General features: G+C 41.3%; 4 protein-coding genes across 9 annotated transcripts; 3 read left to right on the top strand and 1 right to left on the bottom strand.

The window, feature by feature from the left end:
* The first annotated feature begins 20,073 nt into the window (after positions 1-20,073).
* Positions 20,074-25,968, top strand: CCNG1 (cyclin G1). Of its 2 annotated transcripts, none has more exons than XM_055718771.1 (7): positions 20,074-20,270; positions 20,959-21,222; positions 22,237-22,490; positions 23,078-23,156; positions 23,239-23,337; positions 23,580-23,774; positions 23,855-24,391. In XM_055718771.1, the coding sequence occupies exons 2-6, from the start codon at positions 20,959-20,961 to the stop codon at positions 23,769-23,771; spliced, it is 888 nt and encodes a 295-aa protein (XP_055574746.1). In that variant the 5' UTR covers positions 20,074-20,270; the 3' UTR covers positions 23,772-23,774; positions 23,855-24,391. The 2 variants fall into 2 exon arrangements, with proteins under 2 accessions (XP_055574746.1, XP_055574745.1); XM_055718770.1 differs by lacking the exon at positions 23,855-24,391 and adding an exon at positions 24,445-25,968 and having other exon boundaries at positions 20,075-20,270.
* Positions 25,969-32,278: 6,310 nt separating this feature from the next.
* NUDCD2 (NudC domain containing 2) lies at positions 32,279-36,155 on the bottom strand. The gene is made up of 4 exons (XM_055718772.1): positions 35,928-36,155; positions 35,226-35,274; positions 33,829-33,980; positions 32,279-32,885 (listed from the first exon to the last, which is right to left on the bottom strand). Exons 1-4 carry the CDS (start codon positions 36,114-36,116, stop codon positions 32,802-32,804), a joined length of 474 nt encoding a protein of 157 aa, XP_055574747.1. The 5' UTR covers positions 36,117-36,155; the 3' UTR covers positions 32,279-32,801.
* A 113-nt stretch (positions 36,156-36,268) lies between these two features.
* HMMR (hyaluronan mediated motility receptor) lies at positions 36,269-51,902 on the top strand. 3 transcript variants are annotated; one of them, XM_014286230.3, is made up of 18 exons: positions 36,269-36,387; positions 37,923-38,030; positions 38,633-38,706; positions 39,533-39,613; positions 40,360-40,548; positions 40,852-40,938; positions 41,481-41,581; positions 42,771-42,845; positions 43,774-43,952; positions 44,762-44,910; positions 45,217-45,431; positions 46,016-46,132; positions 46,925-47,083; positions 48,735-48,887; positions 48,997-49,096; positions 49,312-49,488; positions 50,011-50,173; positions 50,958-51,902. In XM_014286230.3, exons 1-18 carry the CDS (start codon positions 36,315-36,317, stop codon positions 50,975-50,977), a joined length of 2,220 nt encoding a protein of 739 aa, XP_014141705.3. In that variant the 5' UTR covers positions 36,269-36,314; the 3' UTR covers positions 50,978-51,902. The 3 variants fall into 3 exon arrangements, with proteins under 3 accessions (XP_014141705.3, XP_055574343.1, XP_055574344.1); XM_055718369.1 differs by having other exon boundaries at positions 36,297-36,391; XM_055718368.1 differs by lacking the exon at positions 46,925-47,083.
* A 1,574-nt stretch (positions 51,903-53,476) lies between these two features.
* MAT2B (methionine adenosyltransferase 2 non-catalytic beta subunit) lies at positions 53,477-67,400 on the top strand. Of its 3 annotated transcripts, none has more exons than XM_027815953.2 (7): positions 53,477-54,114; positions 59,102-59,296; positions 60,189-60,303; positions 60,589-60,741; positions 63,499-63,692; positions 64,650-64,763; positions 65,797-67,400. In XM_027815953.2, exons 1-7 carry the CDS (start codon positions 54,085-54,087, stop codon positions 65,965-65,967), a joined length of 972 nt encoding a protein of 323 aa, XP_027671754.1. In that variant the 5' UTR covers positions 53,477-54,084; the 3' UTR covers positions 65,968-67,400. The 3 variants fall into 3 exon arrangements, with proteins under 3 accessions (XP_027671754.1, XP_055574342.1, XP_055574341.1); XM_055718367.1 differs by lacking the exon at positions 53,477-54,114 and adding an exon at positions 56,232-56,401 and having other exon boundaries at positions 59,106-59,296; XM_055718366.1 differs by lacking the exon at positions 53,477-54,114 and adding an exon at positions 56,233-56,397.
* Positions 67,401-69,978: the final 2,578 nt, after the last annotated feature.

Here is a 69,978-nt window from a genome sequence, read left to right as displayed (position 1 = left end):
TATACCATTTAAGTTGGTATATTTAACTTTGTTTTGTCTAGCCCACGTAAACACCCTATCTCAGTTAAGCTACAGTACCAATAAGTACTATAAATATTATTTGCATGCTTCCCCCACCCACTCCCACCTTCCACTATTGTTATCCTCGCTTTTATCTCAGTGACTTTGTCATTTGTGTGGCAATTTCTTCTAATAGCTTTACTCATGCTTCCAAACGGTGCAAAATTATGAACAAAGCAGAAAAAGTAATTCAGGCACTTGGAATACCTTTAGGAGGACTATACAGTCTTTTGACAAGCACAAGCTAAGCTCCTGAATAAACAGTATTTATTTTGCAGATACATTATTGCTATGGTCACTGAATCCTACAAGATCCAGAAGCAAAACCAACAACAAAGCATCCACAAGGAACAACCTCATCTAGCTGGAGAGTATGCAACCAGACTTAGGAAAGAGATTAATGGTATTTATTGTTTTAAAGCAGCACTAGTTCTTACTTATTGGGAAGAGAGAAGAATAAGAGCAGTGATAACACACGCCCAACCTTCCTCTGGTACTCCAGGGAAGGATCCATCACTAGGTGCTGAAGTGCCAGATATTAGCGCTGCTTGACATCTCTTGACATTCACACGTAATACAGTGGTCAGAGGGTTTTTCACATCTATATAGGGCCAACATAGACTTTGTATCATTAAAGTTGAGATACGTAGAAAATACTAATGGGACTTGGCTCTGAAGGTGCAGAAGGACCCAGTATTAGTACATCTGGTTTATCACCAGGGATGTAGGAAAGACCCATCCAAAACCTCTAATTTAGAAGCGTCCAAATATCCTAGGGTCCAACCCAAGTTCCCCATAACTAAGTACAGAAGTAAAGCTATGAGCTGCTGATAGTAGGGGTCCCTCCTTTGAGTTCTGACTAGAAGCAACATCTTGAGCTTTTCAAATCAAACTTTTGTTTAAATCTGCCTATCCTAAGAACAGTTATTTTGTCAAAGATTTCTTAAGCAGCTCTCACTCACCAGTTACGCACATAATTTCAAAGGCTGATTTTTTTTTCTTTTATTGCTGTTGCTACTCCACATAGCTTAAGTAACAATATCCCTATTTCACTCGAGCAGCTTAGGACTCACTCACCTGCATGCCTTCACACAACCACCCAGTAATTCAGCACACACACTTGAGCATAATGTATTTTCACATTAAAGAGCAAGAAATAAGAGCCTGGCAGTTACTGTTCATATACATGCAAAACAACATTTATTTTTGGGAGCTGACAAAAACGTAAAGAAGCATAATTTAAGAGTTTAAACATCACTAAATAAGCAGAAGTAACCAAAAGTGACAATCAGTTCAAACTGGCCAAATATGCCTTTGTGTTTGGTTTGAAGTTATACATCTGGTATGGTTTGAGACTCTGGATTTATCCAGATCAGATATTGTGGTAAAACACTGACTCAAAAAAACCAAAGCAAAAAAACATCAACTAAAAAAAGCCTTGTGCCTACCTACCTGTGACTGGAGTTCCATTACAGCTCAGGTCCCTGCATATGAAACAGGAGCTGTTTTCTATTTAAAAGAACCCCAAGATTACACTGGAATGTTTACTGCCTTCATCAAAAACCTTTGCCATGCTGCTTTGCATTCAAAAGAGGCGTCAGGGTATTCATCTGCTCAAAGGTCTGTCCAAGAGTACCGAGAAGCCTCTCAGGTTCATCTCCTGCATTACTTCTTTTGAATGCTAACCAGAAAGCCTGGCTCAGATACAGTGCTGAACAGGACATCGAAGAGAGACCTGGAATAACTGCACAGGGGATCAAGTGCAAAACAGTCTCCATGTGATCAAACATATTCACTCACTTGATAGCAAGGGCCCGTCTGCTTCTGTGTCTCAGGGAAAAGCCTGTGAAGTCCGCAATCGTGTTGGTTTTAAACAACACATTTACCATTTTTCACAGAATAACATCAAGAAGACACACACACAAAAAAAAAAAAAAAAGAAAAAAAAAAGAAAACACATTGCCACACATGCACTTCACAGAGCTTGTGCAAAGGGAGCTCTCAAACGTTACATTTGAAAGTGCTAAAATGATTGTTCCAAGAAACAAAGCAAAGCAACAGAGGCACAGAGCGCAGGCATGCCAGGACAGACTAACCCTGGCTAACAGCCAGCACTGGCGCTGGGCAGGAACCCAGGACTTCATGATATTCCTACTCTGACTTTTGCCTTAAAAGACTTCGTCCTCAGTCTAGCTCCCACTGCTGCCAGCCTTTTCACCCATTTCAGCAAAAGGTTGATTGGGCCTCAGGGCTTAAGTTTCAGACATGCTGGATGTGTGTTGACTTCAGCTGTCCTGAATGCTCAGCAACACACATCTGAAGAGCAAGCATGCAAAACAATTCTGTACTGGTCACAAAATCACCTTACAGAAGTCACAGAAGCATAAAACTATTTTAACATGGAAGACAGCCCTGAGAAGCACAGTGACGGAGAAAACTAACAGAACACACAAGAAAACTAAAAGCAGACTGTAGGCTTGCAGGTGGACAGTACACACATAGTGGCTTCTGTAAGAGGTTTCAAAAAATAATTATCTAACCAATTAACTTCTTTTCTATAAACTGTAGCATGTTATGAATGGGGAGATGGAATTTTCCATGTACTGACCTTAAAAGCCAATGTAGTTCTGAATGGCTTACTGCAAAACTTTTTATTTTTCTGGGGTAAAAATCAGTCATGACTTACGTTGTCTTCTCCATTCAAAGATGGCTACATTCTGCTGACATTCTGGTTTCCATGAAAGCACACAAAAGGCACACAGGTATTTGAAAGGTACTTCTGCACTATTTGGTTTACATATATTCACAATACAGTGACCACTGTGCCAGTTTATTCCTTAAAATATTATTTTTATTACACCAGAATTTACATAAAAGCATGTAGGAGACAATCTAGAACATGGTAGGCACTGTAAAAAGCGGGTTTTCAGTTGGTTAGGTTTTTTTGGTTGGTTGGTTGGGGTTTTTAGGTGTTAAAGTATCCCAAAGCCTCAAACCACAATTTCTAAGAGGTGGGGAGATAAGCAGAGTTCAGTTCTCTGGACCTATTAGGGAAAAATAGTTCCAATAACTACACTTTGTAAATGTGTGATTTCTATGACACAGGGAAACCACATTTTCCTCAACGTATCAAAAATTCTCTGTTCAAAGAGTTTTATTTTAAAAGGAAAAAAAAAGAAAACCAAAAGTCCATCTTTATCTTCCTTTCTAAAGCCTTTTGTCCTGCCCATCAAGAAGAGCCTTTTAAATTACAAACTAAATACTGCAGTGGATTATAGTGTGGCTTTCTGGGTATTTTATGAAATCTACTGCTGTCTCAAAGATGAACCAAGTAAGAGTGACTCACTTGATTAATTGTGAAAGTCCATTAACTAGGATACAGGTACAAGGATTACTAAGTAGAAACCTGGTTTAAAAAAAATGCAAAGCACGCTTCTGATGAAACACACTGAATGAGGATTTAAGGATTCACAAAGAAATCTGCCATTTCACCTCACCTGTAGTTAAGTTTTGACCAGTTACCACGTATTAAAGATGGGAATTCTTGCATTACAACTGGACAATGCTTGGTACAATGATGACTACAGGTACTATTAGAAGGACGGGACTGCAGACATAAGTATCGTAGTTCCTGGCTGGATCCTGGGTTGTTCATAACTTCCTATGCACAGGGAGGAACTGAATACAAGTGTCTAAAATGGTTTCGCTTCAGTAAAGTCTCCATTATCTATGGCTAATTTACCTGGTTACAAACTGTGTACCATCAGTGCATTGATGTAGTCCTGCTTAGCAGACAAGCAGAAATACCGATTTTGACTAATGTTCTGGGTGAAAAGAAATAAAAAGGCAGAGCTGAAAATGCTTGGCAAAGCAGAAATCCTTGTCACATTCCCAGTAGCAGGGCAGGCCTGTGCTACTATGCAAAGTGGCTCTTGGTTAAGGCATATGGGTCCATTTCGATTTATCAGTATAACCAGCACTGGAAATGACAAATACAGGCAAGGGGTTGAAAATATTTCTTGGACCAGGAGAGGCAAAGGTGGCTGACAGTACACCACTGTGGCTACTTAGTCCTACCAGGAACAAGGAAACACACAGCACCACAGGACCCAAGAAATGACAGGTTAGATTGTCTGTGGATCATATCCATTAAAATCCCTCGGATAATTTCTACTAGTCAGTTTTTCACCTTAATCCTTTCTTAGATCAATTTTGAGACATCAGTTGCTACCAAATTAACGGAAGTAGGCGTTGATCTTGCCTGCCTTTTCATTTAGAGTTTCAAAATACTTCCGAGAAAATTAATTCTTTCTTCTGCAAGGCAAGCTGGAAACATTTTCTCTGTTTATCTCCTCAGATAAAGAAAACATTTATTGGTAATTCATCTCTTCCTTAAATAAACTTTTCCCTCAATATGAATTGGGACACTCAATAGGTGAGCACAGAAGGTTAGAAAAGCAAAAACTCTTTCCAACATGCTGCAGGCCTTTATCTCATGGCAAAGATTATTAAGACAGTCCCTACAGGTCTCCTGTCGATCTTAAAAAAGTTCCATGTTACAATTGAATCAGAAGCAACAAAAGCAGAGGCTAGAGACACAGAAGCTTAAAGATGCCATTACTCTGAAAGAAAAATTAAACTGCATACAGAGTAACTGAATAAACCGTAAAATCTCATGTCACCAGCCAATACAAGAGGCTTTATTGATATATATTTTTTTAATCTGACATTAGCTTGAAGTAACATTTTCAAACAATAGTTCTTTCCTATCGATTTTCTGTGCAATCCATTATAGTGAATGCTATCACCTTTGAGCCAGCTACAGGGTTTTAACCTTCCAAGATGTCTGGGAACACAAACATGACAGATTTCCTGAGCAGCATTGATTGCCATGTATTTTAAACTATTCTGAATGGGAACACCAGGAAAATAGCTTCTACATGCGTTATGTATAAGCTTGTTTACAGGAAGCATGGAACAAATTGAAAAGGGAGAAGTGACACAGAAGAAACTGATAGAAGCAACAGTAATTTCGTCAAGATCGATAATATCATAGAAATTTAATCCTATGGAAAGCTTTATTTATTTAGAGCAGGCATTTGATAAACAATCTTTTAATATGCACATTATGCTTCCTAGAGATAATGAAGAGCAACCAACATGACAAGAAACAGCATCGTCCCTTGTTTCTGCGCCCACAGCACACATATAACCTGTCAGAGCTCCAAAATGCAGGCTTCCCTCCCGTAAACCCCAGCCCCACACAGAACATGGCACAAGTCTCACTGCCCATTAGACATATTCACAAATCTCATGGTAAGTGTTGAATAGAAGGTTTGCAAGCAAAATGCTACCTTAATCATGGTAATAAACAAGCAAGATCTAGCCAAACCTCCAATAAACTGAGCAACTTAAGCATGCGCAAGAGGTTAGCATTTCTACTTTCTCCATGTTTGCTGCAGTTCCTCAGACCTATGTTTGTGCTACATTCAGGTCAGCCAGTAGTTCAGTGTAAATGTCTACTAGGAAGGACCTCCCAAGCGAAGATAAGGATAAATTGTATTTTACAGTTTTAACCTGAAAACTGCACTATGTTACAATACAACAAGCATCCAGTAAGGAGTCCACAAACACTCAACTAACCAATTTAGGCTCTATTTTTCAGATGGCTTGACAATTTACAACTGGTGTGCTTAATGACGCAGATTGTCCAGGCACCCACAAAGCTCAGTGAAACAGGGGAGGGGTATTTTCCCTGTCTGCTTTCTAAGAAAAAGACTCCCGTACTCCAGACACCGACCACTCTCTCCTAACCATGCATGCATGTAATGGCCTCAAAGGAACGAGCCAGTCACTCCTGGCTCCAGCATACATGCCAGACTGTGCCTCGCACACTACTTCAGGCACAAGAAGTGACCAGTAAGGATGCTTACAAAGACAAGGTCTACAGAGTGTCTGAAGACATACAGGCACCAAAATGGGAGGTTCAGAACACAAGGTAAATTTGCACACCAGTGCAAAGTTCAATTAAGAAGTGCCACTTTCTCCTTTTACAGCTAGTGAAGGCAGCAGAAACACAATACAGAGCAACGTGTAGCCTGCAGTTACCCCTTCAGCAGCCTGCAGACACCCCCCCACCCCCTGCCAACGTTTTCCTCATTCCGTCAGAAGTTTGCTGCCTACATACATTTGAAAACATGTTATATTTGCCAGTTTGTTTTTATGCAGATTTAATTTAGATTCCTAACTCCAAAGTCCATCCATTCCACTGCTTACCACACATAGAAAGCAGGAAGCATTATTTTATGGTACGTTAAGACTCCATTGGCATGCTGGCAGATAAATCCAACAAAGGAAAATTTAGCTAGATAAATTTCTTACATTATAGTTAAAACTACATGCAACCAAAGCTGATACACTTGTTTTCCTTCAGCCTAAAACAGAAGCTCTGCCTAACGATTAATACTCAGAATAGAACTGTGGTCTGTGCTCCCTGGTACACCAAAGCCAGTAACTCAACTCTACCACTTTTAATCACCCAGGCATCAGACATACATCTTTCACATTGCTTTAGCAAAGCCTTCAGGAAACTCTCATCATCTGCACTGGTGTTAGCAGGCACGTAAATACAATCACCCTACCACTGACAAGGCAGCAGCAGTTGTGCTTGCATGAAGTTACTCTTTCCACTTCATTTACTAGATCTACAAAGTCTTCTGTAGCGACCTCAGTTCACTGTTCTGCGTGATTATTGGCTTGCAATTGCAGAATTTCCAGACTCAGTAGAGCACAAGCACAACAAGGTTATATAAAGCTGAGCAGACAGAGAGAACAAACAAAAGAGGATTAGACTTCATATCAGCAGTTTCATTAAACTGTAATACCAAATTACCTAATTAATTCTATTATTCAGTCCACTAGGCTGGTCCTTGTGCCACCTCAGCAAATACCTGTCCAGTTATAATCTCATCTTCACTGCTATATTAACCGTCCCAAAAAATCTTGTCACTAGATGCCATATCAAAAAGTCCTCAACTGATAAAGGTCATGCTTCAGGAGATTATGACACTCATTAAGACACCTGCAACGACATATATTGTTCTTTCACAAATCTACTGATGTGTACTCAACACCAAAAGCCAGTTAAGAAAACACAACAGGTCTCCTGTTAAGGCAGAGGGAGGGGTAATTATTCATCTAATACTCCCATAACTGAGGACTTACATACATGAGGATGTAACAATTAGAAGTACACAATTTAAGTACACATAAATAGACTTGGTGGGTATTGAACTAAACTGTGAAATTTAACATTGTGTATGGAAAATAATCCCTCAGTAAAAATTAAATTTAATTCTTGTAAATCTTGACCATCTCCTGAAAACCTAGAAAACTTTAGATACAGATTTGCCAGCTCTACTTGTCAAGTGACAGCTTTTTCTTCCCTTCAGCAAGTTGTCTTGCTTTTCTTCAGAACTTGAAAATCATTCTGGTGGGAGGTTAAGTTGAAAGTCCTCTTTATAAAAATATCTCACTTCAGTCTTTTCTGGTATTTCTCAGCTCTGGATTTATAAAAGTAATTCCACAACACATTCACTGAAACACCTAATATAAATATACCAAAGCTCACAGTCTTTAATGAGTGTTATATTAAACATGAATAGGGGCTGTACAACTCGTATGCCACTACTGCCCTCGCTCGGGAGAAGTCTGAATCTCACTTTCCTCTTTGTCAAAAGGACTATAGTTTCCTTTACAATTGTTTCTGTTATTAGTTTTGGTAGTATAGATTTAAGCATACGTACTGTCGCTTACATTTTCTTTGTACTTAAAGCGTCCTCTCCCAACAGGATGGATTTCTATTAGATCCCTGAGCAAGACGCAGAAAAACCTGCTAGTACACTAAACCAAAGCAAACCAAGAAACCCACAGCATTTGCTTAGACACAAGTGATCATAAGCAAGCGATTTCAGTGCTGAATCCATCTATGTACAAATGCAAGTACCAAATATATAACAACAAAAAAATCAAAAACTGGTACAACTTGGGCTCAGATCACATAGAAAGAGGTATTAGAACAAAAAATAATGACAATGGGAAAAGTTTAAATATGCTCCACTGCTGTTCATAAAGGCATAATTACTCAAAAGTGGATGAAAAACAAACCTAAAGGGGGCAGGGGGGTAAAAAATGTGATTGAACAGACATGATTTTTTAAAAATGTGTCAGAAAAGGCAGAGAAACGGAGGCATAAGTTTCACGAAATATTTGGTTAACCGTAATTTTAAAGAAATAGATATGTCACAAACAACAAGGAGCTGACTGCTTTGGCCCATTACTGGCTTGGCCCACTACAGCATAGCAACAGCAGAATGATCAGCAGAAGCAACACTCATTAAGTATTATTCTGCTCTCCTCTTAGGTAAAAGAAAATCACAGCCCTATCAAAACAATTGTGCATTTTAAACAGTACATTTCTGATACTAAGATTTGATTTATAAAAATAAGACTTGAGACGTCTATTCCACAAAATGTACATTCATAAAGAGCATTCTGTGCTATTGAAGTTGATTCCTAAACACGCCTAAACAACCTGGAGACATGATAATATTTTAAAGGAAATACAGGGTGTTTAGTCTTAATCAGTCCCTAGTAATATCATTAAAAATATGCCATTTGTTCCTTCAATACACTACTCATTCTGTCCTCTTTACACAAAAGCTGACCAAATCATCCCCTTCCAGACAGGTAGCCCAGTCTCTAGGTAGCAGATTCTAAGACCCTCAAGCTAAATTTTACCTGTTTAGTAATCAGTGCTAGTTTCTACAGAAAATACCTTTCTCAGCTTTGTTTTAGAACTTATAAGGGGGAGGGAGACAAAGAGAGAAAAAAGTCAATGCGATTGCTCACACACGTTTTATTTCACCGAGGACGAATGCTTTCTGTGTTTTTATCAAGCACAGCAGCAGCTTTGGCCAGCTGTGACCAAGATGCAAAGCACTTGCCCCACTACATAATTACAAGTACTTCTATAGGGTTTTGAGCCTGAACAAGGCGTTATCAAAGAAACCAGTAACCAAAAAACTTTGAACTCCAAGTATTGTAACTTGGCAAATACAAGCAGGGACATGTACCGTTTGGAGGGCAAGGTAGAGGTGGCACTAAGGGGACTGCAGCAAGGCTCTTTCAACTACTAATTTTCAAAGCAACTATGTAACCTATTAATTAGACAGTACAAAATAAAAAAACTACTACCTTTTCCCTTCTCTGGAACTTGCTTTCCAGTGTGCAGCACCCGACAAGCAGCACAACAAGGTTCACGTTTACCTCAGAGGCAACACTGTCACTCCAGCTACACGTGTCTGACATTTTACATTCACACATTAGGAAACTATGATTGTTTGTGGACTGCAAAATACACTCTGAAGGACAGACAGATTATATACCATGCATTCAAAAGCGGCAGGTTGCTATGGTTTCCCCCTGCAAGAATAAAATGCGCTTCATTAGGTTATCTGAAGATCTCCTCTACTAAACTAAAAGGGTCCATCAGGGAAGCAGACTGCCCTTTAATCACAGCTCTGCCTTTGTGAAAACCAGTCCATTTTTCTCCTAAAGCAGCTTTTGCAAAGAAGGATGTAGCTCTGCACATGAACTGAAATGTCCTAATGATTCGTGTTCTGAGCTGTGTACCAACCTAACCACTGAGTTCCCACAATAGCATGGATGCTAACTGACTTGCAAACTGCTGTATTCTCAGTCTATGCTTTGGGAAAAGATATTTAACTCCTGATTGTTTAAACTACTACCTGAACGAGTTATTCATTTGGTAAAGCATATTAGCAATTACGATCAATTAGTAGATCCTCTTATCTTGAAAATAAGTCATAGGTAACAAGAATCACCACTTTAAAAAAAGATCACTCTACTAGAGCATTGAGAGAATGAGTTATTCCAATCTGACATGAAGCAATCTTCTCAATACTCAGATTAATTATGGGACACTTTGCAGAGTGTGACTGAGCTCCACTTTTGAGAAAAAAAGCAGCAGAATTTATTGGCCGACGGTCTTGCACGAAGTGTAGGTATGGGCTTGGTTTGAGAGGTTTCTTCCTTGCCATCAAGCAAAGACATTCACAGAATCGAACACTTAAAGATACTGTTCTACTGTCGGTTTAATACAATGACTGGGGGGGTGGGGGGTGGTGTGCGAACAACAGGTTTCAACTGAAACTGCTCTCCAGTCTAACTTGCCACTTAAGTGCTAAAGCCAGGCCAAGAAAGGCCATTCATGTGCAGCCAGGGACAACAGCCAATACATCAGTGTGGAAACACACCCTCAGTCCCCTAATCTTAGAACTAATTAAAAGGACTTTGCATTATAACGACGAGACAGGTACATTTCTCTAGAAAAAAGCTTAAAGTAACTTCACTGTAGAGTCCATTTCTTTACAAATATATCTGAGTTAATAGCTCTTGAGGTCAGATGGAACTAGAGCCAGAGGAAAAAGCTTAAGCTGTAAATATTACTCTGTAGTGAAATCAAGGCACTAATTAGTTTAAAAAAATTGGCCATGAGATCAGATCCTGGCGGTGGGGAGAAGAATCAGCTCAGAACTGGGAAGATGAGTGAATGGCAGGAAACCTAACCCCACATTCCGGTACATTCAATTCCAGTGCTTTGAGAGCATCAAATCCTTGTGACACAAAGCCAATACAGATGAATTCCCCTGAACAGCGCTGCCAGGGCATTACCTTGCTTTTGGAGGGTGTAGCAGAGGGAACACCTTCACCCAGTTACTTTTTTTCCCCCCCAACAATCTTTCCTGTGTATTTTTGCCTATTTCCAAGTACTACATGAGCCATCAAAGATAAATACTTCTTCAGTCCATCAATGAAGCATGGTGCAAAAGCTTTGCCCTTTTAGCAAAGTATTTCCAACCATTTTTAAGCCCCTGAGCTCTCAAATCAGACTTTCAAGTTGCATTTATTGAAAAATAGATTATTTTTTTTTTGTAAAAAGCTTCCCAATATTTTATCTTAACAGAAACAACAAGCCATATACTTCCATGATGTCAAGATGCAGCTAATAGGGTTCACACACTGCTGTTCCAGGGTAATGGGGAACAATCAGCTCATTATCAATAAGCCTACAGCAACTGTGCTGCACCCACACAATCACTGGAAACATTTACTCTGCAAGAAAAAACCCCTGAAATACGAAACATGACTTTGTACTGTCTTGTAATGACAGAAGTATTTCAAACAGTTCTCTCTGAAGAAAAATGACAGTCCCCAGGCTGCTCCTCACGGGGTGATTAACACACACAGGCACACCTTTGCAGGCTTATTAGTCATCAAAAGTCCCTGCTCTCAGCTTTTCCTTTCTATTCAGGAAAATACTCTTTGTTCTGAATCCAGCTGACACTACTATTCCTAGAAAAGCAGTCCTGTATTATCTCAAAGGGGGAGGAAATACCTAGCTGAAAATTAAAATTAAGGGCAGAGAAGGTGCAACCATGAAGAGCTCAGGGCTGTTGCTATTTTTCCAGTTTCCACCATACCCCATTCTCTTTTCTTCTCTAACAGCTAGCTACATGCTAGCCCTCATTACGATGCTTGTTGAAGGTTTTAACAAAGGCTGGGGGGAAAGGGTGTTAAACAGCAAAGAATTTTCCTGAATGACTTTCAATTTAAATCCCTTTAGGATAAAAGGAGATCTATTCATTTTTTTTACACCAATGTATCACAAACACAACTCAAAGAGATTACAACATCAGCAAGCATACAGGTCAAATACATACAAGGAATGGGACATTTAGATTACATGTTATTCCAATACACTAATAAAAAAAAGCTAATGGACTGCTATTATCCCTATCCAAAACAGGGGTTTGTGCATTATCATTGCAATCAAAGTGGAGAAACACGTAATAGTCTACTTAGCTCAGCAATTTCATCTAAGTATGCAATAATAAGTTTCCAGCTTGAAAAAAGTAGATATTCTGTTATTAACTTCTAAATTTTTTTTATTAAGAAAATAAAGGGAGAAGAAAGTATGGAACAGATGCATGGCTAAGATCAGTATAAGAACATCAAGTAAGAATTAATTACAACTTTCAGATCCATGCCAAGTTCTGGTATTTATGTAAAGTGTTACAGTCTCCATATTCAGTCTGACAAAACTTCTTCTCCCAACTGATTTATAACACGGAAATGCAGAGCCCGTGGCCTTGCTTTTTGCCCTGTAAAATTCTAATTAAAAGCTAAAGAATGCACTGGACAGCAAAAATCGCAACAAACTTCCAATAACATGTTTCAGTGAAATCACTTGATGTATCAATGTTAGGGCTAACTGATGCCCCCTCTCATCTCCATGACCTTTCTTCTCCAGTGAAGGTCAGACATCTAAATCCTTTACCTCAGATCGACAAAAAAATAATGGGAGTGGGGTGCATGAACACCTTTAAGAACCTGGATCTTGGTAACAGACATTCCCTAAAGCAAGCCCAAATGGCTTACCGACTTTTGTCTCCTTAGCCTCCCAGGCTGTATTCACAAGTGCTTGTTCTTAAATCCATCCCAGAGATACCCTCTACTCTGACGTATTTGATATAATGAGCTTCAGTGAAGAAGTAGTGCCACACAAAGCCCATCTCTTACAGGGCCCCACACTTACTTGGGAAGCTTTACTTTTTTCCCTTTTATTTCCCTTTCTTTCTCATGTGCACTTCTTTATAATTATGTTAATGAACTAACTCAAGACAGTCGTTACAATAAGGGAACAAGCACAACATAATTACTGACAACTGTAACCAAAACCCCCATTCTCATTGTGTGGGTATACCTGAACTGTATATGAAACAGAAAAGAAGGGGCAAAGGAGAAACTTCCCCATTCTTACAGTAATATTTTTTTTTTTTACTGAAATCCCAGCAGAAATAGTTTCAAGAAGGTTTATCTTAATTCTGATGCTATAGTCATAAAACATTATACAGCGAAGTGTAAAAAGCCAGCGTTAACTTCCGTAGTTGTCTTGAGAACAGTGATAGTACATACACAGTTCTTCCACGGTAAGAAAAAAAAAAAAAATCCCCACTCCTCAGTCTGCATACACATTTATCCAAATAAAACAACTATGCTGTCATAGTTTACCTGTCCAATTAAATGACAGATACTGGCCAATCAGAAAATTTGATTTATTAAAGCAAGCGACAAGTAAGCAAAACGGCGCTGGGCGGCCGGGGAGTCTCCTGCTCCACCAACGGCGCACCCTCCCTTCCCGAGAGTCACTGGTTTTACACCCTTCGGCCTCCGGTGTTAGTGGGGCCCTCTGCGCTGCTTGTTGCTAGGGGGTCGTTTGCTGCCTTCCTCGGCTTCCTGGTGGTCGTGGGGATGAAGGCTCTTTGTCTTCATGAGCCCCACCCCCTCTTTCCTTCTCAAGTTTCTTTTCGTAACCCTTCCTGACCGGACACTTGTGGCTGATCTTTGCCTATTCCATGTAAATTCCCATTGTTCTTGCAAACTTTGATTAACAAACTGTTCACAGTTTATCACAATGGTGTACTGCTTCCTAATGTGGTTGAAGCAAGTCACTATCAGTTTGTAACCCATCACAAAGTAATCATATTTCTGCTGTTGCAGAAATTCCCCTAGCTGATGACAGGTTTTATAGTCTCTAAAGGAGGTAACAACAGGATCTGCCCTCTATCTATTAACCATAAACTCTTGATTTTGTCCAGAACAGCTTACAGAAAAGGAAGCCCTATTCATTTCAGCAAGTACCCTTACAGAAACATTTTTAAAAGTCTTATATAAACATGCAGGGGGAATTGTGAGTGTTACTTAACACAAGTACAATAGAACGATAATGAGAAAATTACATACTAAAAAGTACTAAGACTTCCCCATGAAAACCTGCTTTAGATTAAAGCTTTTTTGTCTATATTGATACTGTTCACAGCAAGCCACATAGAGGATTTTTCCCATTAATAACAGGCATTTCTAGATGAAGCGAAGTGCAAGGGACACTTTGGGATATTCTATAGAATAAGGCAAAAGTTTTGAGAACCAATTCATAAAGAGAAGCAATTCATAAAGATGAAAGAGACAGGGAGCAGCACTGCTCCAGCAGAGAAGACTAGCCAGAAGCTGAGGAGAACCCTGGCAAAGGCAGGGCAGGACCTCATCAACAAAGCCACCACCCCGCAGCAGAGCAAACAGACCCAGCCTGGTGACAGCCACAAGCTGCACTGACAGTCCTGGTCCTGTGATTACCTGACAGACAAGAGGTGACAAATCTAAGGTCAGTCTGGGAAGTCCAACCAACACACCTGGATCAGCACGGGCTGAGCTTCAGTGAGGCTCCTGAATCCCTGGGCAGGGAGTGTGGGTGGAAGTCCCAGATGAGGCTAGTCCAGGTAATTAAGAGCTACTGGTGCTCTCTGATTCTGGCAGTAGGGATTAAACAGACATTTACACAGATTTCTGAAAAACACAGACATCGACTAAGCAGAGGAGAGGTGAAGATATCACTCCCACAGCTACACACACCACTTCTACAGCAGGATCACTACCCATCCCCGCCGCAGGCCCACTACTAGCACACTTGGCATAGCCGTGTATACTGGGATCAATGTGCCTTCAGGCACCAGACACACAAGAAAATTGGATGTTCTTGCCCCAGGCCTGACAACCACCAAAGAGGTAGAACAGACAGCTAGCAGAGAAGATTTAACACCTTCAGCTATCCAGTCTTAATCCTCTATTTCTTATCTGCCAGAGTTACTCGGAGACAGCTGCAACACATTTAGAAGTTCCTGGTGCCCTCACTGTTTGCTGCTGCTCCCTTGCAGAGTCTGCTGCCCACACACAGCAGACTGTGCAGCAGGCGCGGGGGGGACGCGGTGCACTCGCTTCAGCCACTCAGCACCAAGTCTGGCACCTCAGAGCAAGACACCACAGCTGCTGCCCAAATGGCTAGCAGCAACCTAGACTCTGCACCAGGGTTTTTAACTACATGCACTGATGAAGGTGTTCTGGGCTTCCACTTGTTAAGTGTCTAAACTCTAGGAACATTTTTAAATCAAATCCTGTACATTACATTTAATCGACATGAACTGGTTTTCCTTAGTGTCACTTCAGTCTAGAGTCTTTTATTACTGGAACACAAAACAGGCCAGTGGCTTTGGCTACTGTCAGTGGCTTCCAACAGCTCCACGGCCCGCTGCTCCTTAACAGTTCTCAGTCTATTTTTAACAGCAATTTAAGAAATAAAAGCTATTTAAAACAAGCAGCATAAAAAGCAGTATCATTTGCTTCACATGATTATTATGTGCATCATAATGACAGGAAGGCTACTGCAAATGTTTTCCAACTCCAAAAAAAAAAAAGAACACTTCCTTTGCAATATGTAATTTTGAATTTTAATTTAGATAACTTGGATTATTTACTGGCAACAAAAATATGCATATTCATGAGAACTGATTTACTATAATCTTTATTTCTGATGTTCTGCATCTGTGAATACTTCAAGTACTTGAGTTTGCATTCACAGGCAATTACACTGGAATCTCACAGAGCAGCAACAGATTGATTTATAGTTAAGTTTGTAGCACCGAAAGCCAATTCATTTTCTTTCAGAAAGACTATGGTACCGGATTTGGGATTTGCCTTCCACCATCCTTTTCAAACAAATTACTTTTTCTTGTCTAATAGACATACAAATCAAGTTCATTATAATGAGGGTCAAACTGGTGATTTCTAGGTGCATTCACTCTACCAATAGTCAGCAAAGGTCTGAGGAAGAAAGTTAAATAGATAGCAAGTGGAAACTCATTAAGTTTGATTCTATGCAAGTGAATGGCATCTAGAAGGGAAAGACACACTATTTGGTCATTCCATCTTCACACCCAAGGGCTCCCTCAAGCTCCCTCATGCCGAATTCCATTGAACCTTCTAGAAATCCAAGCACTTACTATGCAAACCACATTTTTCTTAAAAATCTCTGCATCTACTAACCATGCTTCTTTCTGGTCTTGCCTGCCTTGTCATTCATTCCAGCCCTCTGAAATACAAAGATTCTTCTAATATAACAAGCTTTAATTAATCTCCAAAGAAAAGTCATAGAAGAAACCCATAATAAATCAGTGAGAAGTACAATGGGAGAAAGCAGGATGAATACGGCTTGTAACGACAGACCAATGAATACCGGTAATGACAGCCATTTATACAAAAAAGGGAATATATACAAAGTGCTTTTTAAATCGAGTTTGAATCACCATATTTGGAGCCAGTTAGGCTAACTGTTGTTTTGGCAAATCTCCCTCATGGTGAAAACACACATAATACTCTTGCCGGTATTTAGCCAGTGTTTCTAAACAGTAAAAAAAACCCCACATAGGAACAATTTTGTTGAACACAAATCTCCAATAAATAATCTTCAATTTCTACACAATCCGCTTTAAGGTGAAAGTAATTCCACAGCATTAATCCAAAACATACAAACATAACAAAAACAACTGCGGTTTCTCATAGCTGTAATGCTAAGACTTACCTCCAAGAACAAATCCACAATGCTGTTAATTGCAGGTAGAAGGGACCAGGATTTATGCACACCAGACCATAGTTCGCTATTGGGTGTGACTGTATTAGATATACAGGCTCACAAAGGTGCCCCGCTCTGAACAATTGCTGTGTTATCAGTCACATCTGTCAGCTGAAGTGTCTCACCTTATTAGATATTATTAGGGTTTTCCCACACACACACAAAGATTACCCTAATTTTACCCCAAAGGGCTTGTTATAAATGATAACAACTAAAACAATTTTATTTAGGGTTCAATCAATTTAGGTTGAGAAACAATAAGCAAAAGCAGCGCTGGGTGCGTAGAGCACTCGATTAAGTCCACCACACGCACACCTGAGTGCTAAAAGCAGCGTCTTTTATCCCCGGATCTTGACCAATCTCCTCTCGCCGGATGTTCGTCCCGCTCTTTCCCCACTGGGCCGTTAGGGTACGCCTTCCCCTCCTACTGGCTCTCCTTTGGCGCGCTTTTTCAAATCTCAAGGTCTTTGTCTCCTTCGGCGGGTCTTCTCTGGCGTGGTTTTGCTTTCCTTATCTCCTTTGGCGGGCTTTTCCAAGCAGCGATTGCCTCAGGGGAAGCCATCACATTGTCTTAAAGGAGAACCACAGGTGCCCGCTCACCACAACTGCGGTACAGGTCCCAGATTTACACAGGGTACAACAATTACACTTATCACATTTTTTTTTATTCTATGTCAAAAATTATTCTATTTTTGACATAAATCATGACTGCGTTTATCACAGGCTTTAAACTCATCTTGCCCTCTACTGCTGACAGGTGCAACAAGTTCTACTGTTAGCAGTACAATAAAGACAACTCTGTGCTATAGGGGAGGTAAAATGCTGCCTGGAACAGGTTGGCTGTTAGCCATCTGCCATGACTTAAAGTAAAACTCATCCTCCTTCCATTTTTAAAGAAAGGCTTAAAGCACTTTAGAAATAGTATTTACAGCAAATGCAAAACAAACATGTTCATAAGCAGAAAAAACAGTGACAGAAAAACAGTCTCAGAGGACATAGGATGGCTTCTTTGACTCATGCATTCAGTTGTAGACTATCAGTAGAGCTAGCTAGAAGTGGTGCCAGGAATGCTGCCTGAAAGCTAAATAAATTATTCAGAATCCCTTTCAGCAAATTTTTTGAAAAGACAAGCTAATAGGCTTCACTGGAAAAAAAAGACGAATTTTTCTCTGGAGAGTTATCACCTAGGCTGTACTGGAATCTTGGACTCCCTAAGGGAATTTCAAAAAACTATAAAGCCGACCTGGATTTGAACTCTTTCAGCCTTACTGAGATTCAGGGAACTCCTGACGTGCAGAATCGAACTCTACAACTCGAGGAGAGTTATAAAGCAGACATGTTTATTGCGGCGCCGGGTGCAAGTGGGATCGCTCCTCCTAACTTGCACACCGTTTCAACAAGCAGTCCGATATTTATTATACAAAGTCATGCATATACATATGGTCTCCGAACATTCAGAATCTCCTCCCTCTGGCGCCTCTTCAAGATAGACTTCTCATCTTCTTGGGCAGTTACCTGAAGTTCTAGTTGATCTTTGCATACATTAGCAGTCTTTGTTATTTAGTTTCTGTTATCTTAAAACATCTGCTAGCTAACGATTAGTCCATCCTTATTGTCCACTCTAAACGTGTCAAGCTAATACCTGCCCACCGGGCTGGTTTTAATCTATATCAGCATGATCCCGGGCGGGGGGGGGGGGGGGGGGGGGAAGGGAACCACCTTTTGAGTAGGAGGTCGCTGATCTACTACTACCACTATTATTTTACCTTGGCTTATTTTCTTTTAGCAGTTAGCACGTCCTCCTCAGAAGGCTCCTTATTTACATTCTTGTCGAGCTTACCTACATCGGTACTAATTGTCCCTTCTCGAAGTGCGAAGTGCTAAGCTCCAGCCCTTTGCTCTTTCTCGGGTGTTAACGTTTTCTGTTATCTACGTGGCCTCTGTCTGCAGCAGAGTTCTAGGTTTTTAACTGTATCACTTCCTCCCATCTGCAAGATGCATACATCTTGAATATCTATATATTTAACGGTACAAACAGTTTAGGGCTGCGTATCACCTCATTTATTAGTCATATGTCAACATATATTTTCTTCGAGGAGTCAGGTCAAATATAGCTAGGAGGTTTGCCTCCCTTGAGTTACAGAAAGCGTCGGTTCACTCCTTAAGAAAACTTCAAGCTTTTCAGCCAATTCATAGTAATCATCACAAAATAGCTGAAAAATTTTACTTCAGTCTAAAACTAACTGCTCAGCAGTTTTAGGAAAGCAAGTCCTTAAGCACCTTCGATCCATTTGAAAGATGTTACAGGTCTGCAAAAACCTCCTTCAGCCATTCCTCAGCCTTATAAAAAATGGTATTCACTTCTGATAAAATGACAAAACATTTATTAAATAAATAAATAAGTTTCAAGCCTCGAGCATGTCCTAAACGGGAGCTCTCTATAGCATGCAACTCCCTCGCTTGCCTGAAGTTTGTTCAGAAGTGGAACATTTTCTGTTCCTGGAATACTTTTAAAAGCCATTTTAACTGTTTCTCAACAATAGCATATCTTTTCCAGATCTTGCAACATAACTACTGATCTCAAACAAAAGAAGTTTATACACTAACCTGACCTGATTTCTGCAAGAAACTAGAAATAACTTTCACCAGCAACATATCCACCTTATCACAACCCTGAATAACTCCTGTCCGCTTTCTGAGCTGAAGTAACTTTTGTTGTTTCCCTGAAGGGAACCCACACAAACAAGGGAGACAGAGGCAGGTATACGTGTGAACAGCCGCCCGAATCCCAAAGCTTGCCGACTGCTGCCTGTTGCAAGCAAGAGGTTGATTTGGTCCTTCTGTGAGTCTTGACCTCCCATGAAAACACGAAAATATCTCTGAGGGACTAGAAAGTGTTAAAAAAAACCCCAAAACCTTACTGATCTATACCTAAAAGATTCCAGCCCTAGAGGAGGCGGGAGCCCCCCCTCACACACCGAACGCCCGCCAGGAAAACGAGCACCTAACGGCCGGTTACACACGTTACACGGTTACATACGGGCCCGGGCGTAGGCCGGCCGGCCGCCAGCTCTCCAACCAGCGGCCGCACCCAGGCCCCTCGCAGCCCCCGACCTTACTGTGGCTTTTGCCACAGGGACACAGAGGCTGCGGGCCTGAGACTCGGAGCGGAAAGCTACCGCAGCGCGGGCGCCCGCCGGGGCTAGGGACCGGCCTCCTGCGCCCGCCAGCCCGCCCGGCAACCTGAGCGCGACGGACGGAGTGACGCCCGCCCTCAGCATACGGCACACGCCGCCAGAGGCCGCTATTATGCCGGCTCGGCCTGTCCCCTAGCGAGGATGCCCCGCCCCTTCCCTCTATCCGCGCCCCGTGACTGGCCCGTCTGGAAGTCGATCGCCCCTGAGCCCCGCCCCCGGGCCGGGCGGAAGGGAGCGCGGGGGCGCGGCGGGCTGCCTGCGGGGCGGCGGTGGGAGAGCGTGCGGCCGGTGGGCGCTGGCGCCCGGGGAGCCGGGCAGCGCCTTGCCCTGACTTGGTGGCGCTGCTGCGGGGCACGCCGGCTCGGGGTCCTCCCCACCACTGAAGAGAGCGGAGCGACGGGAGCAAGGTGAGGGCGTAGGGCCGCGTCCCACCAGCGCGGCGGCGGGTTTGGGCTTCTCTGCGCTGCGCCGGGCCCGTCTGTGGCGCGGCCGCGGTCTCTCCGTGCCGCCGGCGTGGTTGGCAGGTCGCTGGTCCGGCAGCGGAGCCCCCCGAGGCGGCGACGGGCAGGCCCGGGCATGTCCTGGGCAGGGGCGCGTGCGCGGTGCGCGGCCCCGCCGCTTCAGCCCGGGACGGGGGGCGGTGCGGGGCCGCCCGGCCTCGGAGGGGAGCGGGGAGAAGCGCTGCTGCGGGGGCCCGGGGGTGGCTGCGCGCACCCGAGCCTGCCGCCGGCCTGCGCTGGGGTCTGCGGGGCACCGCCGCCGCAGGCCGGCCGCCGGTGGGGGGGGGTGTCTCTGCGGGGTGCGGGGCGGTGTGTGGAGCTCCCTGGGGGTGTGGGGCGGTGTGAGGGGCTCCTTGGCGGGTGTGAGGGTTTCTCTGGGGGGCGTGGGACAGTGTGAGGGGGGCTCGGGGGGGTGGGGGGGTGGCGTGCCTGGTGCCTCGGAGTGTTCCACATGTGCTGCTAATTGGTAAAAAAACTTAGAAACGAGTCCTTCACATACCTACAAAGAAAGGGAAGTTTCTGTCTCTGCGGTAGAGACAGCTGCAACTTGGTCAGCTCTGCTCCGTTCAGCTGTTACATTTGTTTCTTGTTACAGATGATTGAAACACTTGTGACTACTGAAGCTCAGGAGCTGCTCTACCAGCTCACAGCCCTCCTGGAGCAAGAGTTAAGATGTCAGCCAAAGGCCTCTGGCCTGAGACTAATTGAATCTGCTCATGATAATGGCCTCCGAATGACTGCAAGGCTGCGAGACTTTGAAGTGAAAGATCTCCTCAGCTTAACTCAGTTCTTTGGCTTTCATACAGAGACGTTTTCACTGGCTGTGAATTTCTTAGATAGATTCTTGTCAAAAATGAAGGTAAGGCTTTTTAAAGTATAAGCTGTCAGTCATTAGCTTCTGCTCACTGCAGCCTTGTTGCTATTATAAGTTAGAACATGTTGGGTTTAGATGGCTAAAGGTTAAGCTCCTTCCACAGATTCTGATTGCACAAGACCTAAAAAATGTCCTTCCCTGTTCAGGTTTGTAGTATTGTTAAGAAAGCTGTTACCTCTGGAGAAAAGAAGGAAGAGGGCATTGGTTTCAATTTAAGAATGCTGATAGGCTTAGAAATGCAGGCCATATTAATGGATTAGATCAAGACAGGTTGTCTTGCCTGTTACATGTGTACAAGAAGACCTTAAATTACTTCTTTCTTTATTGCATTTCAACCTACCTGTAAGCCTCATGGATATCGAGAGGCTCGATGCTGTTTATCACTTAGAATCTGGTAAAACATTTAGTTGGCATTCCATTCTGCCATGCTGACCTGGGTTGGTTTTAGTTGTCTAACAAGACAGGATTACCACTGCACTATTTGGTCAAGAACAAAAGCTTGTTTTCCTTGTGTGTTAAAACAAAAATGAGAAAGCTAGATGGAGTGGATAGGAAAATCACGATTTGAAAGACTTCTGAATCCAAAATAAGCAGTAAAAGTGGGGAATGTAGTGCTATGGAATAAAATCACTCATTTTATATATATATGTTACATATATGTCACATATATGTCTGTGTGTATATATGTACATAAAAGAGTAAAAAAATTTTTTTTTTGTCGTAAACCAATGTATAAAACACTAAGTCCTTAAAGGTTCTGATTAGGCTATTATAAAACCTCGTTAAGAAAACTGTTCTGCCTCACTCAAAATATGTAGTTCTGCATTCTTGCTTTTTAGATGTAATGGTTTTCTCATCTAGTTAAATAAACAGAAGAATCTAAGTAGATAAAGGACTTAATTGATCTTCAAAAAACAGAACACACACACCTGCCCCCCATAATTTTTTCCTGAAATACGTTGGTGCTTACTCTTGGAAAGTAACAAGGACTTTTTTTAGGTACAGCCTAAACACTTGGGCTGTGTTGGACTCAGCTGCTTCTACTTGGCTGTGAAGGCATCGGAAGAAGAGAGAAATGTTCCCTTGGCCACTGACTTAATTCGAATAAGCCAGTATAGGTTCACCGTTTCTGATATGATGAGAATGGAGAAAATCGTATTGGAGAAGCTGTGTTGGAAAGTCAAAGCTACAACAGCCTTCCAGTTTCTACAACTATATCATTCACTTATTCATGAGAATTTAAGCTGTGAAAGGTAAAATATCTAATACCTATTTTGCTATGACTGGTTATGATGAAGTCTGTGTAGAAAAGTAAGCGGGGGAATTAACTTGAGTAATTGGCCTTTCTATATATAAAAAAAAAAATTTAACTTCTCCCTTATTGGTAATACCATAAATATTTTGTGGTTTAACGTTACGATAATTTTAAATGTTTGCATAAGTAGATCTGAAGAGTAGTACGCTCTGATCCAAAAACCAAACTTGCTCAATAATGATGGTATAATAAATCTCTGCTTATGCTGCACTAAGTATTGCCTCATTGCAACGATTTCAAAATCTAGCTAAGAAAAAATTCCTTTAGCTGGTAAGTACTGAAATTTCTTGTTGATAAGCCTATTTTGACAATGTGACTCTCCCCAATGGACCACAAGATTTATTTTTGGCATTAGGACTGCCAAAACTGAACACCTGTTTGACTGTAACCCTAGAACTTCTGGAACAAATGAGGCTTTTGTTTAGATAAGAAACATTCTTGCCACCTCTTTGGGTTGCCAGGGTAGTGCTATCTTGATCAAGCATGCATTTTTGTTTTAACATACACTCATGTTTTTTATTATAGGAGAAAATACCTTAATTTTGAGAGACTTGAGACCCAGCTTAAGGCATGTCACTGCAGAATCATGTTTTCTAAAGCCAAGGTAAACTGCTTGAAAGCATGAAGGCAATGAGACTGCTGAAGCTTAACAAAGCAGTGTTTTAAAATATTTTCTTTCTCTCCAGCCTTCTGTCTTGGCGCTGTCTATTATGGCACTAGAGATAGAAGAACAAAAACTGCCGGAGTTGACAGAGGCATTGGAATTTCTGCAGTTGCATTCCAGGGTATGTGTAGATAGAGTTTCAGGGAAGGAGGTAAAAATGTATGCAAGGGCCTACACAGTGGGGAAGGGGGAGATCCATTGGCATATTGGTTTCTTTTATGGCTTTGTTTTTGGTTTGGGTTTTTTTTTTCCATTTGGCTTGATATCCTTGGCTTTTTATTTTATGTGAAGAAGCTGAAAGTACATGTATGAAATAAGGATTTAACGACCTATTAACATATGAGATTCTGTCTTGCTCTGTAGATAAATAACAGAGAGCTGACCTTCTGGAAGGAACTGGTGTTGAAGTGCCTTACAGAATATTCTTCGAGCAAGTGTTCCAAACCAAATGTTCAGAAATTAAAATGGATTGTGTCTGGACGTACAGCACGGCAGCTTAAACATAGCTACTACAGAATAACACACCTTCCTACAATTCCAGAGACGAGCTCATAATAGGTAAGTCGTTGTAAAATAAACTTCTGATAATGTGGAAGCAATTAGCTGTTAACTACCTCAAAGTTTCTTATTCTGTATAGGTAACCTGTTGAAGACATTTAACGTAAATGTTAGGCCCATCATAGAGGCTGATCTGTTGTCATGCTCATGATTGAGCCAGTGCTGTACCTAAAGAAGTGGCAACCTGAAATATGAATGTTGGAGACAGAACTGATCCTCTGGTGTGCTGTCGGAGCAGAAATGTGTTCTACAGACATTGGGACCTCATTCAAACTAAAATGTGGAGTAAAACTGGTAAAAAGGCAGAGGAAAAAAACTTGGCGTGCTCCTATCTTAAAAAGAATTCGCTAAGAGGAAACAGTTCCGTATTCGAATGAGTTTATTGTAATCTTTGACTTAAACCACTTCAAAGGAAGATTGTTTTATACAGTTTTACTTGCATAACTGTCAGTAAACTCTAAAAACTGTAACTCTGTTTTTCATACTGCTGGTTTTGTTACTCTGTAGATACTGTGATCTAATTGTGTTTCCTAGACTTTAATTCCTAAGGCTACATATTTTCTAAACAGCTGTCTTACTGTTGTCTTGCTATATTAAAGTCTGATGCTTTGTTTGGCTCGTGTGGAAAGCCTTTCAGTTGACTGGTTGGTTGGTTGTTTTTTCTGTACAGGAATACAATACAATGAGGAGAGACCCATCCTGTGACCTTGTCAACAGACACATGAATCTGAGAAACAAAGTCTGAAATGTCATCTTAATGAAGAACTCAACTCCTGGGAAGAATATGTAATAAAAATCCTTCCAGCAAATGTTCTTTTCATGATGATTACAACAATATTCAGTGTCAGTTTTCAGTCTTAATTGTTAGACTGTTTACTGTTCAGTGAAATGCCACAATACTGTTACAAGGAATTTTAACTTCTTATAGTTTGTAGAGCAGCTTGTGTAGTCTAAACTTGGTTTACTGTAACTGCAGGTGCTGAGTTACATACTTAGTTTAAAACTCTGGTTTACTTTCCAAAGATTATGTGACCCTACGAAAACATGTGCAGTAGCATAGTCCTGCAGTGTCTCTCTCACTAAAGACTAATCCTGCTCAGTACTGATGACAATAGCAAATGCTGTTTGGGCACCATCATGTGTCCACTTGTTCCTGCTGGGCAGGGCACTGGCCTTCAGCCGTAGAAGCATTAAAAATAAATAAAACTAGGCTGTGTGATATCCACTGAACATGTCAATTAGCTAGAGCAGGAGAAAAGAGAAGCCGTATTCCATTGCCTTCTAAAAGGCAGACACTAATACAGCAGCAGTAGCTTCAGTGTTTTCAAAGAGGTGTGGTTTACTGAGATTAAAAATTATTTCTTGAAGTGTAAAACCTTTGTGATACCTAATGAAGGCTGAGGGAAAGTACTGGGTCACCTGCCCTAAATCTGACATCGGTTTTCTCAAGTTTCACTGTGCAAGAGGTAAATCCTGATGCTGAATGGGTGCATTTTTATAGGCACAGTAGGAGCAGGGCTAATGCCCCATCTTGGCCTATGTGTAGGAGCAATCTAGTTGTGAAACACTGTGATCTCTTTGATGGCAAGTTTTGTAAAATACAACTGATTGTTTCTGAAGACCGATCAGTACTTGAGGCATATGCTCCTGGTACTAACAATGAAGTGAATAATAAGAATGTATGTAAAATGAATAGGGGTGTTGGAGGAATGTTGCTAATGGCCTCCTGAATTCTGTGTCACTGTGGAGCAGAGGCTGTTAGTGATAGGCTGTTAATTAATTGCCATATGAACCGACTTGGTGGAGAAGGAGAGATCAGATAGTTCCGAATATAGTATGGGCTTAGATGTTGGCCAACCAGTTATTTCTCCTTTATGGTAATTAGCTGAGGGGTAAACCATTCCTTGTGTATCTCAAACCGATTAAACCTTTCACAGAAGACTTTATACCAAAGCTCTATACTGGACAAAACGAGCCGCCTCCTGAACTCATGGGAGTGATTACACCACATAACGTGTAATTGGGTTTTGCATCTGCCAGAGCTATTGCCGTTGTGCTGGCCTGTGAAAAGCATACAAGTGCTTCGGACAAAGGTGTGGTCAGCCTGCTGAGAGAGGTCGAGAAGATGCTGTGTGCAACTGTCATGTCTCAATATTAAGCTGTACCTTTCAATTAAAGATTGAATTGTGCTTAATGGAGGAACTTTTTCCCCTGTTTATTATAAAACATCTTACTGGGAAGCCCATAACGTGACTTACATCTGAACAGTTTGTGGAAAACTTCCATGCAGGAGGCAAGAGATCATGGAGAATTTTTTTAAGAGGTTGAAGCTGCAGGGGAAAGGCTAGTGAATCAACAGGAAAAACTCAAGGTGCTTGATTTAATTATTTCAACTTGGCCCATGATTAAACTATTTGAGATATGAAAGTCTCAAAATTGAAAAGACTGACTTTAAGTAGCCTTGACTGTTCAAATTTGTCATCAACTCTCTTCCATGATGTACCTGATAGTATATTCACCTGTTTCTGTACATCACAATGAATACATGGATGCAGTGGTACATTTCACCCCCTCCTTTGGGCTACTCCGTGACATCCCCATCTGGCCTTAGCGTTTGTGTAAGGAGCTGGGTGTTTAAGCACCCTTTGACCATAGGAGCAACTCTTGCGTGGCTAAGGTGGGGAATGACACTGTGCCAGGAGCTCCTATTGGCTGGCCAAGGCAGGCAATGAGCTGGGACAACTGGTTATTCACTGACAGCCCATGAACATTCCTTACTTGGATTGTAGCCAGAGTAGAAAAGTACCATTGTTACTGGAATCTTGAAAAATTAGCAACTCTGCTTATGGCCAGGATGGAAATTTATAGATGACTAAAGGCAATCATCTCATAATCTTATAAACAGTGGTCCTAAGTAAAACCCTTTGAGCTCTCTTGAACTGCAGCGTGCTATGACCAGCTCCCTCTGAGCGGGATGCTGCTCAGAGCTCACAGACTCCCAAGTTTGTGATACTAGGTGGACTGAAAGTTGCTGACGGGGCCTGGGCTGATAACCAGGCTCGTCGAGGCTGAGCACTTTGTTGAGAAGCACAAAGGCATTAGATGTATTTCACTGAACTCGAGGGGAACTTTTAACAGGTACATTTGTGCATGTATCTCTATACATCTAGTGCTTGTGGTGTGTGTGAATTGATTTAGGTATCTCATAAGTATAGTACAAGTATTACCATCTTGAATCCATAGTAAACCACTTCTGTAATTTAAATAAATCCTATCGATTCACTTCATAAATGTTACAATAGTCATAGATTAAGTGCTGCTAAAATCTTACATTCCATCTTAAACTGTGAATTAACCTTAGACATTCTTTAGATATAAACCGTTGTCCAAGTCTGAGACTAAGATTGGACCTAGCTGCACCTAAGCTCTGTTAAGAGTTTAGAAAGCAAAGGGGGTCTGTTCTGAACTTTGTGACTCAATGGGAGGATCTCCCTTACCCTTCTACATCTGTGATCCCTCTGTAAATAATTTTGGCTCAATTCTAACTCAATTTTAATTTGATTTATCTTTATGTGTTCTATTCATGGAATAAGTAATAAGAGTAGACCTTGCCATCAAACTTTGTGAAGTCACGTTTCCACAAGCTCACAGTAAAACTATTTTGCTTATGCCTTTGATGGAGATTCTTTAAGCGACCTAGCCTAATCCACTCATTTCGGGACAAATGGGCATGGTCGGCAGGATGGCAAGTGATATTGCTGATTACTTAGAAAAACATGGAATAAATCCAAGTCCTAAATTCTCAGAAGAATGAGCTCATGATAACTGGCATGATGGGAAAGCTGTAGAAGAACAGTTACAGGCAGCCAGAGGCAATACAAAAGATGGAAGAGGAATTATTTGTAAAATGTTAGGTACCTGCCCACAAGCTGCTTATCAGTATAGGAAGAATGGCAATAAAAAGGAACAGGACCTAAAGGAAGACATAGAGGGCAGAAAGGCAGCTGAATTAATACTGCCTTTGGCAACTAAGCAGCTTCAGAAACATTTAGAGGAGGAAAAGGAAGAAACACAAAAGTTGGAAGAAAAGGTTGAGATGGTGCTCATGTGGGCCCCACACCTGCCTAACAGCATGCAAATTAAGAAATCGGTACTGTCCCCAGAGCATTGGGATGGTGATATTTGGGGTGATCCTAATGACTATGATGAGGGAAATGATAACTCATTGTTCCCCTCAGATTCCTCTGAATATAAGGCTAGACTCATCGTTAAAACAGAATATATTTTGATTCCAGTCAGTTCTCAACAACAATTAATGAAATTTCTAATAGCTACAGGAGCATGAAGTTCAATACTAAGAACGATGCTGAGAAGCTGGGTGTGCGACCTGGATGGCAAAGAGCTAAAGTCACTGCAGTAAATGAAGTGAGTGTTATTTGTTCATCTGTAGCTCGCAGGTGAGAGGCACGTGTGCTGTTCCCGCTTTGCAGTTACAGATCACGATGAAATCATTTGGGGTTTTGATGTTTCCAACGGCCAAACCTGGTGCCTGCCACATGGCACCGTATGGTTCTTCGGTTCAAATACTGACAGTCCCCCGGAACAGACATCAGGAGGCCACAGCGCGTGTGCTCTGCCCAGCACCTGCACTCCCCCACCCAAAGATCACTAATGCATCGCAATACCCAATTTCAGCTGACGTACGAAAGGGAATTTGTGAAGTCACTGCTGATTTAGAAAAATGACAAATCATCTCCAGAACCCACTCCCCATATAATTCACCAGTTGGGCCAGCCCCAAAACCTTACAATTGATTACTGGTGTGTGAATGCCAATACAGCCCCACTAACAACTCCAGTACCTAATATTGCAGCCCTAACAGCCACACTACAAGCAGCTGACCACCTATGAATAGCAGCAATAGATGTAAAAGAAAAATTATTTATGGCCCCCTTACAATAAGAAGATAAATTTGTTTTTACTTGGGAAGGTATACAGTACAGCTTTAACAGGCTCCCACAGGGGTATAAACACCTACGATGGCGCTTACTGAACTGTTACAAACAGCCCCACTTCCTTAAAAGGTAAAACCATACCAATATATAGATGATATTCTAATCAGAGGAGAATCTCCTGAAGAAGCAGGAGAAACAAGAGCATTAAGGCAAGCACTAAATGAAGCAGAAGTTGAAATCCTACCTGAAAAATGTCAGGGACTGAGCAGAGAGGTGAAGTTTTTGTGTACTCTGTGGGTAATATGTTGATCCCTCCAAACACCTTGGAAAAAGCAACAATTACAGATACTCCAATCCAGGAAAGAATTCCAACAACTTATGGGTACCCTAGGATATCAGAGAAAACATGTACCTAGATTTTCAATCATTGCTTGCCCATTATATTTGCTTTTATTAGAAGGAAAGCTATGGAGATGGAATCCAGAACATGAAGAAGCAGTCAAAACTCTTAACACTGGAGTTAAAAGTTGTATCAGTCCTTGGGATCGCTGCCTCCCCACAACCCTATTAAAGCAGCATGGGGTTTTGCAGAACATGGTTTTTATTGTAAACCTACTCCAAACTGCCTCCAATGGACTGAAGAGAACTTTACTGCACAGCTCAACCACATTTAAAGAGATAGAACAGAAATACTCTTGAGTTAGAAAAGGGACTTATGTCTTTAGTCTGAGCAGTTAAACAAGCTGAACCAATAAGGGGTAACCTGTCTGGAAAAAACCCCACTGAGACATACCGTTTTCCCTTTCCAGAAATGATACTGGGAACAATACCAACACACCGTCGCTGGAGATGGAGTTAACTATGCAAGGATTGCTTATCTTTCTTGCAGGAGTAATCACTGGCAGCATGAACCAAATTCAGTTCACACATTAACAAGCTCAACCCACAGGGTGGAGACCCTCACCTCTTTCATTTATGGTAATTGACCCAGTAACTACAGCCCGTTCTGTAGCATACGTGTTTCTCAGGTGTGGGTACAATCTACTGTAACAGCAATTATAAGAGAAGGTGAAGAGGGCACCTTACCCACTGAAATTCAAAAGGTAATTTCGGATAATGCAATCCTCCCTGAGGAGCCCACGCTGGAGCAGGCTTGCTGGTAGGGCTTGTGACCCCGCAGGGGACCCACGCTGGAGCAGTGTGTGAACTGCAACCCATGGGAAGGATTCACGTTGGAGGAGTTCATGGAGTCTCCCATCGGAGGCACTTCATGCTGGAGCAGGGTAAGGATGCAAGGAGGAAGAATCAGCAGAGTGTGTGATGAACTGACCATGACGCCCATTCCCTGTCCTCTTGCACTGCTTGGAGGGGGTGGTATTTGAGAGTGAAGTTGAGCCCAGAAAGAAGGGAGGGTTGTGGGGAAAAGGTGTTTTTAAGCTTTGATTTTTGGATGTTATTATCCTGTGCTGATTTGAATGGTAATTAATTTCCCAACTCGAGTCTGTTTTGGCCATGATGGTAACTGCTGAGTGATCTCCCTGCCCTTATTTCGATCCATGAGCCTTTTGTTACATTTTTTCTTCCCTGTCTGGTCGAGGAGGGGAGTGCTAAGAGTGGCTTTGGTGGACACCTGGCCTCCAGCCAGGGCCAACCCACCACCATAACACTGTTAAACAACGTTAAACTTCAAGCCACCGAACCTAAACCACTCATTTCACACCAATGGATGGATGATGCCTGCTTAAGAGAATCTGGCAGGCATTTGTAATGCCAAGATTTGAGTTTTTGCACTGATTCAAGCATCCTGGCTTGACTAGGTGCAAGGTTAGCTATACATTTCTGTGCCTGACTGACTCAGAGCAGCTATGGTCCTTTCCAGAAAAGGAGCAATTCTGTGGCACTACTCTGAGCCGATATTGAACCAGATACATGAAAAAATCCAGTAGACTGTCCTCCAGTCATTTACATAGTAGAGTAGCACACAATGGACAGGACTATCTCCTATAGAGTGGGTTGCTCTGGATACTGTATCACATACCCGAATCTATGCATCTGTCAAATACCTGTTACTATTTGTCTAAGAAGCAAGGGATTCAATCCCAGTGAACTGTTGTGAGACGGAACACAAACCACCATCTGTTACAGACTGAGAACCTGGTAGATACTGATTAAGGAGAGTCACAGCATCAAATATCCTTTCATTTTCATCTAGATTATTCTAAAACTGAAGGTCTGTTACCTTACAGTAGGCGACCGAAGTAGCTAATCAAGTAGATCAAACCTTTCCTCTTTAAACAATTCAGAGTCGTGATGCCTGAATACGTACTTCAAAGCTGTCCTCTTTCCTTGATGTCAGCCTTGGGCTTAGCTGTGGGATGACTCTCATGCTGCTTCATAAAGCAGAAAACACGGGAATAAAGTTTAGCTTTGGAAGTGCATTTAGTGAAATCAAGTTCACGCACTAAGTGTAGATGCCATTCTAAACCTCTGCTACAAGCAAAACCATCCTGTGTAAACCAACCCCTGTAACAAAAAATACTATTTCACTGGACAGTGCTTCAGCATTCTGACACAACATTAACTGTTTTCTATCATCTTTCTGTCTTCAGTTACTTTTGCAGCAGTCTTGTTCATTTTTTAACTGCGCCATCCACCTTCTATACCAGGATCATGGTAAAGGACACAAATCCTCATAGCCATAAACCAGAGTTTGATACCACGCTACTTTCCTTTGTCTTCTGTATAGTATGGCAAGTTAAACCCAAGGACAGCATACGGACTTTACATTCTGTAAAGATGACATGGGTAGAAGGAGCACACCTGATTATTTCAGGAGTATTAATGCCTGCTTGCTTGTACAAGAAAGCAGTGGATGTAATTATAATGAAAGCATTTTTCTTCTACTATTGCTTTATTTTTGCCGTATGCCAACTGAAACAATGTCGCAATTTTAGAAATAAGGCTCAGCAGTATGACGGACAGCTACTGGCAATTTATCTCCAGTGAGACTTCTGCTTAGGACTTAAGTATAGGCAGGAGGTTCAGTGTTCAGAAAACAACAGGATTTGGCAATCATGTTTTCTTGCTCTGTTGGTCCGTTTGACACAGCCTTCATCCTGTATATTACTGTGGTTGGAGTGCTTCTCAGCTGCATCCTTAACAATGAGTAGAAAATTTCTGATACATAATTGGCACATGCAAAATATTATATCATGCATACAGCCAAGTTTATAATGTAGCTACTAAAACTGTATATACAAAAATCTACAGCTTCTTATATATGCTATTAACAACTTGTGCTATATGCTGGTAATGAATAGATGCAAGATACCATTTCCTACTAAAGGACTGCCTTTTCCTTTCAAAAGTCATTATACTCTATTGCTTTCAAAATCATAAATATTTATACTGAAAGACTATATCACATAAACACATAAAGTTATTTATATCCAGACTCACACCTGACCTTTCAGTTTTCTAGCATCACTTACCTGGTAGCAAGTATTAATCATTAGTGCTATATGTGACAGCACGGTGGACTGTAAAACCTTATTTGAGGCAAGATGCAGTAGTTGCTTTATTTAAATCACTTTTTAGAATGACAGTTATGAGTTCTCAGAGGGTTGCTACAGAGAGAAAGTGTAACTGTAGCTATCCTAATATCCTTCCCGGTGCAAGTTAAGAGAAAATATTAAACATCTTTCTTTTAACTTCTATTCTTCAGTGGTGAACAAGATATTCTTGCATAAAGACAAGTGGTATATTCATAACTGACTAGTTTGCTATGGTGTTTCTAAAAAACCCCAAAACATCCAAACCCAACATACTGCTTAAAGATACTACTTTTTCTGTGTACAGCTTTCTCTATAGTTTGTCCCTTAGTATTAGAAAGTTATCGTAGGTTACTTTGTCTTCGTTCTACTGGAAGATACCTTCTTTCTAGTCACTGAAGTAATTACTTGACAACAATGTGCTGAAAAGATTGCCGATTGCTGAAGTCTTCACCAGTTACACGATTCCAGTCCTTAAGTGTAATCTGTAATTCCTCTCAAGGAACAATGATAAAAACAGTTTACTTTTCAAGACTAGAAAAGTCCGGTCCTCCTTTGCTGTAATTTCCAGAAATTTCTGCCCCGCTGAAATCAAATCCAGGGTTCTGATGGAGGTAAGAAAAAAGTTTAACAGATTATTTGTAATAAAAATGTTTTTTAAAAAAAACAACCAACCAACAAAAAGTCCCAGACTGTTTCTGTTAATATTCTGCCATTGTAACAAGGACATATAACAATCAGCTTGTCATCCATTTTCACGGCACTGAAATTCTTGGAAAATGCATCACCAAATAAACCTTGAATTGTCATTGTTTCGTTGCCTTCTGCTGAAGTGACTTTGTAACACTGTTCTCAATTTGGCAAGCAGTTATATCCTCCAGTAAAGAAATATTAATGGAAATTCAAGAAAAAATTCTGGCTCCTGGTATCCCTTGAAATGACTATTTGAAAATATAAGTACCTGCCATACTGGATAACAAGTTTCATAAAAATTATATTCTTTGTTGTAGTATGTAGTGTTAACAGCTGATTCAGCTGTTAAGTACCAAGTTGTAATTACACAGCTCTGCAGACTTGCATAGGTATAGTTGCATGCTAAAGGTGCACCAAACCAGTTTAAGTAATTTCAGTAAAAGGGCAAGGAACATATTTCCTAGCCAACTACTCTACAGTATCTGACATTATAAACAAACATATTCAATAGAGCTTGATGTTAGAAGTTTCTTGTAAATATGGCTATGTCACAAATCCAGATAATAACAGAAATTTTTTATAGTGTAACTTAAGTGAGAAGTTGTTAGTATTATGCAACAAACCTTACAACAGCAGTACCACCCCCAAATCCAACTTTACACAAAACCTTAAGAGAGACTACAGACAAAATAACCTCTTGAAAGTAAACTGATTAAGTCTCATGAGCTTTCCATATATAGTGAACTACAGTATATGTTTCCATGGCACTGGAGAGCAGAACAATTTTATTCAGCTGTCAAGCCACAACCTCTGTGTGCAAACACAAAATATAAAAAGTAATTATGGTCAGCTTGCCTCTCTTTGGAATCGCTCCAGTGTAAGTTTCCGTTGCATCTGGTCCTGTACCCAAGGATCAGCGGCATATTCATCTTCTAACAGTGATGTCCAACAATTTCCAGCATCTCGATTCGTCTTCATTAGAACAATTCGTATCAGCTTCCTATCTTCTGTTGAATGAAAACAGACACATAAAACAACTGTTAAACTCGATCCTACATGCTAGTCTTTTTCATTGTTTTGGTGAATTCAGCATTAACAAGCATAGGATTTTTTTGGTGAAGTAATCTAAAATCTTAATGCCAATGCCAACAGGGATATTGATAAATACATAAAGATTAACAAGAAACAGACTGAAGCAAACATAGCCTATACATCTCTCCTCTTTCTGTCCTGTAAAATGCCGAAAATGTTTTAAGGGATTAAAACACAGTTCATAAGTACTTCCATTGCAAATATAGACTAACCTGTTAGAAAGGCTCACAACAGAGAAAAGATTTAATTTATTAATGTATACACCTGAGCTAAGGCAGTAATGAAGGATCTGAGCTCAGGCTTTACAGAGTTATTATCAATAAAAGCCAGAACTAAGTTTTAGCAACATATGGAAGTATAATCAATTTATTTAAATGCAGATTGTATGCCTATAGACAATATATTGGACATAAATTTCGAAGTTAACATGTAGGATGTTTAGTTCTACTTAACGGAATAAATACAGCGTTATAAAATGTATTTTGAAGATTATCTGCATACTGGCAAAGGGTAGGCTTCACTGCACAGTGTTTATTTACACTTCTAGTTTAAGTTACTAAATTATTGATCAATATTTAGACTAAATATTGAACGGGAAACAAAATGTACATAGGAAAACATTAAACGAGAGGCACAGTCCACAAACATGACTGCCAAACCCCAAAATATTCAAAACGCTTTACAGTATTTATGATTTAATGATCAGAGCAGCTGTTTTTTCTCATCTGTAGGTGATCTTTAGATTGCTTTTTGATTCTCTCAGACTGTAGGTTTTGTCACCTATCCCAAAAATATGATGTTTAAGAGACAAAAAACTAAGAAAAGTAGCAATTATGGAGAGGCACAGACCACATAACTGTACCATACTTGTCTAGCTTTAACGAGGGTTTGCAAAAAAATTCCCACTATATGGAAGCATTTGTAATCCACTGACCACTGCCTTCCAAGGGATAGCATTTTTCCATTAATGTTAATCTCTGGGACTTTGGTACCACAACAGTTGCCTTTTTTACTAAGCTATGTGCAGGGAATAAAGTCATCTTTCCTTTTGAAAAAAAAAAAAAAAAAACCAACCAAAAAAACAAACCAGGCGATGAACTCTTCCACAGCATCTTGAGTTCTACTGCCCTCATAACATCACTTCAGATGTAAGTTATTACCTAACGTCCAGGTTCCTTCATCAGTGATCGTAGAGTCAAAGAGTTTCCCCTGCAAAACACATATACAAAGTTACAAAACAGGCAAAGCTGTTCAGCATCCAGCGCAAATTGAACAACCTACCTTCCTGTTTTCTGATCTGGCCCTACCAGTACAGACTTGCACATGAACTATGAAAGAATAAGTTTCTGTGACACAACTTTTTTTCTTTTTTAATTAAGCATTTAAAACAGTAAAAGTACCTGTCACCGTGTCGGTACTTCAATTAATCGAAAAGGCTTCTGTTTCCCAGAGGACAATATCATTTTTAGGACTTGCCAGCCTTTCTGCCAGGAGTGAGGTGCAGCCGTGGTGCGAGGCAGAAGAACAGATTGCTCGCTACCACTTCTTTTTTCTGAAGAAAATCTGCTTTTGCTCGGGTTGTTTGGGCTTTCGGCAGCGGCCCAAGCAACGCGCTTCAACACCGCCCGCCGCGTCAGAACGCAAACCCAGACAGTTGGGGGTCTTTATTTTTCCCCCCGCCTTTAAAAGATGGTGCAGCCCGACCAAGCTACTCTAATAACGCTCCCTTGTATCAAACGCTAGGTATCTAAATGCGGGGGGAAGCGCCGTGGTCCGCGGGCCACCGCCAAGCCCCACCGCCGCCGCCGCCGCCGCCCCCGCCCCTCCGCCCCCACTGCGCCTCAGGTGCCCGCGGCCCGTACCTGCAGCACCTCCCGGTCCCGCACGGATAGCGCGATGTGCCGGCTCTGCAGGCTGCAGCGCACGTCCTTAGCGCGGGTGCCCGGCGGCACCTGCACCTCGATGAACACCTCCTCCAGGGTCTGGTACCAGCGGCCCCAGGGCGTCCCGCAGGGCACCACCCCGCTCCGCTCCTCGAAGGGAGCCGACATGGGCGACGACTGCGCAACCGCAACCCCGCCCCCGCCGGGCCGCGCGCAGCCCGCGCATGCGCACAGTGCCGCCGCACCGCCCCCCCAACGCACCGGCCAACGGCAGGGCGCCTGCTCCCTGATTGGCTGAGCGAGCCCCGAGCGGGAGGAGGTGATTGGCCGCCCGGGGCGCGTGGCGGCGGCCGTTCGTGCTTTTGAATGCTGAGGGAGCTGCGCGCTGCTGTCATGGCTGCGTCGGGGACCCCGCGCTGCTGCTCCCAGGGGGGTGCCGGTAGGTGCGCGGCGGCCTGCGGCCATCACCGGGCGGCCTGCGGCCATCACCGGGCGGCCTGGGGAGCGGGGGCCGGGCGGCCTGGGGAGCGGGGCCGGGCGGCCTGGGGAGCGGGGCCGGGCGGCCTGGGGAGCGGGGCCGGGCGGCCTGGGGAGCGGGGCCGGGCGGCCTGGGGAGCGGGGCCGGGCGGCCTGGGGAGCGGGGCCGGGCGGCCTGGGGAGCGGGGCCGGGCGGCCTGGGGAGCGGGGCCGGGCGGCCTGGGGAGCGGGGCCGGGCGGCCTGGGGAGCGGGGCCGGGCGGCCTGGGGAGCGGGGCCGGGCGGCCTGGGGAGCGGGGCCGGGCGGCCTGGGGAGCGGGGCCGGGCGGCCTGGGGAGCGGGGCCGGGCGGCCTGGGGAGCGGGGCCGGGCGGCCTGGGGAGCGGGGCCGGGCGGCCTGGGGAGCGGGGCCGGGCGGCCTGGGGAGCGGGGCCGGGCGGCCTGGGGAGCGGGGCCGGGCGGCCTGGGGAGCGGGGCCGGGCGGCCTGGGGAGCGGGGCCGGGCGGCCTGGGGAGCGGGGCCGGGCGGCCTGGGGAGCGGGGCCGGGCGGCCTGGGGAGCGGGGCCGGGCGGCCTGGGGAGCGGGGCCGGGCGGCCTGGGGAGCGGGGCCGGGCGGCCTGGGGAGCGGGGCCGGGCGGCCTGGGGAGCGGGGCCGGGCGGCCTGGGGAGCGGGGCCGGGCGGCCTGGGGAGCGGGGCCGGGCGGCCTGGGGAGCGGGGCCGGGCGGCCTGGGGAGCGGGGCCGGGCGGCCTGGGGAGCGGGGCCGGGCGGCCTGGGGAGCGGGGCCGGGCGGCCTGGGGAGCGGGGCCGGGCGGCCTCAACTGAAGGGCTGCTGCTGAGGGCGTTTGCCAAGGTTACAGTTAATGGGTTTTTGGCTGTAGCTGAATATCTCTCGTGCTGCAGTCACTTGTTCCCATATTAAATTAAGTGGGTTTCATTTGCAGAAAGCTGCAGTAAATAAATAAGCATTTACTGGGCTTGAGACCCCCTGACTAATGATAACTGTATGAAGAATTTATAACCATCTTTTTTCTGTTTGCTGTTTCCCTTAAAATTGTTTAATCAAAAAAAATATAAAAATTAGATCTTTAAAAGATGTGTGGCATTCAGTGACATCTAAGGAGTCCCTTTTAAACTGGAAGAAAATGATTAACAATAATTCCAGTTAAGTTTGCTTTTTATCCTTTAACACTTTAGACTGGTTTTTTCATAAGTTAGCATTAACATCCCCAAACCATTTGGATTTTTAATTCATAGAGGTTACTGTACTGCTGTTACTAGTAAGGTGTCTTGCAATGCTGTATATGTAAATCACAATTGCTAATTTTAATAGCAGTGTAATAAATAATTTCTCCCACCATGTGTGCTATATATTTTCCTCATGTTTATGGGGAGGATTTTTTTTAAGCTAATTTAACTTAGATATGTTACCAGCCACAACTCAATGAAGTTGAAAACCTTATAATTTGACTTCATAATTTTCTGCTCTTCTGAAAATAGCTTTTCCAGCATGTACCCCACTGCCAGGATCCTGTGGTTTTAAATCTTCAGATGCTCTGAAAAGTTCTCTGTCATCTGAGGTGTGTCGACGGGTCAGGAAACAGAATTGTAAGTAGTCATAAAAGTCGCACAGGACACAATGGTATGATATCTTTGAATACTGTAATTCTTAGTGCTTATGTGCTGTTTCTGCTCTGTTCTTGTTGATAAATTGTTTTCTGCTGCAGGGGCTCACTGTCTACCTTTCAGCTTACAGGGACAGCAGCTGCAAAAACAGATCTAACTGAAAATAGCTTTATATGTGACTTCTGCTAATTAGGGGGACCTCTGGAGATGAAAGAAATTATTTAACTACTTTGTTACCCTTGGCTTTAGTGATATTTTTATGGGGTTTTCATATAAAAAGCATCCCTTGGTGGAAAACTGACAACATGGATCTGGATGGTGGTGGGGAAACTTGCCTAAAGCTGGATTCTCAAAGCTGACTGTCATCTGGTAGTCTCTCACTAAACTGTCGAGTGCCTGGATGACTAATATTGAACTGCCTGATTGAAGTAGGAAAATTGGGTTGTAAAGTGGATAGACTGATAATTGGGTGGTATTCTGTCTTTTGTATAAAAAGTCAATTAATCTTTAGTTGGGTTAAATTTCCCTCGCTGCGTGCGTGCACACCCTCTTCCTTCATCTTTCTTTTCTGAATCCTCCTGAAGGTGAGGCAAATCTGAACAGTAAGAAGAGTGCACCTACCCCTGTGACCAGAAGATTTGCATCCCTTGAATCAACAGTAAGACTCTTCTGTGATGTCTGTAGCTCTGTTAAACTCCAGTTAAACCTCACTGTGACTAGTGAAATCATGTAGCCCCTTTATACAATTACTTTTGACCTACCTGAGCAAACTATGAAACATATTATTGTGCCTGTACTCCTTGGTAACTAAGAAGGAAAAATGAAATTGCAGTGTTTTGGGGTATCATGATTACTTGGGACTACAGTGTGGCTTGTCTTTGGTGTTACAGTGTTGAGTTTTTTTGCCTCTTGCTCACTATATAATTATGGTGTGGCTCCTTTTTAAGAAGGTTGTGTTTGTTTCTGTTTTTGTATAGTGGACAGGGCAGAGTAGAAATCTAGTGGTGAAAGAAACAAAGAGGGGATGTTACTCAACACACACCTGCTCAGCGCAACATGTGAGGATACAGATTTGAAGATGCATAGCTTAACAAGTTGAAAAATAACCCTGACATGCTAGTTTACTTCACTAGTACTCATGATGTAGGATGAAATTTTGGAAATGGGTGGTGAAGAGATTAAAATGTTTTTTATGGAGTTTAGGGGGGGTGCTAGTGTCTCAAACTTGCTTAATCTCCTTCCTGTCACAATGGTTATGAGATGTCCATTCAGAGTACTGCTTATGAGGAAGCACAATGGTAAAACCCATCCTAACCTGATACTTGTCCCTGTGTCTGGGAGAGAGATGTTTGCTTTTTCTGTGTGTGTATCTTTAATAGTATTGTCTATGTGAAGCCCTACACTCCTCACATTTAACTGGGGTGTTAAATTACTATGCAGCTAGAGATCAGTTAAAATACTTCTAATACGTCTGTTTTCAAAAGCCAGCCAATGGGACTCTGAAGCCTAAAAAAGACCTTATGCTTATGAAAGAGAAAAAGAAACAGAAGACACTGGAGAAGGAGGTATGAATACATTATGTGAGTGCAATCCTGTAAAATGTTTCCTACCTAACCATCATAAAAAATAAAAGCTGGTAAAATTAGCTTCTTTGGCAAAAGAAGGCATACAAGTAGTTTGCAAACAGCTCTGTACAGAGCAGAGTTTATCAAATGTTATAGCATGTAGAAAGCATTGGGTTTGTTAATGGAATTATGTTAATTCCTACTGATTGTAAACTGCTATGCATTCAGTCTTTTTATCTTTAAGAGAAGCAAGTCCTATGTTCTCCACCCCAAAAAGGTTTTGTTTTATTTAATAACTGTTTGCTGAGATTTTTGCTTAGTAATTGACATAAAGTTTAAGAGGCAGTGAGCTTTTCCTTATCAGTATGCATCTGTGTACTAATCTACGCATCGTGTCGCAAATGTCACATTCTGTCTTTCTGTTCCACAGCCAACAAGAACAGTTGGCTTCTGTTGCAAGTTGAAGCTAAGACTATTTTAACTTTACCATGTTGTACTGGTTCAGTAGCATAAAATAAGTCAGATGAGATGCTAGGACTGCGAATCTATGGTGTGTAGTAATAGAGAATTGTGGTGATTCTGTTAACTCCTTTCCTGTGAATGACAGAGTTGGAGATAAATACTCTGACTGAAAGTTAATACACCTCGGATACTTAACCTCTGTAAGAAAACCACAGGTATAAACTAATGATGTTATTTAAGGAGAATAACAGTAGGAAATAAATAAAATACCTCTTTTGTTTTAGATTCGTGCTTTAGTTAGAGAGCGTGGAGAGCAGGATAAGAAACTTCAGGCTCTGGAAGAGGATTTTGTTAAAATTGAAGCAAAACTGAGTGCTGCAGTTCAGGAGAAGACATCTCTTTTGGCAAATGTTGCATGCCTGAAAAAACAGCTTCTGGAACTAACAAGGACCAATGAATTTTTAAAGTCTAAGGTATTCAGACAAATAAGTGCATATTTACTTTGCCTTTGCTGTTATTAAGCGTCCTGGGCAAGTGGAAGCTTCAGTTGCTGATCAGCATCCGTTTCCACGTTCCCTGTGCTCCTTCATTGTCACAGAGATAGAGCACATCTGGTTTGGGATCTTGTGTGCTTCTGTCTAAAGGCAGAGCAGAACCTGCTACTATCCAGCTCAAGGACGGGTAGAGATTAGTGTTGTAAGCGGGAGAGGGATGCCTTTTGAAGGGTTATATGAAGAGTAATTAATAGGGAGTTATTTATGTTCATCTCTAATAAGCTGTCTGAAGATGGCATGCAGAAGAAAATGAGCAGCCTGTGCATGGAGTTAATGAAGCTCAGAAACAAGAGGGATGCTAAGGAGAAGGTATGACTATTTGCACTGCACAGGGTAGTAATTCCGAGCTGTTCAGGATGGGCAATGAAGGGCTTACCACAAATGCAGATTATGTGTTTTTTCTGTCCTTAACTTTGTAGTTTCCTCTACTTTCTGTGGAGTGAAAATAGAGGGGGATGGGGGGGGGGGGGGGGGAATCAAACAATGAATACTTTTGATTTTGTTGTTGATGTGCAGAGTAAATCTGAGTTCAAGTAAGGAAGCCTACAAATACCTCTGTTAAAATATCAATCTGTTGGTCACACTTAACTTCTTTGAAAGCCAGTGGTCCTGAGTAGAGTTTGGAGCTCTTACATGTTTGCATTTTTTGGGTGATAGTGGTTGTTTTAACAAATGGGTAATATCTTTATAGAGGGATACTTTGAATCACATCTAGTATAATAGCAAGCGCTATCATTAAACAGTATTTTGGAATTAATTTCAGTTTACGCTATCTCTTACACAATGGATTTATTTTTTTTTTTACTAAATCTCATTTTGGTGGTAATATTAGTCTTTTTATTTTTTTTAAGACTGCACTTGCAAAGCAGGAAAACATGGAAATGAAGCTGCAGGAAGTACAAAGGAATCTAGAGCATTCCAAAGGCAAAGTAGCACAGTTAGAAGAAAAACTGTAAGTAGTAAGGAAGAGAGCCTACGCAGATGTCATGTCATTTAGCTGTGCTGACATGCTTATGCTTTATAGTAAGCATGTAGTTTAGGGAAAATACAGGTCATCTCCCTGCTGAGAAGGAACAGAATTTACTAGTATTTGTAGCCTGGAATAAATTTGATGGAATTTAAGTTTTAGCAACTGCTGTGTTCTTGTAAACTGAACATACAAAATATCGTTCCTCTAGTGTATCTAACCTTTTTCCAAAAGGCAAACTGTATCATCTGAAACTTTAGTCTTCTGGTGTGGTATGGGTGGAATTGTTTTGGATACAGGGTGGGAAGAGAGGACATGTCTTGCAAAAAGAATTGTTGTTCATCTTGGAGAAAGGCTTTCATGGAGTTGGATACTTCAGTGTCTGCCACTTCAGTAAGTGGGGAATAAGCAAATAATGAACAAGCATTGGACCAGGAGTTGAAATCCTAATTCAGTAGCCGGGCCTATGACACAGATTTAATAGAGACATGCATGTTCTCCAGCTAAGTGTACTGAAGAGCTTGTATTGTGATACAACAAAGAGTCGATTCATAGTAGCCATATTCCCTGAAGAAAGGAGACTGCTAAGAGTCTTGGATTAAGTAGCTGTATGTAGGAAAAGAGTTCTATATCAACGCTTTCTATTCTGCCCCGACAATGTCATTTGCCGCACAGGAACAGCGCGCTAACATATAGGCTATTTCTGAGGATGGCACTCTGAGAAGGATGTATATTCTGTCAATTTTGCATGACTGGCACTGCAGCATCCTTCTTGTGCTTTTTCTGTATTTACTTAGCCTGCAAGTGATGAGCAGAATTTTTATACTTAGAGTTAAAATACACAAAGCTAATAATGCAGGCAGTACAATTCACAAAGGGAGGGAATAGTAATGTGTCTGGCTAATACAGCTGTTTTAGCATACTTGCTTGTGGCAGAATATGGCTCAGCATCTTCACTACAAATGAGAAGACCATATAGAACAAGTATCAAAAGAAGGCAGAATCACCTCTTAGAGCCAATACCAGTTTGTCAGCCAAACTGGATTATGAAAAGTACTTAGTAGCAATAAGTTGTGATTCAATGGTTTATATCTACTTTATCTGTAAACAAATAGCTTGCAAGTAGCACTGACTGTGTGTGATTGCATCAATCATGAAAACTTCCTGGGTTTAGGTCTGCTACCGAGAGAGGGAAAGCTGAAGAAAAATCTGACACTGAAAAACTCCTGGAATATATCACAGAGCTCAGGTAACAACAACTTGTTCTTGAATTGGACTGCGTAAGTTAAAAGGCAGTAAAAGTAAGTCTCCTTTATGACTGGTGAAGTAGAATCTTGGCAACAGTTCTGTTTAACAGTATTAAAGTAAAAGGGGGAGGGGGTTAGATATTTTTCCAAACAATGAAAAGAAGTTGTAAGATGGTACATAAATTACCTTCCTAGATATATCTGTGCTTTTCTGGCATCGGGTTCCCAAAATCATGTTTTTAGCCTGAGTTATTTGTACAAAAATAAAGAAATCTTTATCTTCTAAGTTACCGACAGTAATGTCTTTTAGCCCTCTCTTGTAAATCCATGTACAGTAGAGCAACCCCCCCACCCCACCCCCAATTATGGCTTCCAGTGAAACTTACAATAGTCTGATTTGCATTTAAGAGTTGTGATAATTATGTGTGGATGAGCATCAATCTGACTCTAAAAAGTACTAATCCAGTCCTTTGTAACTGGTTGAAACCAGTCTTCAGTAATGTGTCCCTAGCTTAGAACATGGTAAAAATATTAAAGTGTTTAAATTTAACTAGTTAACTATTTGCTCTCCTGCCACTATAAATTTACTCATTATTTACTGGCTATGTAAGATTCTGCTTATTCATGTAAAATTTCATTTATTAATATGTATGCTTTTCTGTGCAAACTCAGCTCTGTGAAAAAAACAAACCAAGCAACAGCCCTAGATGTAGCAGTCATCTGTAAATTGTAGTGACTATTCTGTTTTGATCAAATCCTTGCATTTTTTTATATAATATTTTTAAATGTGCAAATACTTTTGTCTGGGAAAGTAGGTGAAGGCAGTTTCCCTGTTGGAAACAAACAGTCCTAAGCATTTTTCCTTTGTGCTGAAGTGTAAGCGTACAAGCAAAACTTAGTGGTAACAAATACCTGAATTTGCTCCTATAGTCATGTTGCAGAAACTGTTGAGAAATACAAACTAGATGTTGCCCAAATGGAGGAGACACTGATAAAGAAAGACCAAGATATTGAGATCCTGAGGGATACTCTCAAAACAGAAGAGGAACAATCATCTGAACTGATAAAAGAACTTAATGAAAAGTGTCAATTGCTTCAACAAGAAAAAGGTAATTGTTAGTGGTTGTATGCTGCTGGCATATCTGGGATCACTGAGCTGTCTTAAAGCATCTCAAATAAGCTTGTTCGAAAATGTCAATTTAGACTGGTTTGTTGCAAGTTAAAAGTTAGGTCTCTGAGCTCCAGCTGGAAACAGCTAGGCATATTTCTAACAATAATGAAACTACCTTGAATTAGATACTTGTTAAGTTTAGATTAGTATTTCCATGGAGGGTTACTAAGGTAGATGGTATGGAATGAAATCTGATTGCATAGTAGGAATGGCTTTAATCTGAAAGGTGAACACAAGTTTATTTTTCTTCACTCTTCGTTGAGAAGCAGTATGATAGTGTCTCAATTCACTGTCAGCAGCTTGTGCATAAGTTCATTCAGGTATTAGAGATGTGTCTAGGAACCCTTCAGACACACATGCCCCCTGCCCCAAACCAGCAGCTCTGTAGCCTGAGATGGGTAATCAGTTCTCTGTGTACCAGTTGGCTTTTATGCGCTACTATTATGTGGGAAAAGCTTTGGGGAAATTATTTCGGTGTCTTTGTCCAGCCATACTGCTGTTCTGATGAAGGCTAATTGCTTGATCTAAAGATTCCTGCTGTTAAAATCACTTTTGTAGCAGCGCACTTTCAGCCAATTTTGAGGAGTTTCCAGATGGGTTAAAGATACGGTTTTATTTTGTGTTTTATTTCCACCCCACCCCTTGCCTAACTAATGTTAAAGCTAGAATGGGAGTACTATGAAGAACAGATGTAGTTCTTTGAACACGGAAGGGAATTTGTGCTATATTGACAATTCCTCTATACAGAGAAAGAGTTGTCCGAAACAAGAGAAAAATTCTTGAGTTTGAATGCTGAAATAGAAGACCTGAAAAGAAAAATGTGCTTAGAAGAACAAGAACACCAAAAGCTGCTTCAGAAGCATGAGGAGGTTGTCTCTCAGCTGCAGCAAGAGAAGGTAAATACAGACTTTAACCGAAATAGGCTATAATCCCAATGACTGGCACTAAAGGTTCTGATTTTGGTTACACATCAGATGGCTGTATAAATAATGGCTTAATCTATGGAATGTATGAGTGTGTGCTAGCCAGCAGACACTGTGTGGTGTAGTAGGTCTAAGAGTCATAGCTGGTGTGATGGGTGCGTTGGTTCTTCTGTAGATTTGACCTTATACTTGTGATTTAAAGTTTGAACACTACAAATTAGCCTTTAATATGTAGAAAAGTAGTGGTAGTTTTAAAATCTGTGGTATTCTGGTATGCAGGAGTCATCTGCATCAATGCATCAGAAGTTACTAGAGTTTCAAGATGAGGTAACAAGTGACAGACGTCTTCTTGAGGAAGAGCTGAATGATACAATGAATGAGCTGAGTAAATTACATGCTAAGGAGAAGAAAGCTGAAAAGTTGGTGAAGCAGCTGGAACAAGAAATGAAATCTCAAGCTCTTGAACTTGCACAGATGGAAGTCAAGTTAAATGGGTTTGTGAAATAAACTTTCTGATTCTAAAGCTTTGAAAGGAAGAATGTTCAATCAGTAGTATAAACAAAGCTTCTGAGCCTAATTCATGTTTTAGAGACCTGAACAGATCTAGACTTATTTCTTGCTGTTTATTGATTATTGATAGTGATTAGATCTAATTAATATCAATAATTACTTGAATCAGTTTTATATTGTCTTAATTTAAAACCGCTAAGACTTGCTTGAAATGCCAATATTGCAGTAATATGACCTTGCTGTGAAGGGTAAGCTACGTGCCTATTGTATCGGATGTTTCTGCCTTGGGGACAGCAATGACTAGGAAGGATGTTCAAGCAAGTTGTTTCTTCCTTTAACATATTGAAAGTTTATCGTCAGGCGCTTGATCTGTTCTATAGCCATCTTAGGAGGGGAGGGGTGGACATGCTCAGTTAAATCTCCTATGAAGATTGTGCTTTAATACTTGAATTTAGTAGTTTGTCACAGTTTATTGCTGCCACTGCAAGCCTTCTGTAACTGATAACAGCATTTGGTAATGTATTCAGGCATATTTAACTGCAGTGTGGAATACTGAATTTTATTGTAGGAAGAATGCTGAGTTGGAGCAAATCAAGGAAATGCACAGCAATGCAGTTCTGCAAATGCAGGAAGAGCACAGCAATACATTATGTAAACTTGGAAAGAGTGTTGCAGAGTTTGAAAGGTATTTGAGTTTAATTAAGATCTAGGATGGGGATTATCTCTAGGATTACAATAAAAATATGATGTTTATTCACGTTCTTTGGTACTTAACACTGTATATGAGTGTTGGTACAGTATTAGAGCGGAGGACTTTGGGGGGGAGCATTCGATGACATTAAGAAATGGGTTTATTCCTTTCGAGTACTAGCCAAGGGTAATGACATACTTTGTATCCAGTTCAGTAAACTGGATGTTTCTTCTTCCCAAGTGTAACCAGTTAAAACACTCAAGTGCTTTTGAATGTCCATGCGAGTTGTAACTAGTGATGGTGTTACGTTGCACTAAAATCTCTTGCAAAAAGACTTCCTGTTTGGGCTGAAAACTTGCACTGAATCAAGATAGTTTTCCTACAGTTCTTGCAGATCTTTCTTCTCAAAATATTCAGGTTGTGTAACTATGGAAAAAAAAGCGGTACTGTTATTGCTAAGTACGCAAGACACCCATGAAGGATCCAGGGGGTGTTTGCCAAGGCAAGTTGCAGATAGCAGGTCTTGTGGTGTTTTAAATAAGCTTCAGATTTAGTAGGTCTTTTGTGTGTGTTTTCGTGCAGTTTGTCATGTTACTGCTTATGGTTTTACAGAAATGTGGGGGGGTTTAACTTTGGATTTATCAGTGTCAGAACATGTCATGTGTCCAGACTGTAAAATCCCTTATACTGGTTAGCATGAGCTTGTATTGCTCTTGGGACCTGAACATGTCAATCGGTTTTTTGCATAAAGTAACAAGAATTTTCTTAATTGCATTGTCATGTCAGCTACAAGAAGACAATAGCTGAAGAACTACACAGTCTTAAACTGGAGAACACCTCTCTGCAAGAAGAAGTTGCTAACCTAAAGAAAATAGGCCAAGATAATTTACAGCTGCTTCAGGAAGCAGAAAAAACTAAAAACAAAGCAAAAGAAGAATGTGCAAGGTACTAGACAAACTTTTCCTTAGGCTTGCCTTCTTAACTTGAACTTAACATGGTGCTTTGCCAGATAAAATCATTATTTGGTGTTGCCTTAAGGTTTTTTCGTTCTCCCAGTGCAGAAGGTTGACAATATTGACAGACAAAATTAATCAAGTTTATATGCTTTAGAAAACTGGTCCATTCAATCAATTACTTGGACTTTCCTTCTGTGGGTCATATAGTAAAAGGGAAATAAGTAACTGAAATACGTTGCAATATTGTCTCTAACAGAAATACCAGTTACAGTGACTGCTCCACAAATAAGATCTACAGGGGCAAAAAAGTACTTAATGCAGAGCTCACCCTTTGCTGCTCTATTCTGAATAATGTGTCACCTCAAATTCTGCTCACAAGCAGATGGCAGTTAACCATCCATGAATTACCACACTGTGGTGAGGTAGACAAAGGTCCTCTCTGCCTAATATGAAGCACACAGTGCAGCTAGTAAGTAGTAACACACGGTAAGTTGTGTTAGGCCACTAGCTGAGGATGTTTCTCTGGCTAACAGCAGCTTAGTGGTGTACATTCTTCTTACAGCTCTCTGCACAGAGCATGAGAAAGTCTGTTAATGTGCCCACAGAAAGAAGCTGTTTGAGGAAGTGGGGGAGTCTGATCTTAAAAGGTTCTGGAGTACAATTACCTGTACCAGGCAACTGTGGTGACTATCTGTACATTAGTTGTGTTACAGAACATACTGTCTATCTGCTGGAAGATACCCTTTCTCAATTCTTTTAATGCAATCCCTAGCAAGGTTCTGAAGTTGAAGTCAAATTTTAATCAACAACTGTTTTTAATTGTTGCATGTGGGTAACACATGCGTAATTTAATTAACTGCATTAAAATGCTCTCTTGGCCAAGCTGAGTTGGGCATTTCTGATCTTCCCCACTCTCTTTCTTTCCTGATTTGTAAAATGCCTTTGAAGTTTTGTAATGCTTCTGCTGTCTTGTACACCTATAGCTGGTATATTAAGGTTGTCCAAAGGCCAATACCCCAGCTTATTTTAGAACACCTGTGCTGCTTTAAGATGTTGCTCTTTCTGTCTTCCCCATCTGCTTAACATTGCTTTCAATTGCCATTAGAGCCGGCAAAAAGAAAACCACCTGAAGAGTTTTGTGTTTGATTTGCTGGTTGTGTGTGGTAGGGAAGGGATTCTCAGCCTCTGCCTACATGATATAACAAACAGCTGAGGCTGGAGAGGGAGGGCAGTGTTGGTAGATGTAGAGTTTTTGAATCCTGGAGTACTTCCACACTGAACAGTCTTGACTAGTTTTTGCTTGGGCAAACTTCTGCATGTGAAGCCCAACTGCTAAAGTGTATTCCACTAAAAGCTGCTGGCATTAAGCAGCCATAAATAGGAAGCGTTCTATCTTCCCTTCCTTCAAAAGCATTACTTGATTCCTCATATGAGAAGTTAAAAATAGTCCACACCTTGAAATTGAATGCTTTCTGTATTGTTGTTCTCATAAACACTGTTTATGCAAACCTTTATTTCAGTTCTTCTACTAACAGATTTTTCAATCATGGTTACTTGTGTTTTCAAATTTAGAGTAGTGTAAAAAACCCAAATAAAATTAAACTAAAGGGTTCATTAAGGATGGATGATGTTTTCCTCAGGATGCTTTTGGAAGTCCAGACAAAGCTTGCACTGAAAGAAGCGGAAACAGAGGGAACAAAAGAGTCTTACCTTGCACAAATTGCTAAACTTAAGGAAAAACTGGAAAGGCAAACTGAAGATCTGAAAAGAAAACTTGAAGTGGAAAGATCAAGGTGACTTCTGAATCTAAACCTGCATGTTATAGCACATCAAAGTTTTAGTGTGAAGAAGTGCAGAGAGCTAACAACGAACATAATGAAACTCCACTTCTTGCTTTTTTAGGAAAACCATAAACGAGGATGTGACCTCTAGCTTAAAAGAAGAGATAAAGACCTGGCGTAATCTATATGAAGATTTACATAACAAAACTAAGCCTTTTCAGGTGTGTTGTGGAGTAGTTGTTAGTATCAGATTAAAAGCTTCTGCAGTTGACTCAAGTTCTACTCTTGAGAAGTAAACATGCTATTTCCCATTCTAAGGTTGCTTACGTTAGTATCCCTAGAGTCAGCTATTCCCCTTCTTCAACCAATCTTTTTGTTCTAGAGTGCAGAGAAAGCTAGGTTTAAAGTTTTTTAAAAGATTCAATATGTATTTCAGCAACAACTAGATGCATTTGAAGCAGAGAAGACTGCGCTTTTAAATGAGCATGGTGCAACCCAAGAAGAACTGAATAAGCTAAGTGATGCATATGCTAAATTACTTGGCCACCAGAACCAGAAGCAAAAAATCAAGCATGTTATGAAGCTGAAAGAAGAGAATACCCACCTGAAGCAGGTTTGTGAAAGGAAAAATTAGAATCTAAATTATTTGCTTGATTTATTTTTTTGTTGCTCTAAATATTCGTAGACTAATCCTGCAAACTACTTGTTTTCTATGCTTCTCAAATTCCCTGCAAGAGCTAGATTAGAACAAACCACTGGCCTCCAGAAAAACCACAAGAATCTAGTTTAGTTTCAACTGATTATATGATATACAGAGCGATCACAAGTGCAAATAACTACCCTCACTCTTAGCTTGGTTGGGTTTTCCTATATTTTTTGGAGGTTCTAGACTTGGTAAACTACCTGCTGGAGGCTTGAGGCTACTATACTGCTACTATGGTGTTATACAGCAATTACATGGTGGTGCTGGTTTCCTTACACCTGGATGATGTGGGTTTGGTTGTGTTTTTTTTAATGCCACCGATAATTGTGTGTGGTTGTATTTAGCATTAGACAACAGGGCTACTTCAGTAAATGATGAAGCAGGCTTTTCTCCTGTGCTTAATCTAACTTCCAAGCATTATGTTCTCTTTAGGATATCTCAAAACTGCGTGCGTTGCTAGCCAAAGAAAAGCAGACCAGCAGAGATCTTCAGGAGCAGCTGTATGCGATTCAGGGCATTAGGCGTTTTGATTATTCCAAAGCTTTCCAGCATGATAGCAAGGAAAATATTGTTCCAAAAACTCCTTTAAAAGAAGGTAAGCTTAGATATTGATAACCACGTCCTTGTACCTCTTAAAATTAACCAAAGAAGGTACGACACTCCTGCATAGTCTGCTGCGTTTGGGGAAGGCAAGGGAATGGCATCTCTGGTGTGTTTCACAGCAGGTATTGGCAGGCTGTGTCAATGGGTGTCTCCAGTGTACGGTTTGCTATTGTGCTTTCTAGCCCAGTTTCTTACAGCCTACCTGAGTAGGGGACACATCAGGTCAGAGACCAGAGAGTGTTTTACACAGTGAAGAGGAAGAGAGTGAGTTAGAGCATCAGCTGGTTTGCACGATCTCACAAGATGTGAACTTGCTTAGCTGCTGTGTATTGTCTACAATATTCTCAGTTCTGATGTACTGCTTACACGTGACAGCTAGCCAGGTTGTGCGGGCTCTACCTCCTGCACAGGTGGTAGGTAGGAGTAGGAGTGTCTCAGCCAAGAGTTTTCAGCCCTGGTTCTTCAGCTGCTACCTGGCAGGACCTTATACTGCTGTAGGTGTAAAGGTAAGATGCAAAAGGCCTGCTGATGGGTGTGGAGCAGAGAGAAAGATGGCAAAAGCTTAAGGGCCCACAAAGGGAAGCAGTGCAGTAGAGGGTGTGGGAGGGTATAGATCACAGCCAGATAGTCACTTTATGCTATATTCCAGGGTCTGAAATTCTGGCTTGCCTGCTACTTAGTGTAGTGCCTTCCTCACCCCACCAGACAAATAGTTACTCCATGTGATGCAAGCAATAGTGAAAACCCCAACCTTAGTAACATTTTTTCCATTGCAGGTAATAAAAACAAAATTTAATCTCTTCTTGGAATTAAGAAAAAAAAAATCGCCAATAGTAGTGTATGACGGAAGACTTTGACAGACTACTTATTCAAGATGAACTTGGATGCAATATATAGTAAAAATTAGTAGCAGTACTAGAGAAACGGTCTAAAACTGTATTTTTACGAAAGCTATGCTTGGTTGTACTCTTACTGAGAAGCCCTAGGTGACTGTATGTTCCAGACCCCTGGTAACATCGTTGCACTCCTGAATTCCAAAAAGTGTTCAGTTACACCGGGGTTTTTTATATGCTGAAGCTGCTTAGTTTGCTTCTGTTCAGAAAAGGTGAATAAGCACTGAAGAATAAGGATGCAAATGAAATCTGATTTCACAAAAGATGTTTTTTGCATCAATTTCATGCATGAAAACTTATATTAAATTTTGCTGTTCATGGTTGCTTCAATGCTAAGGGTGGGAATGCTGCCAAAAGATCCTTTTTCCTTTCTGGCCTACATAATATATATCCAATCTAGAAAATTGGTCTGTGAAGTTAGTTTTTGTATTCTTAATGGGATCTATATTCAGGACAAGCTAATTTTAAATCCTGAAGCTAGATATTGCAGCTGTTCATCTTCAGAAGAGGATTTTCAGGTCAAATGCAAATTGACTGCATTTACCTAAATGGTTTGCTTGCTGTGGCTGATTAGTGTGTTAAGAGAAATGTCTATTTTATGAATGCTGTGGTCACTGGGCTCTTAAATTGTCATATCTTTGTAGCCAGCTGTTGTAGTTAATCAATGCAATATGAAGAGGAATAACTGAACTTGTCTTAATGGGGTGGGAGGGTAACTGCTGTACATGCATTTATTGTACAGGCTTGAATTTTAGCAAAGTGGAAAGAATTGGTTTAACTGCATCTAACATGAAGAATATTTTAGCACAATAAAAATTTAAATTTAAAGAGTTTATTTTTATCCCTGGTTTGTGAAGGAAACAAAGATCAGATTACATAGTGTAATTGACCTGATGTTCTTTGTTCTAGTCTTAAATCTTCACAACAAAGCCCATGTCAGTCTTGCCTCAATTTCTGTGAGATTAGAGAACACACACTATTTGGCTGAACTGTGCAATACATACAACCTGCCATTCCTTTATCCTCTCATTTCCTGTGAATTTTTCTTAAGTTCCAGTGTTTACTTTTGTATTAAGCAAAATGTAGAACTCGGTGTTCTTGTTATTGTATCTACTAATATCCTGCATATGGGTGCTGCAGAGAGACAGTGCACTAAGCTTAGCATGTTGAATATACTGCCATTTATACTGATACTATAAGCTTACAAAGAATTGATAATACCTAGGAAATGAGATACCAAAATGCGTATTAAGTCCAAGGAAAGAAATAGCATATTTGCTGGATTACTTGAACTTCTGATGACCAAGAATGAGGATTAACTTCAGGTGTTTGAATTGAGAAATACTTAGTGTTCAATTTAGCAGTTTGCCTGAAGTGCTGAGAGGTGTATTTTAATAAAGAAGTTGCTGAAATGATTTAAGACTGGAGTTAGCTCTCCTTGTGGAGGAAAAGATAAAAATTTTCTTGTCTGAAAGGTGTCGTTGGGGTAAAAGAAAATTGTTGAGGAAATAGGCATTAGCCTGACTTGTTGGATGAGAATAAGGTTTTACTAGAAATCCTGATGGTATATCCACTAGTCAGTGGATAGGAAATGAGCAGCTTGTTAAACCAAACTTGATCTAGTGAGCAGCAGGGCAAAGAGCAATGGATGGGTCAGGGGGAACCTGTAAACAACTGAATATAGAAGTAATAACACTACAGCTATTACACTAGAGGTTTTCTCACAAGATGGCATACGTCTTAGCTGTGAGGTTGCTGGAAGTTGCATGCTCTGTGCTGTTCTACTCATATGGGGATTTTTTTAAGGCAAAATCACTCTTCATAAATCAGAATGTCAGAGTCTGAGAAGCCTTCATGCCAAGAAATGAAAGGCATCCTTAGTTTAATGTCATTTTTCGGAAATGTAAATGAGCCTTTTATTTCAGGAGAGAGTAGATTAGGGCAAGTGAATGTTAACAGAAGGTTCCACAAAACTCAAAACATAGAAATGGGGACACTAAGAAAAAAACCCCCAGTCTTTAATGCAATCTGAACCTCATTTTTGATGTTTGCATGTGATATCAAGTTAGCAAAAGTTTGTTGAAGGGTGAAAGTCCACAAAGTGAAACAAATACTGCAGTTATCACAAGAGACTGCTTTTATGATGGCTGCTACTTTTTCCATACAGCCTTTGCTCTTAGCCAAAACTGCCAATTAAGCTAGAAAGCTCTAAGTGTCATTTTAAATCCTTTTTAGGCTATCAAGAGCATACTTATATAGACAAAAGAATTGGGGAAGTAGAGCAAATAATTATACTAGCCTTACTGCAATGTTGATACTTGTTTTAGCTTTAAAACAGATGAATAATATAGAGCAGATTTGGAGAGAGAAGTAAAGGGGAAACAGTGCTTTGTGTGAACTGCAGTCTTAGTCGTTCTGCCAGTTTCATGCATGCATGAAATAATACATATTAAGAACTGAAACCTTCATACTGGTAGCTCAACTGACTTAAGTATTCGCTGCAGGAATCAATTGCTCTTTTATTGAAAAAATATATAATTTAACAAGAAATTATTTCTCTGAGCATCCATCTCACTATATTGTCACAAGATCTGGGTTGTACTTGGTTTAAATGTAAAATAAAGAGCTGCTAGCATCCTCAACCTGGCTGACCTAATTAGAGCCCTCCTCCTGTGTCCCGTAAAAGGAAAACTGCCTAAGACTCAGTGCCGGTGCTCTGACTAAATCGTGTACACACAATGGCTGCACTTGCCTCATGCTGGCTGTTACGAAGTGAAAATTTAAGTTCATCCTGAGCTGCTTAAATGGTACCACTGGGGATAAACCAAAAGCTTAACAGGATTCAGGCTGCACATGATACAGGGCTTGGAGTAGCATTTTGGTTTCAAAGGTCAACCGAGCTACTGCTTTCAGTCCATGTGCTCTCTGCAGGCAAAAGCAGACAAAGGGACAAGTGTGCAGTTGAACAGTTATTTCCTAAGGCTGATGATTCCTTCTGTAGTTTGAGGCAATGCCTGAAATGCTGGTGGAAATGGAGCAGGTAAGGCTCTGGATATTTGCATTAATGGGTTGCTGCCACGCTTTGATTACAGAATCTAGGGAAAAGGAAACAGGAAGGGAGAGAGAGAGTGAGTTAATTATGCATTAGTCCCTGCATTACAGTCTGAAATGTTAATTTAATGAGTAGTGCATTTATTAGTCACCCAGTGATGGAATAGATAAACAAAAATTTTATTCTAGACCATATCAGTTATTTAAACATAATGCATGAAATCGTAGTGTTCCACAAAGTGCGTGTAATACAGAAAATATATAAGCTGGAATGCTACTGAATTCAATGTGGAAAAAAAAAAAATACTGTCACAAAGGTAACAAATTACATAGTCTTTGTAACTTACGCTGGAGACAAAAATATGAAGATATTTTAGAGGCCCATTTATGGGTCTAGGTTGTGCCTTCTGTGTTAATGCTTTCCCTATTTTCCTCTTGCTCTAAGCCTGGAAGGCAAAATTTCTATTTCCAGGCAGTTGCTTTTGTTAAGATGTCCAGTGTGCCATTTTGGTCTGTGTTGGGAAGAAGAGGTGTGACTTGAAATGTGCTTGGAGTTGTTACCTTAGTGCTGCTGAGCAGTTCAGTATTTCGCTGTAGATTTTTCTTCTGAATTTCAAGTTATGAATTACTGATTATTTTTTTCAATAGAAATCTCAGGTTAGTGAAAGGGGATTAAATGTCCACAGCTTAGTACAAAGAAAAATAGGGCATCTGCATTTCAAGAAGGCAGAAACGGGTTTATATATGTATAACTTTGTCCTGTATATGTCAGTAGTTAGTCATAAGTAAAGGTTGCTTAGAATGCGATTCTACTCAATTTTAGTAGACTTCCTCATTTCTCTTTATAGGAATTAACATACAGTTAGTATCAGCTGGTTTTCTCCCTTGATTACTAATAATTTTAATGAAGTCAAGCTGAAATATGTGTGTGAATAGCTAAATTAAGTCATAGACACTAATTATATGCATCTGCTTAACTTAGGTTCTTTGCCTTTGTGTGAGTCAGATATAAAAAGCTTCGTGTACACATTCATGTAACTTCCAAAGTTTGCTTTTTTTAAAAAAACCTACACAACTTTATCATCCTGTAAGCATGAAATGACATGTAGAGGGTAAGGACTATAATCACTTCTTGCTTTTTCAAAACCACCCCCCCTACTTTGCTATGGGATATACCAGTTGCTTTTACACAAAAGCTATGGATTAAGACAAAGGGAAAATGCATGCAGTTTTCTACCATTCTAAAAGGAAAACTATGTGCTTTCTGTTAAGTTTGTGCCAGGGTTACACTAATGGCATTTCTTAGAAGCCAAATGCGATATTTTGGCCTAATTATGAAATTTCACTTTAGAAAGGGTGGGACCTGATCCTTCATGTGCACGGAAGGTCGCACACGGTTCCAGCAGGCGGTTGCTGGAGCATCTGCGAGTGCTGCCGAGGCACCGCGGCCAGGGCGCTCTGCCCAGCGCCGGTGCCGCTCCCTGGGCAAAGGGTGCCCTGTTCTCTCCTGTCCCATGGGGAAACCACGGGCCGGGGCTGCTTTTCGGACTGTTTTTAGGGGGACTTGCACCCTGTGGAGACTGGGGTTGCAGACTGTACGTGGAGGCCAGGGAGTGCCCGTCTGTCTATGACCAAGGCAGCCCAGCTGGGTCACCATTTCCAGCGCGGGGCGCTCGCTGCTGGGTGCGCTCACAAGGCGCAGGGGGGCGCCTGCACCTGCGGGCTCCGGTGCTGCGCTGCTCTGTGCCCGGGGGGGGGGGCTCCGGCCGCGACCCTCGCCGCTGGATGGGCCCCCCCGCGGCGCGGTGACTGCACGCGCTGCGCTGCCCCACTGTTTCCCCCCCCCACGCAGGGCGCCGGTGTGCGGGGGAAGGGAGCCGGGGGCCCGGTCCCCGCCACCTCCCGTCCCACCGCGGCGCCCTGGGCCCCGCGACCCGGCCGGCCCCGCCCCCAGCGCGGCGCCCTCCCAGGCGGGCCCCGGCCGCCCCTTTAAACCCCGCTGGGGCCCCGCCCCTCCCGCGCCTCTCCGCCAATGAGCGCGCGGCGGCAGGAGGCGCCTGCGTCGGTCGCGGCGCCGCCGGCCAATGAGGGCGCGTCCTGCTGCGCGGCGTAGGGCACGTCCGGCCCCCGCTGCGCCAGGCGAGCCCCGCGGGCGGCCCCGCAGCAGAAGCAGGCCCAGGCCGCGGCCCCGCCGGGCCCCGCCGCCGCCATGGTCGGCCGGGAGAAGGAGCTCAAGATCCGCTTCGCGCCGGGCCGCTGCGAGCTGGTGGAGGCGAGTTGCGGCGCCGGGCCGGGCCGAGGGGCGGGGTGCGGCGGGGCCGCGGGGGCGGCCGAGTCTCCCTGCGTACGGGCCGGGGCGGGTTCTGCCCTTGGCGCTCCGGGTCCCCGGCGCAGTCCCCCGCGGTCGGGGCCCTCGGAGGCGTTGCGGCTCCTCACGGCACCGGCGCGTTCGTTCCGGGCTCCGCGCTGTGGCGGGGCGGCCCTGCCGGGGCCCTGTGCGCGGGCCCCTCCCCGCGTACCCCCCGCGGTCGCGGCTTGTTCCCAGCAGCGTTCCGCCGCTCCGCGCCGCTGCGGCTGTGGGTGCTTGACGCGCGGGTTAACGCGGAGTAACTTTTTGTCAGCGTTGACAGGGATCCGCCTGCCAGCCCGGGGCTGCGGGGAGCACGGGGTTCGCCTCGAGCTTTGGGATGCCGGGGCTGGATCAGGGCCCGGGCTCCGGGTGCCTTCCCTGGGCTGGCTTCGGTGCAGTCTGCGTGACCTGCTGGCTTCTGGTTTTAGTGGGCGCTCCTTACCACTGTTAATGAGTTCATCATGATTTTAGAATCGCAGAACGGTTTGGGTTGGAAGGGACCTTAAGGATCATCCAGTTCCCCCCCCCGCCACGGGCAGGGACACCCTCCACCAGGGCAGGTTGCTCAGAGCCCCGTCCAGCCTGGCCTTGAGCATCCCAGGGATGGGGCACCCACAGCTGCTCTGGGCAGCCTGGGCCAGTGTTTCACAACCCTCACAGTAAGGAATTTCTTCCTAATATCTAATCTAAATCTCCCCTCTTTCAGCTTAAAACCATTCACCTTGTCCTGTCCCTACAGGCCCTTGTACAAAGCCCCTCTCCAGCTTCCTTGTAGCCCCTTCAGGCACTGGCAGGCCGCTGTAAGGTCTCCCTGGATCCTTCTCTTCTCCAGGCTGAACAACCCCAACTCTCTCAGCCTGTCTGCACAGCAGAGGTGCTCCGGTCCTCTGAGCATCCTCCTGGCCTCCTCTGGACTTGCTCCAACAGGTCCATGTCCTTGTGCTGGGGGCCCCAGTGCTGGATGCAGCACTGCAGGTGGGGTCTCACCAGAGCTGAGTAGTCACCTTTGTCAAGTTTTTATGTAAAGCTTAAAAAGTACCTGTGCCTTGGTTTTCCCCTTGAAATGCATCACATTCTACTATTTTTTAAGCTATTTTTTGGTAGTGATTAGCAGGTACCCTTTGGCTGTGGAGGCGCTGATAACCTGTCCTGTGATGCCCTGTCTGGACTTCGCTAAGATAAAAAGTACATAACAAAAAAGAAAACAGCACTTGCTTGTTGTTGCATATGCTTTTCAGAAAAACATGGGTAGCCCTAAAAAATTGTAAACAAACTTGTGTTCTGAGGTCAAGTTGACCGTAAAGATAAAGCTAAGGTTTTAAAACATCACTTGCTGTAGTTTGTTATTTTCAGGAAACTCCAGATACTAATTTTCATTTAGTACTGATGGGAATAAGCTATCCTTTGCCTGAAGATTTAGGGTTGGGAACAGTGCACGTGCTGTGCTGTGAACTTTCAGCAATTGCTTTGGGAAAGACTGTTTCCATAACAAACCTCTGCATATAGTGTTATGGAGCAAAAGCTTTTTAACTTGAAGAGTGAAAGACAGAGAGTAATTTGGAAGTAACAAAGTGCAGTCAAAGAATAGTGGCCTATTACAATGCTGAGCATTAAGAATGCTCAGAAGTTACTGGGCTATATGAATTGCATAGTAGAGAGCATTTCCAAAAATTATAATAAATTATTGCAAATTGTCCTTGAAGTGGTCAGGAAGTCCAAGATTTATGGATTCTGCACACCCAAAGTTTTCTTCTGGACTGGCATGTAAGAATATGCTTTTATTTTTGGTTTTAGTGGGTCCATGTTCATGATACATGCAGAAGGAAAGCATGAAAGGAAAATAAAGATTGCACAGACGGACGTGAATCTTATGTTTGCCATCTTGAAAGCTTGATGGTCCAGTGAGTAGTGGAGGGGAATGAACTTTGAAGTGATGTACGCAACTGTTTCAAGTACTGGAATGTGTGGTAGCTGAAGTAAAGCTTTAGTATGTTTTATAGATTGAGAGTTTAAATTATCAAATCACTTTAAGATGCATCTTGTAAAACTGAGCTGTAACTTGGTTTTACTTACTGTTAGACCATTGTGTTGAGCAACAATGAATTACTATTCTCTTTAAAAGTAAAATTCAAGTCTTCAGTTCTCACAGCCATTGTAGGTAGGCCCACAGTGAGTTGTATTGTATTGCTGCAGCTTCTAACAGGCACAGTCTATCCAAAATTACTTGTTGCAGGTTGTGGACCCTAAATGTTACATGTTTTGGGTCCGTTTTCAGAAGCTGTTATTTCCCTGCTTTCAAATTTCGCACGTAGTTATCAGATTTTGAGTGAACTTAAAATTCTCTCTTCATTACTGGTTCGGTTTGTTTTCCCCTTTTGTTGTGGAAGTGAATGAGTTTCCCCTTTAAGTTTTGTTTTTGTTGTCTTCAAAAATATGTTTTAATACTTAACTAGGTACAGTATTGGTGCTCCCAGGTTCTTGTATTCCGTGAGACACTCCATAACACTCGTGGGGCAATGAAGGCTATTTAATACAACAGCTCTGACTGTAGCCTTGCATACTTTGTAAGAAAAAACAGTAACAAATAATAGTAGAAAGAAAACTTTTCCTCTTCTCCTTTCCATAGGAAGATGTTGATATTCCCAGTAGGCGAGTTTTGATTACTGGTGCCACGGGACTTCTTGGCAGAGCTGTGTTTAAAGAATTCAATGAAAATAACTGGAATGCAGTTGGCTGTGGATATAGGAGAGCTCAGCCCAGGTTTGAACAGATTAATCTTCTGGACTCTACTGCAGTTCATGACATCATCCACGATTTTCAGGTAAGTTTCTGGAGTATGATGTAGATGGAAAGGGTACGTTACACACCTAGTAATCAGTTAATAGCAGTGTTCTGATAACTGAGTTGATGTGGCTTTGGTGGGGCTAGTGCTGTGGCAGAGCTCTAAAAAATGTACAGCTGCCTGTTCTGCCACGTCTGGCGTTTGCTTTGTAGCTACAGATAGTTCTGAACTTTGCTATCAGCACCATAGACAGGCTGTAGGTAACAGGTGTATGTGCCAGCACATTTGCATTGATAGTTGAAAAAAAAAAAAAAAGATAAATGTGAGTTATTGATGTGAAGCACTTCTTTGGAAGTTGAAGGGTACTTGAATACAACAGCAGTGACTCTGTCTGGCGTGCAGTGCAGTAAGAAGTCCATTGTTTTTTCAGTCTAACTTGCAAGAGGAATATGTAAAACCTGAAATACATTTATGAAGGGCGCCATTCTATAAAATGGCTTTAAATACCTTGTTAATAGTCTGCATATGTCAAATAAGCCATGTGTCAATGTCTTGTCTATAAAAATTTTAAGTATCATTGTGTGTTTGTGTGAGATATATCTTATATTATTATATTTTCTATTACTGTACAGAGTTAAAAAGAAAAAAACAACAGCCTCAATCTTGCTGTAAAGTCAAAGCTACTGAAGATCATAACTGCAAAATTCATGATCTGGTTTTTTTGTATCTTGAAGCAGCATGGTTCTAATGTACTTCCCAGGGAAAACATGCTCCTCAGAATGCCATGATTAAAAATAATACTACTGCATTTATTGCTTTTCAGAACTTACTGAAATGCCTTTTTGTTTGAAGGGAGTTCATAGCTAGAGTTAGGGTACAACTGCAATCTCCTGACAATGTTTGTTGTTTAAAATTAGTCTTTAATTTTCAGCCTCATGTTATAGTGCATTGTGCTGCTGAGAGAAGGCCAGATGTTGTAGAGAGTCAACCAGATGCTGCTTCTCAGCTCAATGTGGCTGCTTCAGGGAACTTGGCAAAAGAGGCAGGTAAGACAGTCAAATGGATTTGGTTTCTTGCAAAAATGCCACATTTATTTGTACAGGGACATAAATAAGTTACTGAAAGTGCTGAATGTCATTTGTGTGATCAGTTTGCTGTCGATCCGTTTTCCATACGGGTAGCTTGCCTGTCTGTGTGACGGTGAGCAGACAGTGCAGTGCAAATGAATGGGGCTAGAAGATGAGCTCCTTTGGAGTTTTGTTTAAAGGTTTATTGGGATTTCAAACAAGGCATGAATTAAAACAGGCTATGTATAAACATTTTCATTCTAGCTGGAGTTGGAGCTTTTCTGATCTACATCAGCACAGACTATGTATTTGATGGAACAAGCCCTCCTTATAAAGAGACTGATGTACCAAATCCCCTCAATTTATACGGTAAAACCAAACTGGAGGGTGAAAAGGCAGTCCTGGAAAATAATGAAGGTAAGAATATACTCACATTTTTAATAGAGGCTTTCTATTTTTACGTACTTGTATACTAGCTTAATAGAGTCATAAGTCAGTGGTGAAGTTGCAAAACCATGGAAACGAGATTCAGAAAAGAATGTGCTTAGGAGTCAGTCTCCTTACTTATAAATGATTCCTGTTGCTTATAGGTTAACTAAAGCTTTATTTCTTATTTTTTCCAATCCTTGTTTGTGTTACTAGTTTCTGCTGATGGACTTTCACAAGCCTTTGCCTATTGTGAATCAACTATTCTTAGGGAAAGATAAAGTCATCCATATATTGCAATGGCACAAGCTTTATGACACTTAACGTATAGTTGCTGTTATTTACAGGGATGCGTTGCAATTGTTCTAAATGTATATTTACTTAAAGGGAAAAACAGACTTGCAGTTCAGTAATGATGCAGATAAAATCAGCATAGGTTTTTGTTGTTACTCTTTTGGTTTTCTTGCTGAACTCGTGTTTTGCTCTTGTTACATAAGCCAACAAGCCATCTATTTTACTTTAACCCACCTACCGTACCACACACGTCAGGTTTCTGCTTGCTTAAAGTGTTAGTGACGTATTCCTTGTTTTAAGCAACTATTTTTTTTATTTATTATTTAAAACTTTTTTTAATTAATGTTGACATTCAAAATAGACGAACACAGTTTTAAAAATTCTACTTGCTAAGAAAAAAAGCTTGGGACTGGACATGTTCCCTTGCACTGACAACTTGCTTCTTGTATAAAAGAGGTTTGGTTGTTTCTAGTTAGTATTCTGTCAGTTTCCACTCACATATAAGGAAAGAAGCACCTCTGTTTTCTAGAAGAATTTGAAGAAAATAATCTCGGTGCACTTGCAGAAGAGGCTTCTGGTCTGTCAGTGTGATACTCGCACTGTGATTCTGTTCTGCCTAACCAGAGAACTTGATAAATTAGTGTGATGGTCTTTCAGTAAGTAAGTATATATGATGTGTCAAAATGATAGGCCTTAATATAGGTTTGTCATTACTAGTAAGAAACAGAGTTTCCAAAAGATACTTCGATACGAAAAGTCTTACTTCAGTGAAAATCAATTTAAATAAAAGTTATTCACTCCACCTCTAACTGCAATATCATCTCTGAATTTGACTGTGATGCTGTTTGCTCCCTCCTCTAGATTGGTAATGAAGATAAGACTGCACCACATTCAAGTACGTGTGGGTATCTTGCTAGATCCTTCCCCCAACTCAACACCTCACTTCTGTTTGTTGACCTCTTTGCGTATGACCTGTCAGGCAGTAGTGGGTTGCAGCAGTGGTATTATTAGCGGAAGGAGTTTTGAGATGGTGCTGAGTAAGATGCTTGAAAATGTAAATCCTGTTGTTTCATACCAATATAAATATTTTACATGTATTCCAGCCATGAATTTGCTGGTATTGTGTAGGTAGAATTCAGTCTATCAAATGTCTGCAGATGCATGAAAACTTCCCTATCCGTTTCTGTTGTATAATGTAAGAATCTCACCAATAAATTGGGGGGTTTTGCGTATTTTTTTTAAAAATATATTTTACTTTGGTTAGGAGGGGATACAAGTTAGATTTATATTCATGCCTATAAAACTAAAAAAGTTTCAGTAGGTCTTTTGAGCCATTGGTAATGAAGCTAATGCTCTCTGAGAACACAAGACAGGCAGTCTTTTCCTCAAATAAAGAATACTTCTAAAGATACTTAAAAAAGAGATATTTCAACTACTGTTTAAAGAGATGAGAGACATATTTGCTGAGTGACCAAATAGCTGTTTTTAGAGCAGCAGGAAATCAGTGTCATATTGGACTTCTTATTGTATTTGTTTTTCTTGTACGAGTACTTCTTTCAGTTTACTTTTCTGTGAGAATAATTTGTGTGTCAGCTTTTCCTTTTTGTCTTTTTAATAGCTATAGCATTGTCCTACAAATCTTTATGAATTGCAATGATTTGATGACTTCCTCCTCTCATTTCAGGACTGATGTTTTTTTTTTTCTTTTCTTTAAGCTAAAGTATCCGTATTGCTTGTAATGAATTTGTCATAGCCTTCTTGGATTTCCCCTCAAAGAAGCCTTTTGAGTCTTCATGGCTGAGATAGACTAGTACGATGTATTCCGTTGTAAAACGTCTTTCTCTTTGCGCTTGTTTACTGTTAGTTTAATTTCTCAAATCACTATTTGAAATCTAATACTGTTTACTGCTGCATTCTGTGAAAGTATTCCTTATTTGTCAAGCATTTTAATTATTCGTTCCAAGGTTCATGTCTTTTTTTCTGGTAAATAATACCCTCCTTTATGCAGGAGGCTTCTGCATGCTGGGTGAAAAATCTCTTGTCTGTAATTGCTGGCTGAATACGGTGATTTGTGGTTGGTGGGAGTTTTGTTCTTGCTCGTACCCAGGGAGGATGGGGAGTGCTGGAGTAGCTGCATAGTGCAGTTGCTTTTTAAATTTTTGTTCTAACCCAAACAGGCCTTTTTTCTCTTGCAGCGCTAATGAGAGCTTGTTAACTTTCTGGAAATCAATGGCATAAATGAAAATAAGTTTATATAAACATAGTGTTTATAAACTGTTTTAATTGATACAAATTGAAACTATATTCTGAGGGCAAACATATTAATTGCATTTTCTTTGTGATTTGTAGATGCATAATATCGCCAACATATTTCTTAACGCTTCCAAAACACTTTTCAGGTTATGCTTCATACCCATTTATAACAATGTTAATACTTTTTAAATTTTCTTTTAGGTGCTGCGGTACTTAGGATTCCTGTCTTGTATGGAGAGGTAGAAAGACTGGAAGAAAGTGCTGTGACTGTTATGTTTGATAAAGTGCAGTTCAGTAATAAATCTGCCAACATGGACCACTGGCAGCAAAGATTTCCTACTAACGTCAAGGACGTAGCTACTGTTTGTAGACAACTAGCAGAGAAGAGAATGCTGGTAAGAATGTAAAGAAACAAGCCTCTTCAAGATAAAAACAGTTTGAGTTCTTGGCTTGTTTTCTGGACAACTGAGAACTGCATATAACCTGCATTGTTTTTTGCATTTCTGGAACACTGCGGGGGGAGTAAAGAACTAGCTGTATTTTCACATGACCGTGGATATTCTGATACTTGAAACAAAAGCAAGGGAAGTGATGGGACAGATGCTTCTGAGAATTGTCATGTGTCTTGCTAGTATAGAGGAGAGAAATGCAAATATCAAACTTACTCTAATACGCTTTTTACAAATTGCCATTTTTGGACTAAAAAAAATAATCCATGGTGGTTAGATGTCATTTTCAAAGATGCCTTTGTTTATTGTATTAAGAACAAGGAAGTGGCAAAAACAAGCCACTAGATTTGAATATTTTATTGTGCTTATGCACCACAGCATCTTCAGATTACCGCCTTTGCAAGGTAACAAAGCCAACCAACTACCTTTAATTTTCATACGTGTAACTTGGAAAAAGGTGGACCATGCACATACGGTGGACGCAGCGCAGTCAGTTTGATTGGGCTCGTACATGGTTTGCAGTTTAACTTTCAAAATGTGTGGTGCCTTGTGCATTTGTTTTTGAATAGTGAATAGTTTAGAACAGCCAAGTTGCTCCTCCCCAGCTGTTTGACCTTGGTTGCTTGGTTCACTTGCTCCTTTCCCTCCTGTTAATTCTACAGAATATAAGCTGTCTGTGAAAAGCCAGGTCAAATTCATGTAACACCGGTTTTCAGTTTCAACCCCTAGTCAGGTGTTCCCTGAAAATGCACGAGATGTTTCTAGAACATCGGTGAGGTCCTGTAACGTGCCTTTCAAGGTGGGGTCTTGCTGGAGGATTGTTCTGCACAATTCTTGCCCAGGATTTAGTCTGAGGGCTGGCTAACTGCTTTATTTCACCTGTGTTTCCTGTTTCTTCTGTAGGACCCATCAGTAAAAGGAACATTTCACTGGTCTGGCAATGAACAGATGACTAAGTATGAAATGGCATGTGCAATTGCAGATGCTTTCAACCTTCCCAGCAGCCACCTGAGACCTGTAAGTGGTGTGGTGTTCCACCTGTAGAAAGGTGGATGTGCTTTGTTGTTTCAAGTAGTAGGTCTCACGCTAACTATACAAATAAGGTTCCTCTTCAGGACATCTGTGTATGTCTGGCACAGCAGATGTGTTGCAGAGGGTGCTGCCTGGTATCTAACTTGGGAAAACAACAGCTGCTTTGACCCGCTGAATTACAAAAAAAATTACCCTATCGGTCAGTAATCAGTTTCATAGTCTGTAGTGTAATGGTATTTCTGCAGAACAGTTCCCTTTAGTCATGAGTAAGTCAGTACTTTTTGTTGTATTTTCATCCTATAAAAAGCTTGCAGATTCACAGTATATTAATTTGAAGGTGGGAATCTGTAAGAACTTGTCAATGTCCAGATTTGTCTCTGAATAGATGCACTTAAGAACTTCGGATCATTTATTGCTTTGCTTAAAACACCTGTCCTGCAGTTTTTATTGACACTTAAGAGTACTCTTAAAGGCGTACTGGTAAAGTTGTGAGAACATAACATGTAATTAAGACTTTATTTATATCCAAAATAAATTCCAAGGATTCTGAATTAGTAAAGGCTGGAGCTGAAATGTGGCTTGGAAGATGGAGAGAAAAAGAACGGCAAACACTTAAGTTAGTCTGATTTTTTTTCTGCCCAGATCTGTTTCTCTTCAGGTACATTGATCCAGACATGATTCTGTCAACATTTTAGGGCATTTTTTACCTTGTGATTATGGTTATAGGGTGAAAATAGGAGTAAAATGTAGAAAAGAATAAATGGTGAGAGTAATTGAGAAGTTAAATTTCCCATTGCTCTGCCTGACGTCTCTTACACTGCGATGAAGTTAACCATAAAAAAAGCAAAGAAACAAAGAAAAAGATCCTCCACCAAGTAGTTGGAAGGAAGGAGGGGAACATAGCTTTCTATACAGCTATGAAGGAAAACGTCTAATGAGCTTATGTAAGAAGAAATATTTTGCTGTCATATCAGCTTACTTCTTGGTGTGTTGGGGTTGTTTTCTGTTTATTTTTTAGATTACTGATTGTCCAGTTGTGGGTGCTCTTCGTCCGAGGAATGCTCAGCTAGACTGCTCCAAGTTGGAGATGCTGGGGATAGGTCAGAGAACACCGTTTCGAGCTGGGATCAAAGAATCACTTTGGCCTTTCCTTGTCGACAAGAGATGGAGACAGACAGTCTTCCATTAGTTTGTAACTTTTTTAGTAAAAGTATGTTATGTGGCACTTTTTTAAAAGAAGAAAATAGTTTTGTATGAGTGTTCTTAAATTGTGACATTTATGAGTTTTCATTTAATCAGGTAAACATAAGGTCTTGCACTAGTGGAATTATTAGCCTAAAAAAAAGTTCAGTGACAGAAACTGAGCCTATTCAACATCATGGATCTTTCCTTCCGTTCGTACCAGTCTAACTTCATGTCTGTTCCTAGCGGATTATGGTTCTTAGTAGTAAGTACCATTTGATGCTAAGAATGACTCATCACTTGTGTACTTACTTTTGGCTGAAATCTGTTGTTGATGCTTAAGGTCTGTGCCATTGTTGTATATACCATTTCTCTTCATTAAAAGACATTGTCAGTTACTTTGTCACCAAAAATCATGAGGTTTTTGTTTTTAACTTCTGAAGGTGGTGTTCTTATGAAATTAAACTGAAGTAGGAATCGTTAAATGTTTGTTTTGCTTGAGCTCTGATCAAAATGTTTTTTAAAAAAGTGAAACTTTATTTTTGCAATTATCAAGTGTACTTTTTATGCTTGAAATATTTTCAGAATGTTCTGTAACTTGAATGCCTGCAGCTTCATATTTGTACAGTAAGTTGTATGCATTTGTTTTAATGGTGACATAAAAAAGCTAGAAAAGGGCTGGGAGGGTAGGGAACAAATAGTTTTGACCTGGGGTGTTTTTTTGGGGGGGACTGGAGTTGGAGGATTATTTTTTTTTCAGTTGGGGTTTGTTGGTTTTTTTTTTTTATAGAAGCATGTAATATCTTCATCTTTCTCTTTTTTGGGGGGCAGTATTTGGGATCGGCGAATTTAATGGTAAGGAAGATGTTTGTTAGTCAACACTGCAGCTTCTTTTGCACAGACTGCCAGATCTTGCACTGATGTAGCTTGTTCTGGAACAGCAAAGCACACGTGTTGAGGGTTTGCACCGTAATAATGTAACCACAATAGTCTCATATAAGCAAATCTTTAATCTGCTGAAGTCTAGTCCTTAAAGCTGGACTCAGTAGCCAGGCAAAGTGGAGGCGGAACATGGTTTGTAAATGGTGGCTGCCTTCTGAAGTTCTAGAATCAACATTATAAATGTTCTGATATTGCCAGCGGATTATTAGTAAAACTGAGAAAAGTTGCATTTGGATGATCATATATTTTTCTGTGGTTGAAAAGAAGGGGGATGGGAAAAGGTTTAGCTTTTGATTTAAAAAAAAAAAAGGGGGGGTCCCCACAAAAATAGACCTACTGAAGATCTTCTGAAGGTCAGCTTTACATCCAGTTATTTAATTTCCAACTGTCATATGCTAAGAGTTCATAATCTTGATTTGCTTTTAGTCTGAATTCCTGATATACACATGGTAACCTATCTCCAAGATTACAATAAATATATATTGCCAGCATGAGAAACAGTTGTTGAGTCTTTCTTTACCATCAGGATTTATCTTAATCATAAATATTTGCAATTTTTCTTGAAATGTGTGTGCCTTTTCAGTGACTCCTGCCTCCCCATTCAATTAACTATTTCCAGAGTTAATTACGTTGGATCAGTGTTTCTCTATCGGTGTGCCACTGCCTTGGGGCTATGATAAGTGTACACCCACAAAAATAAAGCTTCAGAAGTTTTTGAAAATACGAGCCTGAAACATCCTGACCCTTAGTGCAGGAAGATTCTGAGCACATCCCCTGTGCTTCCAGACAGCTAAGTTTTTACTAAATTTGACACCGTATTTTCAAAAAAATCACAGTAAATTTAAAAATTATATTAACAATTGGAGGTGGGGATAAAAGCCACAAGAAGAAAAAGATTAAGGAACACTGAGGTGGACAGTAGGCTTACTATTTATTTTTTTCCCCTTTTTTAACTTTTTTTTTTTTTTTTCTTGGCATACATAATCAGGAGTGACAGTGTTTTTATTAAAATCAGGGAGCTTTTAATCTCATCTCCATTTTAAAAATGTGGGAAAATACATTAATAGCTGGAAGGCAGTATATGCCATTCTGGATTTATTGCTGTTTTTTGTTAATTATATTTGAATTTTGTTCTGAAATTGCTTGTTGCTAGGTGCACAAAACCGAATGTGGGTGTTACAGTACTGACAAGGGCATTAGTCAGTTCGATTCCCACCTCTCCCTGCCCTCCCCCCCCATCCCCCAATTCCACCCCCTGCCAAGATGATGCAAAATGCCTGTTCCACCTGCAGGACAGTGTTTTAACTGTCCATCCCCGTCAACTGGCATACATTAGTTGGCACCACAGCCATTATTGTAAGCCGGGAAGTTTGCCCAGGAAGGAGGACTTCTCTCCCAGCATGAAATACCTAATGGGGATGAGTTGGGCATTTTACTGGGAGGATAGAATTGTAATTATGAATTTTTCTCACACTCAGCAAGTGAATGAGTCCCAGTCTTAGTGCTGTAAATGCTGAACTGCAAAATAAAAAGTAATTTACCCCTTAACCTGCCACAATTTGTTCAGCAGCCAGTGCTACAACTACTGCAGGGGATGTGGGCAGGCAAACACCTACGTCACTTATTGCAGCCCTATGGATACTCTTGAAACAAACCCAAATGTGCTACAGCAGCAGAATTTTGGAACTTACATCTTGAAAGTATCTTGTCCGTAGTTTTCAAGGAAACTTAGATGGCAGTTAATTGAGGAATTGTTTCAGTTTTTGGGGTTGGTTTTGTTGGGTTTTTTTAGCACTTAAATATAGGAGTTAACTATTCGAGTTTCTAACTGGTTTCGATTCTCAAATATGGAGCAGATCAACCTTGCCCGCTCTTAAAATTGGATGAATATTTACATTTCATCCTAGGGTTTATGGAACTTCCCAGGAAAAAACAAACCCAAACCAACAACCAACCCCAAACCCAAAACAACAAAGGAAATGTGTATGCACTTTTATTTGTTTTCCTTAAGCTCAACATCTGCAGAATCATTTTTGTGTTCAGTAAAATGGACAATTGTTCAAACAGGAAGGGGTGGTTTGGGGAGCTCTTGCGCTCTAGGCAACATTCCAGACAACACTTCTATGTAAGATGCTGGCAATCTGATTGAATTTCTGTATGCATTGCGACTTGTATATGTTGTTACCCAGCCCAATACTTAAGTTTTCCACTCAAGAAGAGGGAGAATATATTCATGTGTAAGATAAGGGTTTGGAGCTAGTTACAGTGAAGTGCTGTAACTCTGGAGTAAGTTTCCAAGGATGATAGTATGACTGGAAGACATGAAGATGAAGAGAAGTGATTCTCTTAGCTGCATGCCTGAACAGTTGGATGACCAAAGGTACAAAAAAATCAAATGTTAAGGCGATGGGAGTTTTCCCACCTCCTACTGCATCCCTTCCACAAAAAATTGTTTAGATACATTCAAAGGCAATGTTCAATGGAAACTAGGCTGCCATCTAGACTGCAGTCCAAGGGTCTTGCTACTCATGCTTTTAAGACATGTCTTGGATGTGGTTTTGACAATTCAAAATTTATGTTGAAGTGTAAGGAAAATCGACCTAAAAGGTTTTGAAGTAAGTCACACTGACTATAACTGGATTACATGGGTAGCTCCTTTCATTCATTAATTCCTATGGCATGGCTCAAAAGTATAACCTAGATTGAAGTTTCACTACGTTAATCCTTTTAACCAGGAGTTTTGGGGAAATTCTGTCTAAATTCTGGCAGAATGATCATGAACATCAAGCTGTCATGATTAAATATGTGGGAAGTCCCAAGCTGAGATATTCAGTCGTTTTGTATAAATGTGTGTTAAGTTCCGCATTCTGTTCAGATAAATATACACTTTATTTCAGTACGTTAATGATAAAATTTAGCAATTGATATTTATTTAGCACTGCATTTTCCATTTTGCTCCATATGTAGTCTATAAAAAATAAATACCAAATTCCATCTGGCTATCATTTCTTTATTTTACTACCATAATGTGAAGGCTGTGACAGTTTACAAAGGTGAAAGGCAAGTATTTTCTTAA

This window comes from Falco cherrug, chromosome 8 (assembly GCF_023634085.1).
Source record: "Falco cherrug isolate bFalChe1 chromosome 8, bFalChe1.pri, whole genome shotgun sequence".
Lineage (NCBI taxonomy): Eukaryota > Metazoa > Chordata > Aves > Falconiformes > Falconidae > Falco > Falco cherrug.
Note: the sequence above shows the minus strand (reverse complement) of the source record. Positions and strands in the feature narration are given on the sequence as shown.

Bases quoted from the DNA above. Each gene is read 5' to 3' on its own strand.
- CCNG1 (XM_055718770.1), top strand. From the start codon at position 20,959: ATGATTGAAACACTTGTGACTACTGAAGCTCAGGAGCTGCTCTACCAG. The intron at 22,491-23,077 runs GTAAAATATCTA...TTTTTATTATAG, and splicing joins GAGAATTTAAGCTGTGAAAG to GAGAAAATACCTTAATTTTG. The intron at 23,338-23,579 runs GTATGTGTAGAT...CTTGCTCTGTAG, and splicing joins TTCTGCAGTTGCATTCCAGG to ATAAATAACAGAGAGCTGAC.
- NUDCD2 (XM_055718772.1), bottom strand. From the start codon at position 36,116: ATGTCGGCTCCCTTCGAGGAGCGGAGCGGGGTGGTGCCCTGCGGGACG. The intron at 35,275-35,927 runs GTACGGGCCGCG...TGTGTTTTGCAG, and splicing joins GGGACCGGGAGGTGCTGCAG to GGGAAACTCTTTGACTCTAC. The intron at 33,981-35,225 runs GTAATAACTTAC...TTCATTCAACAG, and splicing joins TGAAGGAACCTGGACGTTAG to AAGATAGGAAGCTGATACGA.
- HMMR (XM_014286230.3), top strand. From the start codon at position 36,315: ATGCTGAGGGAGCTGCGCGCTGCTGTCATGGCTGCGTCGGGGACCCCG. The intron at 40,939-41,480 runs GTATGACTATTT...ATTTTTTTTAAG, and splicing joins AGAGGGATGCTAAGGAGAAG to ACTGCACTTGCAAAGCAGGA. The intron at 43,953-44,761 runs GTAATTGTTAGT...TCCTCTATACAG, and splicing joins ATTGCTTCAACAAGAAAAAG to AGAAAGAGTTGTCCGAAACA.
- MAT2B (XM_055718367.1), top strand. From the start codon at position 56,335: ATGGTCGGCCGGGAGAAGGAGCTCAAGATCCGCTTCGCGCCGGGCCGC. The intron at 56,402-59,105 runs GTTGCGGCGCCG...TTCCATAGGAAG, and splicing joins CTGCGAGCTGGTGGAGGCGA to ATGTTGATATTCCCAGTAGG. The intron at 64,764-65,796 runs GTAAGTGGTGTG...TTTATTTTTTAG, and splicing joins CCAGCAGCCACCTGAGACCT to ATTACTGATTGTCCAGTTGT.